The sequence below is a fragment of the Acanthisitta chloris genome, unplaced genomic scaffold, assembly GCF_000695815.1.
Source record: "Acanthisitta chloris isolate BGI_N310 unplaced genomic scaffold, ASM69581v1 scaffold3620, whole genome shotgun sequence".
Taxonomy (NCBI): domain Eukaryota; kingdom Metazoa; phylum Chordata; class Aves; order Passeriformes; family Acanthisittidae; genus Acanthisitta; species Acanthisitta chloris.
Window position 1 is genome coordinate 1 of NW_008652032.1, and position 51,025 is coordinate 51,025.

General features: G+C 38.2%; 2 protein-coding genes across 2 annotated transcripts; both read left to right on the forward strand.

Moving 5' to 3' along the window:
- Positions 1-1,182: 1,182 nt before the first annotated feature.
- Positions 1,183-5,611, forward strand: LOC103802879 (chromosome unknown open reading frame, human C6orf211; the record flags this gene model as incomplete). Its single annotated transcript, XM_009075414.1, has 4 exons — positions 1,183-1,288; positions 1,823-2,064; positions 3,555-3,720; positions 4,656-5,611. Coding segments are annotated over 4 exons (1,282 nt in total), but the record flags the coding sequence as incomplete, so codon positions are not given.
- A 15,350-nt stretch (positions 5,612-20,961) lies between these two features.
- On the forward strand, positions 20,962-48,625 carry CCDC170 (coiled-coil domain containing 170; the record flags this gene model as incomplete). The annotated part of the gene is given in 16 exon segments (XM_009075424.1): positions 20,962-21,129; positions 24,121-24,289; positions 24,292-24,372; positions 25,523-25,532; positions 28,443-28,581; positions 30,337-30,522; positions 36,871-36,968; positions 36,970-37,210; positions 41,320-41,445; positions 41,447-41,580; positions 41,582-41,663; positions 42,560-42,709; positions 42,712-42,798; positions 47,307-47,335; positions 47,337-47,473; positions 48,563-48,625. Coding segments are annotated over 16 exon segments (1,900 nt in total), but the record flags the coding sequence as incomplete, so codon positions are not given.
- Between the last annotated feature and the right edge of the window lie 2,400 nt (positions 48,626-51,025).

The window sequence follows — 51,025 nt, forward strand, 5'->3', positions numbered from 1 at the left end:
GTCAGCCACTGTCCCGTGTGCCCGGTTCGGCTCTGTGGCTCCGGCTCACTGCGTTGAACCCTTTAAAATAAAAGCAACCCTCCAAACGCGGTTTGGGCTCGCTGTAGGGCCGGTCACGGCCTCCTCCGTGTCATTCCCATACATAAACAGCGATTGGGGGAAATGTAAGTCAAGTATGTAGTGGAGAGCAAGTAGTGCGGATTTGCTTGACAAGACACATAAACTTTAAGGAGATCTCTGTGCTGCTAGTTCTGCGTTTCCCTGGCTTTGCATCTGTGCAATTACCGAACACATTTTAGCCCAGAACTAGCTTTAATTTTTGGTGGGGCCAGTAGTGTCCGTGCCCATGGCAGGAGGTTGGGAATAGATGATGTATAAAGTCCATTCCCACCCCTGAGATTCTGATTCTGCCTTGAAAAGACTGCTGCTTAGCTTTTTCCTCAGAAATAGACCTAAGGACGTGACCAATTAGAGATTCTTCTATTTCTTTTTGTAATTGCTGTCAACTGATTTAAAGGCACATAAAGCTACTTGTGAGACTCTTGTGGTTACAACGGCTGGCAGCTAAGCACCACACAGCCCTCTGCAGGGTGGGGGGAAGCGAGTTGGAAGGGTAAAAGCAAGAAAACTTGTGGGTTGAGATACGAACATTTTAATAATTGAAATAATAATAAGTAGTGATGAAAGCAAAAAGAACAAAGAGAAATAGAACCCAAGAAAAACAAGCAAAGCAAATGAAAACAGTTGGTCACCACCACCTGATTGATGCCCAGCCAGTACCCAGGCAGTGACTCCTGCAGCCAACTTTTCCTCCTAGTTCCCATTGCTGAGCATGACACCATGTGGTGTGGAATATCCCTTTGGTCAGCTGGGGTCATCTGTCCTGACAGCATTCCCTCCCAACTGCTTGTGCATCCCCAGCCTGCTCACTGGTGGTGTGGGGTGAGAGGCAGGAGAGGCCTTGGCTCTGTGTAAGCACTGCTCAGGGACAATGAAAACATCTCTGTGTTATCAACACTGTCTCCAGCACAAATCCAAACCACAGCCCCTTACCGGCTACTGTGAAGAAAACTAACACTATCCTAGCACAAAGCAGCACAAAGGCCTTGCATTTGATTTATAAAATAGAAGCTATTTCATCACTTGCTGTCAATACTAAGATCTCGATCCTCTCCCTTTTAGATCCTTTGCATATTTTACAATTAAAGACAGACTGCCCCAGATCCTCACAAGGGTTATCGACACTCTGCATCGACATAAAAATGAATTTTTTGAAGAACATGGTGAGGTAAGAGTAAGGTCTTGTCTCTTTCCTGATGTTTTTCCCCCCCTAAGCCTTGAGACCCCTTCTCTGCGTTGTTTTTTCCTGGCTTCTTACTACAGTTATTACTTGTCTGTCTCAATTTTTGTCTGTTTGGCTTGTTTTAATCTCTTTCTCATAGCTACTTTTGATTAATTTTGTAACCCACCTTTCTGCCCAACCTGTTTGTGATCTGTCACTTCTGCAAGGGCTTCACATTCTCTCGTCTTCGTGTTGATAGACTGTAACACTTTCTAAATGTGGCAGTTTCCATTCTCTCATCCCCTCTACTAAGCAAAAAGTCCAATCTAAGAAGAAGTTCCACATGCAGTTCATGTTGGGATGTTGGGTCTAAAATGGGCTTTATTCACTGAAATATGTTTTGTTGAATCGAGCTCTGATTGTCAGGAACTTGTGTTTGGCAATTAAAACTTACCATTTACATCTTTCATGCGGAGTTGATCTGTGTCTCTACAGGAATAAATGTTCAGAATAGGAACTTTTGTTCTCCGCTTATTTCAGAAGGGTGTTGAAGCAGAGAAGAGAGCTATATCTTTCCTCTCCAAACTGCGGAATGAACTGCAGACAGACAAACCAGTGACCCCTTTGGAAGATGAGCTGCCTGATGCCACACTGTGGAACCAGTACCTGGACCACCAACGAAATCTATCAAATGGAAATGGAGAACCAAGCTGGTTTCAGTCCCCTTGGTTGTATGTAGAGTGTTATATGTATCGAAGAATTCATGCAGCATTAGCACAGAAGTAAGTATTTACTAGCTTGGTATATTACTTTGCAAAACATTGCTCTTTCCCATTTTTATTCTAGGAGAAAGGAAGACAGCTGATAAGTGAGATAAAGGAAGATTTTAAGCTTTTAACTTACTCCTTTTCCCTCTTCTCACACCTCAGATTGAAAATTAATACATTTTCTTCTTGCATACAACAGAATTTGGAGCTTATTACTTTTTTTATGCTTCAGTTTTGGTGAGTTAATGTACATAAAAACTCTTAAGCCTGATTCTATAGCTTGACCTTGCAGACTAGTGTGAATTGAGATATGGAAATCATGTAGCCTTTCTAAAAGGTTTGTTAGTCTAGAATCATCTCTTAACACGTTAGCCTAAAACACAAAATGCAAAAACCATTAACCTGTTGGGCATTCCAACTTGTTTTGCTGCTCGAAACCTGAAGTTACCACTTGAGAACTGTTTCTTACAGGAGTAGCCTCAGCTGAAGCAGCCTCTGTTGTTCATTCTACACCACCTTCTTAGTTACACCAGTGCTTGCAGAACATGTGTTGCATCAAACTCTGGGAGCTGATCCTGGTTAAAAATAACAGGGCAGGAAAAACTTCTTGTGCTGGTACCGTGGAGAGGTGCCAGTACAGTGTCATGGGGTAGGAATGAACCGTTTAAGTTCTCGCTGCTGCCAAAAAAATTTGAAAGCTCCGTGAGTACAAGATTTACCCTTAGTGCTGCAGAGATGCAAACAGAGAAATGGGACTGAGTTTCTGCTGGTGTTTGTGTAATTTAAGCTCTTGTACCAAGAACTTCAAACATGAAATGGATCTCATGGATTGCACTTGGAAAGCTGAGCAGATACTTTTCATTAGTAAGCTTTCAGGTTCTTAATCTTCATTATTTAGCTGCTGTTAATCACATGCTTGGATGGAAGTTTAATGGTTTGTCAAAAGGTGTTTGGCAAATACGTCTTATAATAGATGAGCCTATATTTCTTATCTATTGCAAGAACTGAATTGTTTTGTCATCTTTTTCAGGCTAATTTTCCAAAGTCCCAGTAAAGGCTTTCATAGGAGTAACTTTCTGTCACTGTAAGAGAATTTGGTATGGGAACTACACTTCAGCACACACAAACATGATTAAAATTGGGCCAACAGTGCTCCACAGGAGTTCACTTGTATGTTACAGCTTATATCTCTGTGTCTGAAGATTGGAGTTCAAAGTGGTCACTGTATGTGCAGTCCCCAGAACTGTTGGGACTGAAGACACTTGTTTACTTTCAGAATATATTGCTAGAAATACAGACATGTCTTGTATACTGCCAGCTTGAGGGAGATGCAGTATCAGGCTGTTACTGAGATGTGTGAAAATCTTCTATGACAAATTAGAAGTGGAAATTATAACTAAGGCCCATAGTACACTCTAAAAAAGTTGAACTTCGAGCTTGCATTTTCATGTGCTGTCATGGGGAATGTGGCAAGTATGTTAATGTATCTGTTCTTCTCTTTTTAGCCCACCTATTGACAACTTCGATGTATTTAAGGAAGGAAAGGCTCAAAATTTCTTTGAATCCCAAGAGGCTGTTATTGCCTTATGCACTTACTTCCAGGAACTTCTTAAGAACATCAAGGATCTAGATGAAAAACAACTTAAGGAAGAACTTTTCAAGCTATTGCAGGTAAACTAGTAATGCCTAACATGAGAATATAAGATACGTCTTCTATGAAACAGACAAAAACTCTAGGTTATAAAGAATCTGACCTTCATATGGAAATTAAAAGATAGGTCTTTTGTTTATAAAAGTGTGATGAAATCCTGATAGCCACACTGTATTCCTGCTACTCTGGAAATATTTAAGTTTTGGTTATTTGTATTAAATGTGACATTTTCAGTAACTGCTGATCTTCATTGTGTATTTGAAACCCAGCAGTTCTCCCTGAAAAGCAGCATCTCTCAAGTCAAGTTTCAGATGACCTCTTTGTTATTTAACTATAATTTTTTAAACCAGTTCATTTTATTGACATTCTAAATGTTTCTAGATTTCTTTGGAGAAAAAATTAGAAGTCAGTCCAAGCTAGAAAAAGCTTTATAATGGTGTTATTGTTGGAATGTAGCAAAGTATCGTAGGATTACAAGTTCATTAACTGACGAAAGTTCACACCAAGTATTTGATGAATCTTTATAAAGAGCTCATTAGCAAGTACTTAAAATACAATTTATTACTTGCCTGCATTGAATTAAAAAAAAGAGCCTGCTTTTATTACTCCTTTTTCTGTGCTAACCACTGATATTTTTTGGAACTGCAATATGGAGAATATTTGTGTTCTAAGCTTTGTGATCAGTGGATTTACACTGATCTAAATCTTCCATCTTTGTCACTTCTGATGCTGCATAAATACAGGGCATTGTTTGGTTTCTTCCATGAAATCTTGTCTAGATTAAGATACCTGTACAAGAAGCTGAGTTATATTAAAGCTTGGAGAAGTATGTGGAGTTAGAGCCTTCATTACCTAAACTGAAAACAAGCAAACAAAATCTTTAATGTATGTGAAGTGTAGAATGTAACTAACAGTGAGACTTAGCAAATGTTTCTGCCTTTTTTTTTTCTTCTAGGTGTCATTGTGGGGCAATAAGTGTGACCTTTCTTTTTCAGCTGGGAAAGAGAGCTCTCAGAAATCTAGTCCCTTACAATCCCTGGAAAACATGGTACCTTACATCTTAGTGAATGATATGGAAAAACTTTGGTCAGTACTTGTAAATGCAAAAAAAAATAGAACAGAAGGAAGTAATGTTAGAGTTGATATAATCCTGGATAATGCTGGATTTGAACTTGTAAGTGATCTCGTGTTGGCTGATTTCTTGTTATCATCAAAGCTAGCTGATGAAGTCCATTTTCATGGAAAAAGTTTTCCATGGTACGTGTCAGATACCACAAAGCATGATTTTAACTGGACTGTTAAACAACTGCAGTCAGCTAATCATATGTGGATGTCCAGATGTGGGATAAACTGGGAGGGCAATTTGAAAAAGGGAGTTTGGGTTTACCATGATCACATGTTTTGGACTTTGCCACATGACTTTTCCAGTATGGGTGGAATTGCTCCTGATTTGTATGCTGACCTGCAGAAGTCAAACTTGCTTCTTTTCAAAGGTGATCTAAACTATAGAAAGTTAACAGGGGATAGAAAATGGGAATATACTGTTCCATTTCACCAAGCCTTGAACAAGTTTCATCCTGCACCTCTCTGTAGTTTGAGAACACTGAAATCTGACACTCAGGTTGGCCTAAAACCTGGACAGGGTGAACAAATTCAGGCTTCTGAACCTGAGTGGATGGTAAGTGGAAAATATGGGGTAGTTCAGTTTGATCCTGCTCTCTAATTAGATGATTCCTAATATTCTGAAAGAGAGGTTTAACCTCAGTATAACTACTTTCTTTGTTCCATGCTTAGCTTCCACAAAAATTCTTTTTTGTTTGCACTTTTTCCTCCCAAGAGATTTGTTGGTTTTGTTCCACAAAAGACTTTAATGTTGTGCAGAAATTTACAAATTGTCTTTGTATATGTAAATGAATCTGCATTTCAATATGTTTTGTTTTCCTAATGTCCAGTGTCAGCAGATCTTTAAGATTAATATTTAGTTGCCCATAATATTTTTTCTTTGTCAGCGAGTGTGAGTTCATAGCTAACAAGTGAAAAATCTGCTTCAGAAACAGTTTCCTCCGTCCCACATTAAGTGTGTATTTTCTTATTTCAGGATCATTTGTGCTTCACATGCCATGCATTGCATGAAAGTTCATATTTTAGAGAATTCAAAAATTCCAGACAGATTCTTTTGATATCTTGGGTATAGTTTGCTGTACATTAAGCAGTAAGTTATTGGGTGATAGCTTGTACACATTCATGTAGAATTGAAAACTAAATTTAAATTTCAAAGTACAAGTGAATGTTGCTAGCCAGGTTGCCTGTAGGAGGGGAGTTGTCTCATCTGGTAGGAAGATTAGTGGGAGAAAGGACAATCTCATTTTAAGAATATTGAATATATGATTTATCTAAGAACCTCTGCCAAAAAGTAGCACACAAAAAAAACCCTCCCCAAACAAACAAATAAATCGATGAACCCAAGCAATTACATTAATTGGATTTTGGATTTAATGCAGACTTGAATTACAGGTGACCTGTCAGCAGTGTATGTGGTTCAAGCACCGCTGCCTCTTTCTCTCGTGGTAATGCTCTTTGTTAAATGTAGTTGTTTGGGGGTTTTGGTTTTTTTTAAAGAAGGATGCCTTAATTTTCAGGGAAATACAACCCCAGTTGCACTGAGAAGTATAGGCCAGAGAAGCATATGTCATACAAGTTCCTCTTAATTGGAGTTGTTAGGTGCCCATTTCTTCTCCTCTACCCTGGTCTCAAAAGCTGCTGCTTATTATGTTCAGACAATAAAGATCTATACAGTGGATAAATATGCTCCAAATACTGATGACTTTGATTATTTGTGTTCTTCTTAAATACGAAAGAATATTTAAAAGTTTCAAGGTCAAGTGTTCAAAAACAACGATGCAAGGAATTTCATGAGGCAATGTCATATTGTAGGTAGGGTTCTACTTCTGAGACCTGGGTTAGTGCTCTCATCTCCTTTGTATCTCTGGCTTAGTACTCCTAAAGGGTGAATTCATGCTCATCCTTAGGCACCTGATTATACTGCAGGAATTAGAAATCCAGTCAGGAGAACTGAATGTGTGACTGGTGAAGCTTTCTTTGACTGGAGGGAGCTCAGCGGGACTCCAGCTTTGATGCTTTCATAGAATACATAAACGATATGATGAATTTGTGCACTGGAGCCTCAGAGAAAATGCTATTAACTTGTTTCGAATACACTTTGAAGCAACAACTTTGGGTCAAGAATGGAGGGATGGAAGTTGTGGAATATAGGCAATGGAAACTTCCCACCTCATTCAGAGAGATGAAATGAATAGGGGAAGAAATCTGTTGTGACTGTGGACAGATTGTAAGGTGCTGACTCAGTTTGCAGGAGAGGCTTAAAAGTGTGTCATGGACAAGAGGAGAAAGGATTGTTTCACTGTTGAGGCCACCCTTGATGAATAGATCTGCCTCTTACGCAATCCTTACACAAGCTGAGAAACTTGGTTTTGTTTTTCACTGGTTGTTAATGTGCCTCTGTGCCCATATTGCATTCAACCTGTTACTTTTGGGAACTCACAATGAAGATCAGTGAAAATTAATATTATGAAGTTATGATAAAAAGAATACTACTAAATAGGAGATGCAGCAGCATTTGCTTAGTATTACTGAATTACATCAGAGATTGTTGCGCTAATGTTTGTGAGCAAGAGTACAGTGAGACGTGTAATTCTTGGATTGGCATATGAATAGTGGTGTAAGACATGATGTCATGCTTAAAGAAAATTAAATGAGCACTTTTCATCTTTTGCCCTTCACAAAGACATAAGGTAATAAATACACAGTGTGACTACATGGCTATGTGAGGAATGCACAGCCATAACTTCCAAGTAGTTGACTTCTGTAGCTGTAACTGCCAAGTGCTATCTCTAGGCGGAACTGAATACGCAGCATACTTTTCTGTTTGTTGGTTGGCTGGATTTTTGTAAAACTTTGATTGATTCTATGGAAAAAAAAATCCCAAACATAAATAGTGCTGTAATGCCAATGTTCCATTCTCCCATGGCACAAAAATAAGGAGTGAAGACAGATACTCCGATGAGGCACTGTGCTCTGCTGTGGGTTTGGTACAGTTCAGGTGAAAATTGGAAGTGCTTTTGCAGCTACTCAATGTTAATTGCTTGTGTAATATAGCTTCATGAAATGACAGCTTGAGCCCACTGCATTTAGGAATTAACTATTAAACCAACATAAAGCATGTGTTAGAACAATAGCATGTGCTGTAATATAGCTTTTTTTCTTGAGCATTCAAGAATGTTGCTTCTATATATCTGTATTACAACTGATGGCCCAAAATGCTTGTACAGTATAACTCAGGAGCTACTGATTTGTACACCCAAATTTTTGAGATTTCCATTTCATATGCTATTTGGAGATTTATGGCAAAACCAAGGGCATTTTCAGTAATTCCAAGGACCACAGCGAACAAATGTTTTTTACTTCTATTTTTGTCTTATACTTTTTGAGCAACTGTATTTATAAGTCAGTTTTTGATGGCAGTGATTTTCCTTGGTGCAAAAGTAATGTCACAGGCATAGTGAAAGCCAGGACTCACATCTGTCTGAACACTTGGCAATTCATTCTATATGATAGCTACAATAGTTTCTTACTTATATAAGGTGTCTTGAGAGTTGATTGTGTGCCTGGAAACTTGAATGAACATTGAAAGGAATAATATAATTTTGTGCAAAAGTCAAACATTGTTATACTATTTCAGTGGCTGGGGAAGCCAACTTCAAATAATTCAGGTCTGAGTTCCTGAAGTCTTTTTTCTCTGAAACAGATTTTATACAAAAGCCTGTAAAGCATATTTGTCCAATGAGGTTTTGAAAGACTCAGATGCAAGAGATAGATATCATGAAATGTTCTTCTATATCAAGACAGAGCAATAATAGGGAATCTGCTACCTTGTTACTCCCCTAATATTTCTGTTCAAATTTCAAAACCTTAAAAATCATTGAGACTCTCTTAAAGTGTATCTAGTAATTCCTTGCTGAGGTTGGTGCAGCTGATGGTGTCGTTATCAAGATCAGTTTTGGAACTGAGAGGCGCCATGTGTTCTCAGCAAAAATGGAAATATTTTAGTGTTACACTAGCTGTAGCTAAAATATTTCCAAAACACTTTGGCACACTTTGCTGATGTCCCATAAACCCTAACTGCTGTTGTTGAAATGGTTTCTTTAAAGTTCATACTGTATTTGCATTCACTGTTGATACGACTTAACAACTTGTGCCATGTGAGGGACATTTATCTCCTGTGCTCTGTCAGACAGCATAGGAAAAATTTTCACTCTGTTGGATGAAAATTACCACATGAAATGGTTTTAATCCAAAAGAAAAACCCTAATCATGTTTAAAATAAAAATTCCAAAATGGAAATTTGTACAGAACCATTGGGTTTTTTCACTAGACAGTTTGTTTTGCTTACAATCCTTCTGTTTACCCTAAATTACAAAACAAAAGTTTGTGATTATTTTCATTTAAAGCAAAAATGTAAGTTCAAAATCACCTAACTTATCTAAGGATTTTGAAATAAAACTCTGAAAATGTGCTGGTTAAAATGGTCCTTTTCTTTCTATCCAGTATGCCAGTAGCAGAACATAGATGAGAAAAAAAAATTCCTATAGCAGAACGTATGTGAGGAAAAAAAATAATCCTGTGTCATGCACTTGTTTTTCATGTTTTCTTGTTTGGTTGTGGTTTTTTTCCTAAAAAAGGTTTTGAAAACTTCTGTGCATTTTTATTCTAGCTGATACTGATATACTTCTATTTCTAACAATAAAATAGAAATAAATGGAAATAGAAAGGCCACTTAAATACATTTTTCTATGAACTAATGATTAATTTACAGATCAGTTAATCTACATTCTGCCTCAGGTTTGCAATATTGGGAGAAGGGCTTCTATTTACAGTGCTTTTTGAGGTTTGGCTTTGTTTCCACTGGGAATGAAACATAAAGTGTCATTTTGCAATCATGTACAATGAATAAACATATTTGGTACTTGTGTGCTGCTTTTGTTGTATCACTTTTCAGTAAGCTAAACACTTGTAGTCTTTCAGACTCCCCATGAAGAAAAAATTTTATGTTTGTAGAAATTTAGCTTTGTTGGGATTCCACTTATTTCTTCCAAGTCTCTAATGAAGTAAAAGATTAAAAGCTGAGGTAAGATAAATCAAGGTAGATATTATGGGTGGTTTTTCTTTGCTTTCTTAATGTTACCTGATTGTGTAGCCTCACACTATCATGATAAGGTTGATGCTTCCTAGTGACTCTTAATGAAGGCCTGATGATATATTTAGTTGCATCTTTCAAAGTGTAGTTCACACTGAGTTTTTCCTGCCATTGTGGTATTTTGCTCAAGGATTAATTTTAAAGGAGGAGTTGATTGTTACCAAATGTAGAGACAGTGCCTGACAGCTGGGCAAATGGATGGTGGAGTAGAGGCAGAATGCAGCCAGGCCTCCTGTTCCGTGGGTAGAAACACTGTTCAGTGCAGCACTGTGTAACCTGGCACGAGGCACAGGAGCCTCTCCAGACTCACCCCTGCAGATCAGACACCTGCAGAGAGAGGATTTCTCCCCTCTTACCTGCTAACATACAGAGTACTGTGCCGGAGGTAATGACACTTTCCTTGATGGAGTTCAGCAAGGCTCACTATTTCATATGCTTGTGTTTATTAACGCAGCAGAGATGGACCTGCAAACTGGTAAATTCCTGCTTTCCCTCAGTGGTGTTGAGTATAGAAAGGCTGTTCAGAAAATTGAAACAGCTTTTAACAGCTATTTGTGGCCTGGAATAGGTTTCAGCTCTGATCCTCCACTTCCCAAGAAGATGTCTTAACTGTCATAGCCCAGGAAATGCACTGGGTTCTGGTCCTAGATGGCTTATGTACATATACAGCAAAAACCTAACAAACCAACTTCAGTACAGATTGGAACAATACACAGCAGTGTCCTGCAGGCTTTCCATACAGTTGGGGCATATCAGTGATCATTCTGTGCTATTTGCAGGAAATTAAGCATCAATCTGCCTTAACCTCTGTCAGATTTGCTTGAGATGTGTCAAGGACTTAGGGAAAAAATGGTTAAAGAAGAGGATGTCTGCATGCTCCAACACTGATTGCACTTGCTTCTTTTGAAATCGGTTTAAAAATACAATGCCAAAGATGCATATTTTTGGTAGTGATTTTGATTTTTTAATTAATGAAAATATTTAAAAGCAATTAAAATAATAAAAATATCACCCTTCACTATGACATTAATCATTCCATTCTTCAGGATGTGAGTTTTTTTCTTGAAGGAATAGTTTTTTAGGGACCTCTTTCCTAGATCAGGTCTGGCTATCACAATGTCTGTGCATCTGTAGAGATCAGTGTTCCTGCAGGCCCCAGTAAGCTGCTTTTTCCCTTTGTGTTACTCATTTCAGTTTTCTTTTCAATAAGCTCTCAGGAGTCTGCAGACTGATTTGCTAGCAAAATACAGAGATTGATACAGAAATGTCATTTTAGCATACCAAGCACTTTGAAAGGTGATCTTAGCTAATTTGTGTCACTTGCTAGGGAATCTCTGGTTCAAGTGACCAGAAATTTGGTACCATTGGAGTCCTTTGGACAATTTGTCTCCATCCATATCCCACAAGATACAAAGGATGTCTCTGATTGAGTGAGGGTCAAGCTGTCCATATCACCATGTGACCTTTAGCTTTGAAATTATTCTGAGTCATCCATTCTCATTTACATACAGAAAATTTAATTAGGAGCAAATATTTAGACATCTACAGAATCTCAACTGTTAGATTTTTGAGTGTACTGGGTACTGGAATTGGGGTTTCATATCCCAGATCAGTTTTAGCATCTTTCATCAAGCTCTTTCATTGAAGGGAAAGGTTATAGTTATTTTTTAATCATTTTTTTTCTGTTTCAAAAATAAAATTGACTTTACTAGGTACCTAAATTCAAGAGATTTTTAATCATTCTTTGCTTAGAAAGGCTGGGAACATCCTGTCCATGCATTTTTTGTAATACAACATGAAGGATTTGATTCATGAAAATGACTCCTTGAAATTATTTATAATTAAAAATCCTTAAGTAACCCTTCCTAAGTTGTTATTTCCTGTCCCTGTTAGAGGAAAAAGAAACTTTGAGTCCTTTTGAGAACTCTACTTATAAATACTAGCAAACAAGGGTAAACCATTTAAAAGTGTGAGCATTGTGTAATAAGATACTTTTTTCTTAGTCAAATGGCTTGAAGGGTGGGTATTGCACCCTCTCAATCTGCCCCAGTCTTTTTCAGAGTGTTACATGAAATTTCTACTTTTTTTCATTGTTTTATTCTTGCCTCTTCCGTTGTTACTCTTGCTACAATTCATCAGATTCAATTTTTTTTAAAAGCCAAATAACTTTATAGTTCTACAATAAGATACAGCTGTGCAAGCATTTTCTCCCCATCACCAGTGGTGTAGAAGCAGCTGAAGTATAGCTCTTGAACCAGCCGTGGCACTGCAGGACTAGCGATGGGGAAGTGTGAGCACATGCTCAGGAAAGTTAGGAGAAAGTTTCACAGTCATTTAATCCTGCATCTGCATGCTGCTCCAGTAGAAGGTCAGATTAGGCTGTAGTCAGATGCTGGACAAATCCAGGATGATAATTTTGTTCAAATTTGCAGTGGATAATAAAACTTGTGCCAGATTTATGCTGGTTTTATGTAAAATCACCAGTACAAATTTAACCTGTTTGAATTGCAGAATGAGGTTATGCTGGAGCAGCATTTTGCACCATGTGGTGGTAGCAGCTTTGTTCCTTCTCTGCACCCCCATCTGCTCTGTCAGCACTGGATAATTTTGATTCAGAAGTGCCCTACCAGGTTTCACTTCTCTGCTACAGCACCAGCATTTGCATACAGTAAGAACAGAGGGTTCTGTAATACATTCGTGTACCCTTATGCCATCCTGTGTGGCTCTTAGCTCACCCTTCATGTGTGAGAATGGACAGGAAGCATCATGGAGCTGTCACCCTCCCACTCACTGATCGTGATTGTGTCTTTGCCCGATGCTGGCTGAGCTGGAGGCTGGTGGCTCCTGTCACTGCACTGCCTGTGCTGCACAGCCTCAGCCCTGTGTGGGTCTGCATTCCCCCTGAATTGTTCCCAGCACTGCTTCCTCGCATTAACAGATTTTTCTCCTTTTCTTTATGAGTTTAGTGGAAGATTCCAGCTGAGAGATGGCACTGTCTACCTCTGTGCTTTAAGTGATGCAGCATTTCAAACTGGGTGATGTTCCACGCTGGCATCCCTCTGCTTGGGCAGGGGGCTTCTCTGTCCCTGACAGCAGCAGTGAAATGGCATCAGAGAGGACAAAAAATAGGAAAAGAGTACTATCCCTAGCTTTTCCATTTTCTTCTCTGGAAAACATGAGTAAATCAGCATTCCTGAGAAAGGTGAGCTCCTTTTTGACTTGTGAGTATAGAAATGGTGCAAAACAGCACTGTCCCCAGAGACGTGGGGCAGACGTGACTAAACAGCTCACAGGATCATCAGAGAAAATGATGTGCAGAATCAACACACCTACAGGCTTAATTTTCTTTTACTGCTGCCTTCAATTCCTCTCTTGCCACGTTTACCCACTTTATTTGGATGAGAGGTGAGGAAGAAGAGGAGCAGGTCCTCCTTCAGCTGAAGTGCTTCAGCAGCCAGCACGGGAGGCTGTTTTCCCCGGGCGGTGGAGCTGCTCGTTTTGCAGGTTCTGGCGAGAAGGAAAACCTGCCTGAGTAACAGCAGCTGCTGCCCGAGTGTCACCTGCCCTGCTCGCCCTGTGAGAAGGGGTTTGTTTCACGTTCCCGTGAGCATCACTTTGTGAAGACTGTTCACCTTCAGACCGTGAGCGCTGACCCGTTTGCCCACCGGGAGCAGGTGGGTCTCTGTCGGTGCGGGGCCCTCCCTGCACGGAGGGCACGACAGGAAGGGCACCGCGGCTTATTTGAGTTAAGATTTGTTTTGGGTTTGTTCAGTTTCCCTAATAGAGAGTAAAGCCTTGTTTTTTGAAAAATGCCCCTCCTTCCCTCCTCTGCCTCTACCAATAGCTTCTGCCCGTGTTGCTGTGGAGGCTGACTGACGCTGAGCTGGCTGTAATCTCCCTTTGCAGCTCATCTTTTCCAATTTCAATTTAGTTTTGCCTTTAAAACCCCCCAAAACAACCCCCGAAGCACTGCCCCCCGAAACACAACTTGTGCTGGTGCCGCTGAAGCTCAATGAACTTCAACTGATCATTATAGCTTATCTTTACAAATTCAAGGCCAAAAAAATTTTTCTTATTAAGTGTTGCAGAAGGGAGTAGCTCTCACAGAGAAGGAATTTGTAGTTATCTAAGAATGTCTTCTTTGTATCTCTTCTTCCTTTGAAAGGGGTTTGCTGGCTTTGATGTGAATTTAAAGGATATTGCTTAGAAGGATCAAACTCTTTTGTACTAAGATATAGTAGGAAACTTGTAACAGGTTTGTATTCCAAGGGATAAAATATTTGTGCGTGAACAGCTCAGTATCTCCTTAATAGTTGAAGATCAATTTAGTAATGAAGCTATGTTGTTTCATTACTAAAACTTAAAGAATTTTGGTAGTTTGTCATGGCCAAACTAACTGCCATTACATTAAATACAACTGTTATGGCCCAATCACGAAGTTTTTGTTAGTACTGCTTAGTGGCAGAGTTGACAGCAAGCTGCCCTGCATTCTACTAGCCTGAAGTCAAATAGTTTGCAAATGTTGCTTTTGTGACGCAGGAGCACACTTGAAGCTATTCATTTGTAAAATGTGGGTAAATCAAGCTGCAGCACTAACCAGTCTTTAATTGTGTATATACCAACACTTAAATATTCCAAAATATTTGCATTATGTTGACTGTAGTAAAGGATTGTAAGAAAATTACAAGTGTTGCCATTGCATGATGGTCTGTTTTTTAAATTTGAGTTATTCTGTTACAGAAGTTATTTAACTCTATTCAGCACTGATTAAGTAAAACCAGTAGAACAAGCTGTTTGCACAAATCCCTGCATAAGCACTTAATTTTGTCCTAGCAATTACCCTTTTTATTATTTTGAGATTAAACACAGCAGCTCCTTGTTAATAATTTTGGAAAAGCTGTTAGAGAAAGTTTCAGGGGAGTTCCAGTTTCCTTAATTTATCCCTACAGGCAAAGGATGAAGTAAAACAGAAGACGAGTTAAGTAATGTTTAGAGCAGGTCATGTGCCTCTGTAATTGCCTTGAGATGACTGCTATCTTTCATCATATAAAATGCATTTATTGTATTAAGATGCAAAGTCACCTCATCCTAACAGAGAGGAAAATGAATGAAAACACTTTAGCAGCTGCTTGTAGTAGTAGTGGGTAAGACTAAAATTTTGATTTCCATGAAAGTTTAATTTGGGCCCATTAATCAAGATTGAAATTGGCCTCTTCAGTAGACAAACACCAGAGAGTGATCTTTATCTTTCAGTAACACCTTTCAATGATTGCTGCCAAGGGAGGAGGGTAGAGCTGAGCACTGCCCTTCTGAAAGGAATTCAGAAAATCTCTTTGGTAATTTATTTGATCTGCTGGGGACACTTGACTTAGTTTTACATGTTTCTGGAACAGTACACTAATGCATAAAAACTCCACAGGCATATAACAATAACCAAAAAAAAGAACTTTTCAGAATTGCTCACGCAAACTTCAAGCAAATGAGCTGGGCCCAGTTGCAAGCAGCAGTCAGCGAGGGAAATAGGACTTTACTGAGCGGGAAGTGATCAAAAGCAATTGAGTATCTCTGGCGTTTTATAATGTGCTAGAGAAACTGACAGAACCGAAATAGTTGTGAAACAGTACTTGCAAAACAAACATTTTGAGATCCCTGATAGGTAAGTTACTGCAGTTCATTTTAGTCTGTTTTTGTATGTGTTAACAAAATCTGAGTCACTGTGTAATAGTGGTTCACCCTTCTCACGCTCATTGGTGTGTGGAGCTGTTGTGGCTTTTCTGAACTGTTGGCTTCAGTATGTTGATTGGCTGGCTGGCTGCTGCTACCATGAAACAAACACCTGCAGTAGGCAAGTGCTACCTGATGTCCCTGAATTTGACTCAAATTAATCTCTAAAAATTGTCCAGTGCCTGATTTTCATGTTACTTATTGATATAAGATTTGCTTTTTATCCTGCAGATTTTGGGAAAAGAAATATATTCTAAAACTTGTATTTAGGCTAAGATAGATTTTTGTTTTTTTCAAATAAAATAAGAACTGAATATCTGCTGCATGCTGAAGCAGAATTTGATTCTTTTTAGATCCATTTATTCAGAAAATTAAGCTAGCTGTGTTGGGAATGGTGAAAAATTTTTAATAATAGGTTTCTAGCTGTAGTTAGAATAGTTACCATCAAAACATAATATTCAAGATCCCCTTTTCTTCAGTTCAGCCCATATAAAATGAATTCATCTTGATCCCTGTTGTCCTGAAGGGCACCTTAGCCTCCTAAAAATCCGATAGCAAGTTCGGGGACTAACATTTGTTTGTGGTTGCTTATGGAGATAAATTCTGTGTGGAATTTTTTCAACTGCCCATTCTTTTCAGTCCGTCATGTTGGATGTAAATTTTTTTCTGGTTGCAGCAAATAATAATGATCAACAGAGCTGCTGCATTACATTTTCAGAAATTAAAACAGTTTTCATGCACCTATACACCATGAATATTCATCTGTCTTAGGAAGAAACATTACAGATTCCGGATATCTCATTTTGTTTGTTTTCAGACTATGAACAGGTATGGCTGGGAATTACAGAAGTTATTGAACAGCCCACTGAGTCTAACCAGTGTACTAAGTCCTGTATAAACACATAGGTAAGAAGGGCCCACAGATTGCCTTAACATATGAGAAGGAAAAAAAGATGTAGTTCAGTCAAGACAGATCATATGTTGTTGTTCAGATATCTTTTTTCTTTTAAAATATCTCAGTGTAGAAGAAATGCAGGACAAAAGGAGCCATAAAATTAAAACTTGGAGCACATGAAAAGCAGTGGCAAAGGAAGCAATCACTGCATGAAGGCTGACTGCGTAGGTGAACCAGTGCATGTAACCTAGACAAGTCAGACTGAAGGTGCCTATTTTAGTTAGATGTGTGTTTGAATGTGGAGTCAAAGCTCATAGGCTACTGGAGAAACTTTTCCATGGTGTTCTGCTTTTATGTCCAACTTTGTTGATGGTAACCTATGATGTAGTCTAGTAAAGCAGGTCTATAAAAAATTAATGTCTTGTGCCAGCACATTGCAAATACATTTGTCAACCTTTCTTCCCCCTTCCCCTCATTTGTTCTGTAGAAGCAAAGGAAGAAAGGAGTTGGCAAAGGTTTGTGACTCATCATTTTGGGAATGTCAACCCCAATGTGCTTAGGTGCTTTGGAAGCAGGAAGAAGAAATCCCTGCCCTGAGTAGTGTCCATCTGCTATGGACAAGAGGCCAGTGCATTGACAAGTCAATCAGGGTAGCACTAGGTGCTTAAATGCTTACTTGGGGCTTTCTGTTTCAATTGAGATTTTTTTAATACATGTTTTGGGAAAGGGATGTGGTGTGGGTAATGGAAGTGATAAGCAGCGTTTGCCAGGATTGAAGTAAGAAACACATCAGAATATATAAGAAAAGTTGTCAAAAGCAGAATGGGAGTGAGTGACTTGAACAATTGGCCGATTTCAAAGTACATGGTGAGGTATTGTGCTGGTTTGAAAAGCAAACCGGTGAGAGACTCTGAGTCAGAAGTACAATTTAATATGAACAACACAACAAAACAACACAAATGCAACAGTAAAAAAAAAAGTAACCTGGCAGAGTCAGAAAATAACCTGACACCCTGTCAGTCAGGGTGTAGTTGTAGTAGTAGCCCGATTAAATGGTGGCTGCAGTCCTCCTGGAGTGATGGGTTTGTTGGAGCAGTGATCCCGCAGATCCGGTTCTCTCCTGAAGGTCCAGCAGCAGCTCCTGTCCTCTGGGAATCCAGCAGGCAAAGGGCTCCCTGTGCTGGTCCAAACCCCAGCTTATATCCCTGTGAGCACGTTTGGCTCCCCACCCCTGGGGTGAGTCACCTCACAATGGGACAAGGGATAAGGATCACTGGGAGGATGTGCCATGCATGGGTCCTTGACGGCCCGTTAATCAGAGACAGCCCCTGAGGGAGCTATCAGGATTGCCCTGAGGGAGGGACAAGGTGATAACGATCACTGCCCCACCTGCTTTAACAGCTTGTGGAGATATCCCCCACACTGCAACCCAGGACAGGTATAAAACTAGTGAATGCTGTTGAAGTTTTGTTGCTTCTGAATCAGATGAAGTTTGCCAAGCAAAGCCTGGATTCCAGGGAGATGAAAGTAGTTATAGGGTAATAAAAAAAATTGAAACAAAACCTGTCAAGAATAACAATGACCATATTGTTGATCTCCTAAAGAATGCCTATTGCTGCTAAAGCTAAAGGTCCAACTAGATACTGCTCTTAAGTATTGTAAATATAGGTTTAGCTTCTGTTAAGCATTTGAAGATAAAAGTTCATTTTCTTGCAGGTAAATGGAAAGGAATCAAAAAAGTCAATAATGTGAATGGGAGAAACACTCAAACCTAGGTTATTTAGAGCTGATTCAGTGAAATATTAAGGGCTTCTCCTGTCTACTGCCTTCTAGTCTTTTAACACTTTATTAATTCTATTTTCTTAACAGTAATCACTATAGACTACATAGTACTCATGAGACATTACAAATCTGAATTTTTCCAGAGATAGAAAAGTGCTACATCTGTATTACAAATTTTACCCAATACTAGAATCATTCCAAGTTAACAGAGTTGTTATAAGTCTGATTAAAGATCAGATTTGTGACTGACTCATAGCAAAACATAGAAAACTATTTACTTAAATATTAATGCATGCACATTCCCTGCCAAAAATACGATGATAATACCAACTTCCCTAGAATGGTGTCACCATGTGTGATTAGCTTTGTGTTTACAAAGGCACTGGAGGATGCAGAGATCTGCCTCTGTAAATCTCACTAAGACTGCAGATGAATAAAATAGTAATTCCCATTGACTTTTGCACTTGACTTCATTTCAGCCTTGTTTAGATCCTCCTGGATTTGTATCTGCATCTTCAAAGTGCTCATTATTTTCACATCTAGATTTGTACAAAAAGTGTAGATTTTGGAAGCTTCAGCTGTAAAGCTGTTATATTGGTTATTGCTGCTGAATGGGGGCTTCTTTCCTCAGCTATGCTCTGAAATGTTTCAATTTCATCAGTTTTGAGATGTATTCCTTCTTTCTGTAAAGTCATAAGTGGTTGTGTCTGGTTAGAGAAGACAAAGAAATCTTACATTAATAGAGTACAGTAAATATAATAAGAGACATAAACAGCATACACAGTATTACTGTTTGTAAACTCCATCCATGGTTTTGCACCCCTGGTGTGTTGCAGAATGAATACAATGCTCTCTGCATCAAAGAATTTCATGTGAAACAAGAAAGGTGAAGCAAAAGAAAGACAAAATAACAAGGAGATGGCACTTGATGATGCCTTCCCTCACTTCCTCCGAGCAGTGATAAAGTGTTGAGAAAATTAGCAGCCCTTTTATCTCAGAAGATTGTGGTGTTGTACTTGGCTGTGAGCTTACTGCATGTATCAGTCTGGCTTGATCAGAGTGGCAAATCCTTTGTGAAAGAGCACAGCTGAGTGTCTTTGAGGGAGGTGAATGCAATTAAACTTGATGGGTCTAATCCAGTGTCTGCTAGAGCATTGAAGAAGAGATTTGGCGATGATATAGCAACTAAACCAAGGTAATTTTTCTCCTGCTACAGTCTAAACTAGTAGTTTTGCCTTATGTCCCAGGGGTTTCTCTGTGTGTTTCTTGGTAGAGGCTTATTTTACTAGATCGTCACCTATTTGGAAAGCTCTTAATTTTTGTTTTTCTATTTAGAATGGTTAGGAGCTGAACTTGTAGTTTATCTCAGCCTGGAAACTGATGCTGATATTGCAGGAAGAGAAGACATCTTGTCTTTGTCTTCATTGGAATACCTTGTTCCAACAGCAGTCATTAGTTGGGGGAGTTTTGCATTCTGTAATGCATCCCCAAATGCATGAGGATTGCTGTTTTGTTTGTCTTATGTGAGAGCTGATAGAGTAAAAATCTCATGTTTTGTCCTCTGCCATGTGTGTTCCCAGCATAACTTAATTCAGTTCTGTTCTGAAGATGCTACATTTCATCATTTGATAGTTACTTTTGATTTTAAAAAAATATTCTGTCTAATGAAACTCCTATGAAGACCTCAGGTCTGATTTTTTTTTATCTTGAATGACTCAAGTAATAAAGACCAAGAAATTCAGTGTGTTCCTGCTCCACTGTTAGAGGAGCAAAACAACACAAAAAGGAGGAAGCCTTCTATAGCATCTCACGGGCACAGCTAAGATTGTTGCACAGGTGGTGTGAAGGAGACTGTGCTTGCCATGGAAGCATGGAAAAGAATGAAAGAAAGTCAGTATAGTGATTGTTGGGGATGAGAACACATCAGTCAGAAAGCTGAAGTTGTGGCCAAGTGAAGGAGTTCAAAAGGACCTTTACCCTTGGCAGGTTAGACGTAAAAGAACAAATGGTAAAAGTGACTTGGAGGAGCAGATACAAGTGTCTAAGTAGGCATGGACTCTTCAGCCTGGTAGAGAGACTCTGGAGGTGAGATACAATAGATATCTGCAAAATCATGAGTGGTACAGAGAGGATTGATAGCCATTGCTTTTTATTAACATTTCTTCCAAAATAAAAATGAGGGGATGTGCAAGGTAACTGAAGTCTGAAAACCAAAGTGGCTCTTTGCATAAGAGGAACCCAGGGACTCCCTTTGGGTTAAAGTTTACATGGATTGAAGGAGTGGCTGGATAAGTTTGTACAAGTGGGACCTTTTAAATGTTGGTAAATACATAGAAACTGCTCGAAATAGCCAGTGCTGAAAATACTGGAAGGCCATGGGATTATTGAGGAGGAATATCTCTCACATGCCAATACACTTTAGCACTGGTGTTGGTGGCTGAACTTGTAGATGAAAGTCGTGACTGGTAGAAAAGTGACTGCTCATCCTATTTTTCCGTAAGGGTCTATTTATTCTGGGAATAACATGTTTGGAATAATGCCCTTGAGCAGCTTAATCAAACAAAAAAGCACCGAAGCAAAAATGTGATGTCTAATGGTTTTGTTTTCATGCTGTCTTCCCAGGAATCTCATGATCATGTTCTTTTGGATATTCCTGTCACTAGAGAGCAGATGAATCACTATTGAACTGCAGCTGAAATTCCTCAAAGTGAACTTGCTGCACTTCTAGTGAAGTATGTTTGTGCCCAGTCAGAGGTACATTTAAAAATACTTTCAAATCCTTCTCCAAACATGAGGATTCTTTACAGTCTCTTTATGAAGAGAATAGAAATCTTGCAGAAAGTCCAAACTTGCTTTTGACACAGAACTTTTGGGTGGTTTTAATATTCTTATTTTGAAAATTTCTGTGCAATTTTTACTTTGCTTTCTTCTGAGATCAGGAACTGACTGCGACTTTATATTTGAAAGATTTGAAGCAGTCTAGTTTTTTATCATCTTCATCATGCAATCTTTTAAAATTAAACCTGAAAGTTAATATTTCTAAATTGTGGTTGTATAAAAGTTCTGATCAATGCAATCCTGTTGTTGCTGGTGAGTTAAGATACAATTGCCCATCTTCACCCATTTCTCTCCTACATTCAAGTCATAGCTCTGCAAATTTACTTTGCTTTCATCACCAGTGAGATTGTGTTTGCAATAATAAGATTAATTGTAACTAGAGAAGCTGAAGAACACATATACATACTTTTCTGCTCTTCCTTGCTGTGTAGATGGTACTTCTCAGGAGAGGATTTATTACAGGGTAATTTTTAGAGTTTCTGTGTTTCCATGCTTTTTTTAAATTTTTTTTTAACATATGGCATTACACTGATCCAATTCAGTAATGTGGGCAGTTTTAAAGTGGAGTCAAATTTGCCTTTAGAAGACATGAAATACTTACATTTATTTACACACATATACAGTATCCAGACAGAACTACAGGGATAAGTGTGAGCTGAGCTTTAATTTGATCAGTTGATCCTGAAATTACTGCAGAGTTCCCCTACATTTTACAGTTATCCAAGATCAGTGCTTTAAATTTCAGTTTTAAAAAGCTATACAGAATCTCATGTTCTTATACAAAGAATTTATTACTGGAAGTGTTGAATGGCTTTATTGCCAGCACAACTGACTGATTTATAGATTCTTTCAAGACTGTGCTTGCAAAATGAAAAAAAATAGTCAAGAAAGCAGCTGTTCATGCTCTTGTTAATAAAGACCTTCATGACCCAGCTGAGGTCAGAGCCTTGTTCTGCTGAGTGCTCTGTAAAACTTATGATATGGGATTATCCTTGCTTTTTCTGCTATTGGAACTGACCACAAAGACAATGGACAGAGATAAAAATATCAGATGGGGAGTTGAACCACAGAGAAATTTTAAGGCTATGAATACTCCAAGATACCATAGCTCGGTCCAGCTGCCAAGCAAAGCAATCCTATTGTTCCTTCAGCTGCTCATTTCCTTCCCCACACTGCCCCACCCCTTGTGCTGGTACACATGTATGTGTAGTTTTATGGTGCACTGTTTTGTTAATGCAATTGAAAAATAATTCCTTTCCTTCTGAGCTGTTTCTGGCCAGGTCAGACTCCCAATCTTGTTTCACCTCCTAGCCATATAAGAGCTTCTGCTAACACAAAGAAGAGGGTAAATTATGAAAATGAAGCCCATGAACCTGGGAAAAGGCTGAGGTGCTTTTCCTAAAACCAATGCTGTTTTGTGCCAGTTTCGAAGTGACTGATAAACCAGTGCTTGCAGATGAAGCTTAGGCTTATGGAAGGCTATGTTGCTGCTGCAAGAATGATCCTCTTACGTGATTTCTCAGCATTAGCATTTTCTCTGTGACATGGCCAGCTCCACTTCCTCTTTCTCCTCTGTGAGGGGAAAGGTGAATCAATTTCTGTCAGCTGTTATTTGTTTGTGGAGGAGTCAGACAGTCAGCTAGTGTGAGGGAGAGGATGGGCATGGGTGGCTGGGAGCAGGAGAAGCAGGACCTTTCTTTTCCAAGGCAGTCTCTGTTCAGTTGGCTCACCAGCCTCAAACTTCTCTGAGAATCTTGGGTTTGGTCACACTTGAAGACTCTGGCAAAGTGGTGAATTTCCCATTATCCTGAATTGCAGTTTAATGTCTTAAATATTTTTGCCTTGAAATGTTTGCCACAAGTTGAATGCCCTATCATATATCATAAAGAGTAGTTAATGAGGCTTAATTATTTGCTCATTAAGTTTAAGTAGTAGGAGAGAAATGCTTTGGATTGCATCTTGCTGCTTGTAGTTGGAATTGTCAGGAAAGCTGAAACATGCCATAACACTTCTTGTGACAAAAAATATTCCACTTTAAATTACTTGTTCCTTTTAACAAAATCACACAGAAACTTTATCTGCTTGGTGTGTCTGCCTCAAGCTCAGTCTCCAAGAGAAGGTCGTAGCAGAAATAGTTCAATGGAAAATGGTATTTTTAACTAAAAGAGAAGAGAAAAACAAATGAACTCCATGGTCTGTTGTGAAGTTCTAGCATCATCTCTGGAAGTGGTCCTTGACATTTAATGGTGATGTTCCTCCTCTTACCCTTCCTTAAAACACTCTTTTGCTGTTTCTGTGTAAATGCAGCTCCATTTAATAAAATTATCAGACCAAAAATTAACTCTTTGCATAATATGAAAGGAGGTTGTCTACAGTACAATGGTCCAAAAATTTCTTTGCCTCCGAATACATGCCAAAAATCATTAAAAGGCTCCACAGTCATACAATAGGATACTTTGCTGTTACAACACCCCACAGCTATAGATTATCTGTGGAATTGTGCACCAGAATTGGAAGTGGGCAACAATGAGGAAATAGTGGTGTTAACAATGTTGCTGTAATGCAAATGTGATGTCCAAGAGACTTAAGGTTGTGCAGCAGAATTTAAGGTAAACTTTTCCTAAATTCTGAATCAGTAAATAAACTTAGTTGCCTGTAAGTTGTTACCTTGGAGAGTTGTATTGTGTTACCCAACAGTAGCTTTTGTTTTCACAGACCTCTTCTATTGCTTTTTTCTAGTTATGTGAAAGTAAAATTGTGTCCCTTCACTCAGTCTTGTAGTGATAGAAGACTGAGTCTTTTGTTCCAAAATGTGTTTCTTGTCACATTGCTAAAGTTGTAGTACAGTCACATATTTCAGCCTGGGCAAAATTATTGTTCATTAATTTTCTGCTTTTCTATGGATAGCCTCTTGAACTCAGGTCCAGAATGGTGTCTAAAGAAGCCTCTTTTCAAGAGCTGAAGGTTGAAACTGAAAGGTACAAGGAAAACAATTCTAAAGAGATGTCTCACCTCCTGTCTTTGCAAACATGAATTCAGGAGATGGAAGAAGAGCTGGGTGTGCTTGTCTCTTCTAAAACCAGGCTGAGCTGACAGCTCAGGTGGCGTTCAAGGAAAACTGGGAGCTGAAGGAGGAGCTTCAAGAGCAAAATGCCAAACGTAAGTAAGAGCCGTGAGATGAGAAACTAATTTTGATTGTGATGACAGAATGGTGCAGTTATCAACACAGAAAACTATGTTGGTGGACAGACTTTATTGCAGATGTGAATTCTGTCACAATGCCTTGCACAACTGTTGTATCTGAGTATGTGGAAGGTGTTGAAATTTGAATTTTGTTCTGAATTGTTAGCCCATAGATGGAGTTTTGAGTGTTTTGTCCTTTGAAGGTGAAACAATGATGTGTCATCTTCTTATTTACAAAAGAAGGAGCAGAGAGGGCTGTTAGTCTGACCACAGCAGAAATGGTACATATGATTTCCTCATTTTCAGGTATTTTCATGTATAGCACTGAAGCAAACTTTGAGCCTTTCATAGCATACTTGTGATGGGCAGAACCTGCAGCCACAGACCAGTGCCCCAGTCTGCCCTTATCAGACCTTTTTTGCAGACATATTCCTGTGGCCTGACATGCTGCATGGGCCGTGCAGTGGTGATAGACTGTGCTGCTGCACTGCTACAGTTTATTTTCCCCTCTTCTGTGTCACAGCTGGAACCAGAGCAAGCTCAAGCAAATTTCTTCCTTAGTGTAGAGCTGTCTGTTAGGAGAAGTGTAATAAAAGAAATATGGTATAATTCATAGTTAGTAGCATCCTGAAAGGAACATGTTAATGTTTGGTTAATGTTTGTTCAGCTTTCAGTAATGTTGGCTTTCTCTGACCTTTCTTCTGCTTTCTTTTGGATGTTGCTGTGTGGTCTCTTTTGTTTTCTTTTGCTTGCTTTTTGAATGTGCATAAGACTTAGAAGAAGAGAGAATGTCCTTTAGCTATATTGTTCTTAGCATAGTGTATCAGAGCACTGTCAGTTCTATGTAATTGCTCATATTTCAGGTCTGTGGGATGGAGACTGAGAGCAATGTTGATCACAAATAAAACTGATCGGTGTGAAAATATTCTGAACTTTAAAATTCCAAAATCACTGTCGCTCATATTAATACACACCTTATAGACTTTTATAATGGATTCCCCCCCACCCCTTACTAGGCTAATATTCATGTCTCTCTCAATACTGTCTAGTTAAGAGCAAGATGAGTGTTTACCTGTGTTTCCCATAGCTCTGCTAGAGTGAGAAGTGAATAATTGTGCCTTAGAAGTGAATAATTAAGTTGTTTTAAAATCTAGAGAAAACCATTGCAGTGCACTTCTTTGTTACCACCTGATTTGCCAAAAACCACACTTCAAGACTGCTGATGTTGATCAACAAAGATTTTAGATATGATCCCAGTATAAGTGAGGAGATAGTTAAGCAAGAAGTGAATTATGTGTCCTAGCAACATTAAATGCATCACAGTCTCTTACGTAATGGCTGTTAAGGTTCTTTAAAATGCTGTTTCTGGGGGGGTGGGGGAAGAAAAAAGGGAAGAAAAATCTCTTAGTTTGCCTAACTCAGTGGGAGAAAACTGCTGGAACACTATGTATCATACTAGCCTATCGTTACAGTGATATGAATTTCACATGGCATAAATCTATGCTGACACTCCCAGAGCAGTCCTGGCTGCTCTCTTTGGCCCATGACACTTGTGCCATCAGTTCTATTTGTGTTGCTACATGGTGATCAGGACCAGGGGACTGCTCCAAGAGAGAGGTGAACCAAATATAAAGCTTGGTTTCCAGCTCTACCAACACCAGATCTGCTTTGCTGTGCACCTGGAGTGTACCACTGGACTTCTCGCAAAAGGGAAGGGACAAAGGGAGAGTGAGTCTGCTCATTTGGAAGGAACTAACACGTTGAATTGGTCATGAATGCACAGTGTTTGCTTTCAAAGCTTTTTCTCATCCTCAGCTAACGATTACATGTGTCACTTAATACTAGCCAATGTATTGACTTAATGAGCTTCAGTTGCTTAGTCTGGCCACTTTAGTAGTACATGGCACATGACTAGTCCTAATTAGGTATTCAAGAAAGATGTTTCACAGAAAAATACTAATGAAAGGGAAGAGCAAGCCAGGAGGCATGAAATTGCATATTTACTTTCTATACCTGGGGATATAGTAAGAAGTGCTTGATGAATTATATGATTGGCTTCCAGGATGTGCACCTCTTCTATTGAAAATGGTGTTTTTCTACTCAACAGGTCTATTGCCATGGTATTTTTAGAGCATGAACTGTGAAAAGCCTATTTTTTCTTCTTTTTCCTCCCTTCTCTTTGCTCATTAGTTCTGAAGAGCTCACAAAACTGTGCAAGAGCTGTGTTCTACCTTTTTTGCAGCTGATTGCATATTTTCTAGGTGTTCACACCTTTTTGGCCCTACTGGAGGTAATTAGGGTATTTGTAGAGTTATCAAGTATGTGCTTTGTACTTCAGATTGTTTATTTTTAGAAGCAAGCATGGTTCTGTGCATCGATGCCTCAATTTTTTAGAGCCACAGAACAGTTTGCAGGATTGATGGTCAAGTTTACACAACGTTCTAACACAGACATGCAGGTATGACATGTCTGGGGCCTCCTACCTTTTCCCTTCTGATATACCCCTCATCAGCACAACAATTTAGCGACCATCTCACAGCTTATTTTTGCTGGGGCTACAGAGGAAAAGAAGGTGACTGTAGGTCAGGAAGCTGTGAGGCTCTTATTTTCTGAGGGCCAGTGGCTTCTGCAGAAGGCAGAGCTCTTTTGGTTCATGTTGTGTGCTGTGCAGTTGTACAGTTGAACTACCCTCATAATGTCCAGAGCTGTAATTCATGTTTTCCATTCCCCTCTGTTATTCTACCCTTCTCTTTCACTTGGCAGCATTGACATCAGCTGTGCTGATCTCCCTCCTAAGACTGTCTTAATTTTTTTCATGGACTATCCGTTTTGCGTACTGATTTATAACCATTTAATTGACTGTGTTTGCACTCACTGTGCATTTCTATTGGAGTCTCATGTTGCTCCTTGGTTATAGAGTATGTTCTGTTTGATTGCCAGCCCAGAGAGGAAGAAATCAGAAATGGAAAAGAGTGAGTCCAGAAATGATGCCCACTTTGAAAACCGGGAATAGTGCTATGCTCTGATAAGCAAATGAATTTCAATAAAATATTTGCTCTAGATAGCTGTTTGGTTATATCACATGTCTTGGTTTATTCTGGTGTGAAGAACTTACTTTAGAAAGTACCTTGTTTTTCAGCTGGAAGTGCAACAGTTTGTCTTGCATTCTACCACTAAGTACCTTTCTTGTGGGTGTTATCTGAGAGGTATTGGAGTTTATATTTGGATTACACTAATGGTCCTTTTTAGCTTTGTTTGGTTGAGTATCTTTGTTAATATGTTTCTTTGTAGTTTTTCATAAGTGATATGTGTTTCAGCATCGTGAGCAAGGTCAATGTTTGCTACCTGTGCAGACTGTGATGGTGCTTGTTTGCTGGACTTTGTCCCTGGCAAGGGAAGGGATGTAACCACACTTATGCCAGTGAGTTAATCTGACTGCTCAGTTATTTGGTTGGTTGTTCTTATCCAGCATTTACAAACTGATAACTGCTGTTAAGGATGATAACATGTTTCATGTGGAATATGTATCCACGTGATAGGCACCTGTCGAGAGTGATGAAATTGATGACAAAAAGCCACATTTTCTTCATACCTTTGTGGTAGTCCCTAGATACTTTCCTTTTTTAATCCATCCCTTTAATGGAATGTGAAATGCCTTTAGCATATTTTTGCTACAAGTTGATCACTCTCTTCCCCCTTACTTTTTCTAAGCTTTTGCTTGTGCTTTCCATTTATCTTGAGGGCCCTATTTATTGGCATCACCTGGGTCTTGCAGTTTTTTGAAATCTTGTGCTGAGAATGAGGTCAGGATTATAGAAGATCTTCAGAAGTGCTAATCAAAAGCAAAGATGAAGACGTGTTTACACATAAGGCAATAACAAAAAGTTGTATGTATTAAATAACAGGTATAGGGAATGGAATGTTAATTTTGAACATGTATTTGGTGGCATGCAGAAGCTAGCCATAATCTTGGCATTATGTATTTTGCCTAGAATTCATTTTCAGAGAACATTTGTTCTAATGTGTATATTCTTTTTCTGTCATTCTTTGAATGAATATGAAGGAAACATGACTCAAGCATCTAAAATCAGCAGAAAGTATGAAAAGCTCCTTATACAGTTTTCTGGATTCTTGGACACAGACATCAGAGAAAAAGACAAACCACAGGAACATATAGTGTCAAAGGTGATTATGTGTAGGCAAGGGTTTCTCTACAGCAATTTAACAGAAGAATATTTGGTTGTCACAGAAATAAAGCAAGTGATGGAGATCTCTGTGTTTGATAATGGTCTGCAGACAGTGTTATCATTTAAGAAAGGGGTTTTTTTTTTAACATTGGGCTGATTTTCAAAGGTGCTGAACACCAACAGGCCTCAGAGAACTCAGTCTGCTCTTATCTGCATAAATATTTTATCAGCCTGTAGTTCCCAAGTACAGCCCTGATTAGATAATCGGTTGAAAGCTTTCCTGGGAACATTAACACTGGGAGTCACTAGGTGATGTGTAAACTGTAGCACTAGATCTTAACACTTATCTTCAGGTGACATCCCATTAAATAGAAACACCTGAACTGGCATACCCTGAACCAATCCTAGCTGTGCTCTGTAACAAAATGCTGTAAAGAACTGTGTGGTGTTTCCCAAAACTTAATCATAAAAAGTTATTATTTCTCTTCAGCATACTTCAGAAGTTCCAAAAACTAGGCTTCCATTTAGGAAAGGAAAATTGTTCTTTTAACCTCTATCAATGCTGCTGAAAGATATTTTATTCTAGTTTTATGCATTTTACTTGTCTTCTGTCTAGTCTTTTGATGTCCCTATTTTTCTTCACTGAGGAGCACAATAAGTATTTGGGGAAATTCTGTTTCATTTATGTTCATAGTATTGTAAGAGTTCTGCCTTCATAAATTAGGATATCTACATATTTATCACCCTGATTTCTCAAAGTACTTGCCCTTATAGTATTACATAATATTGCAGGCACATTGAAATTGTAATAGATGCTTTAACAAAATTTGGCTAGTTGTCATGCCAGAGGCACTGTTGCATGCTCTATTAATTAATAAATTAATGAATAAATGGAGCTTTAAAAATATACATTGATGCCTTTTAATGATGTAGTAATAAATCTAGTTGAGAACTCTAATTTGTGCTAAAAAACTTTTCATTAGTAATCCTTAGCAACTAATTTTTCTGGGGTCATGGCATGTCTATTTAGCTTCTTTTCCATGTTACAACTTTATTTAAGACAGAAATGATCTGTCTTAGTCTCAGCAAATATCTTGCCAGTCGGAGTTGGGTATTTTTTTTACTTACTCTTTGGAGTGCCCACTTTCATCTGTAACACTTATTTGAAACAGCATGGTGCAAAAAACAGCCCTAGAATCCTCTTGGAAATCACTCCTTTTTCCAAGGTGTCAGATGCTCATAATGGCAGCACAACAGGTATTTGGCCCTGCCCTTTATGCTATGAAATAGCTGTTACTAAGTCAAATATGTCATGCCTAAGAAGTTTCAAGCATGAATTCCAGCTTTCAATTTCTTGTTCCAAATGAAAGGCACACATCTTAAAAAAGCCAGGCTGGAATGGTCTGCTTTTCACATGAAGTTAGCTACATGATCTGTTTTCTGACCTGCTTCATGTCAAGCACAGATATGTGGCAGCAGTAACTCTCCACCTGTTTAATAGATCATAAACTTTGTGTGGGAGTAAATCTGAACTAAGATGGGGGTTTATGGTTGAAATATTCTTCTATGATTTAAATTGTCTTTCTACTCTTTTTGTGAAGGAATAGTAGAGTGCAATTATAAATGTGACTTAGGGGTTACCAGAAACACCATGGATTTATTGGGATGATTAGAAGCAGGTGTACTGGGATGAATACATGTAATTGTTAAGTGTTTTTAAAAAAAGCCACTAATATTTGAATTATTTCTCAAGGTCTCTGAAATATGTACAGAAAATCTGACACTAAAAGACCAGGTTGCTGCTCTTCAAGAAGCTATGAATGTCCATGAGATGGAATGCAAAGCTAGTAGAGAAACTATCATGAGACTAGTTTCAGAAGTGACCAAGGAGCATAAAAAGGTGACAGGTTAAAGTCAAGACATGGAAAAACTTAGTAAGGTACATAATTGAATGACTTTTATGTTTGTTAATTTTCTAATGTTTTGTCAAAATTTCAAATTAATTTTCAATAGGAATTCTACGGAAAAAATGCTTCTGAAAGACTTATGTTGGTTAGAGTCTTTCCTGAAAAGAACATTTTTCTAAGGTTATTCTCAACTTTTTGGAAGTTTCAGACTATATGGAGATTAAACTATAACATTGTGTAAAATAGATCTGATGTAGATCTGATGTCTTTCAATGCTGTTTGCATATTTCTGTTTTTGCTTCCTTCACAGTGTTGTAAGCTTTGTGTTTGCACAAACATGTAATTACACTCATTAACTCTATAAACATTTGTTTATCTGAGGCACAAACATGCAACAATGAAAAAACGCTCTTTTAAGTAACATTTATGCGATTTTGCAAGTTTTCTGAGAATTCTTCTACTCAGTTTCTTCAAAAATTCTAACAAGAAATTGAGAGGAATTGATAGGGTACTTCTTTCCCTTAGGGAAGTGGAAGGTAAAGTGTCTTGTCTTCTGGACATCCTAGATTATCTTTTCACTGCATTATAAATTTGTATTTCATTACTGTTGGCTCATAACCAAAAGATTGTTGGCAGTAGGATGGCTCTTGCAGGAAAACACTGTTGTGCCATTGGGGAAATCACTACAGCAGGAAAGATGCTTAAATGAGAAATTGAAGTTAAGTTGTATGTTAGGTATTCACTAAATTCACCTTGCTATGATTTGGAGAGGAAAAGGATGTGATTTAAGGATTTAATTGTTTCAGGAAAACTCACCATGAGTTTTTGTACATTTCAAAGGATGGGTGAACAAAGTGAGCTTCTGTAGCAGTTTTCGTTATTGCTTTGTTCTTTGCATGATAACTGTGGAAAGAAAGAAGTTTAGTAAAACCATAATGAAAATTTCCCACAGGTGGAGCAGTGTGGTTAAAGCTGATGGCCAGAACTTAAGAAAAAGAAGAGAAGAAACTTCGACTGCCAAATATGAAGCTGAGTTATGTGTGATTGAGTATAGAAATCTTCAACATAAAGGCAACCTTGTGTTTTCAAAGGTAATACAGTATTTTCCCCAACCCCTGGCGTGCCTTTTTTTCCTGAACAAAAGACCTTCATGGTACACTTTAAAGGATATACTGTTCTGATTTGGCTGTAAGCAAAATACTTAGGAGATGAGATATAACTGGCAGTGTGCTCTGGAGAAGAAAGAATTTGTTGTAGGGATGATAAATGTTAAGTACCACAAGGGTCATAAATTTTACTTACTGCTGAAAATAGTTCTTACCAAGCTGTGCAAAATTTTCTAAGACTCAAATGGAATGGGGAGAGAACCTGCACCAAAAACTTAAATAGGTACTTTTTGAGAACATGTTGTTCTTATACTTCACTTCAAACACAGGTGTGTGAGGAAGAGCAGAGTGTATTTTACTCACTAAGTAAACCAGAATCAGGAGATGTTTTAAACCAGGATGAGGGCTTCATTTGTGACTTGTTTTGCAAGTTTGCTCTAACTGCCAAAGCATTTACCAAGTTCAGCTACTTTTATGGAAAATATTTTCCTATCATAATTGAGCATATGCCAAATTCATAGTTTATTTAACCAATTTTAGAAAAATGTCTTGCTAAATTATTAGCATTGCTTTTCAAATGAAGTATATGCCATCAGGGATTATTGAGGAGCTGCTAATTCCTTCAGTGCTGTATCAGTTTAGCTACATAGATTTGCAGACACTGAGTACATCTATTCAGAATGTTTTGTATTCACAAAAGCATATTAAGAAATTCAGTATTGAAAAAAATAAAATTGCTTTAAGTCCTCATATGTAAAGTGTGATGTATGGGATGCCTGTTCCCCTGACAGGTGTCTTACTAGGTTACAGGAAGGGCACCAGAGGTATAAAGTTGGTTTGACTTTGTCATGTCCTTTGCAGCACAGTTTAAGCACATGAACAGAGCTGCACATGTTGTAACATGTTGCCCTGTGAGGGTGAAAAGCAGAAATCCATACTGCTCCTGGCCCAGAAGACTCATACTTGGCTGTGTGGTTTTGGGCTGTTTTCTGAACTAAATTAATGGATTTGCCTGGAGCTGAGTTTCCCCAGCAGAGACTGAGTACAACTGACTCTTGCCTGCATCTGCCTGAAGGTCTTGGGGCCAAACATTTTGGCCATCTTCATTATTGCAGATTGAGATGGCAGCCCATTTCCCCCAGTTTTCTCTTAAAATTCTTCCTAAGTCTGCAGAGACCACCACACTGTTCTGTCAGTCATCTCTAGCAAGCCTCAGCCACAGCACTGTTCCCTGCCACCTCTGAATAATTGCCAGTTTTAATTGCCAGGTAGTTCTCCACTCCACACCCTTGGGGTTTCTATGAACTCCCTCCTTGAACAGGTGCTTCACTGTATGTCCCAGAAGGAGGTAGCTGTATATATTCCAAAATTCTTGCTGAAGAAAATGAAAGCTGGTTGGTTATGTCTTAAGGTTAATAGATTCAAAATGTTGTTTAACATGTTTGATACTTGAGTATTGGTTGCAGTTAGCTGGTTTTCATTTGAGGAGCATTAGCAAGCAGACAATAATTTTATCTGTTCCTTTCTCAGTCTCACTGTATCACAATAGCAAATAGCAAAGAATAAAATCCCACACACTCTTGAAAGTAATATAAGTAAAACCAGCAAGTCACCACGCTGGTTTTGTTGTAATGTATTACTTTACTTTTCGAATTCTGCACGTCTCACATTTCTGACAGAATCCTGCAGATCTGGAGATCTGCAAATATTGTACATGCCTTTATTCTGGCAGTGCTGGATATCAAATTTGCATTTGATGAAAAATAACTTTTAAATGCTGCCCAGATTTCTAGACTGAGAATGAGAATAACTGTTCTTTCTTTATGTATGTCTAGACAGTGATTATTGACTATGATAATCAAAATTACAGAATCATAAGATTCTGAGAGTGTCTGTAGGTCCTTTAAAATGTCTTATTTGCTCTAATCAATTTTCTTTCTAGTATTTAATAAATTCCCCTACAGTATTTATCTAAGCTGTAGAAGAAGATACATATATTCTTCTTCCAGTTTAATATGTCCTTCACACAGCATTGCTGTGGGTGAACCACTAGAACTAGTGAACTGTCTTGTTCTGTTTCACTTCTTTGCTGATGATTCAACCTGGAAATATTTGTGATTTCCCTCTGAAGTGTTATTTTAAACATCTGTTTTCCAAAGTTGTGCACCACCCGAAGTTTTTAAAGAACATATTTGAAATATAATCAAGCAATTTTAATTAATACAAATATATCTGCATGTACTATTGATGCAAAATAAGGCAAGAAAATACTCTTCAGTATTCAATATTGACTTGTATTGTCATGTTAATGAATAAAATTTATCTAAGTAGTATCTAGTCAATATAAATGTATTAAAATAAATTGAGTATATGAAAACAATTAAAATCTAAAAATATTATTTAAGGAAATTGACTAAACTTAATATCCATGGCTACATTTTATATATACCCAAATACTTTGATTGTAGGAGAGACAACTAAATGATTTTGTTTTTCTTTTTCCAACAGATAAATAAAGGAATGAGTTCCTCAGAACCTGGTTTGGCTTTATTTTGTTTTGCGTTGTTTGTAAGATGTCATTAAGCAAATACATATTACAGACAGGTTTCAACAGGCATCACAGATATTTTCAGGCTGAATCATCAGAGAAGAGAGGAGATAAGAGCAAGCTAGTTTATAGTCCTTGTGGTATAACAATAGTGACTTGGTGCAGTGCTATAAGAATTCATCTGGAAGATACCTGCATTCTCTTTTATACATTCTTATTATTGTTAATGTAATATGGGTTCTTTTTTCTATATGTGTGTGTAGTTGACTTAGTGTATGGAGACTCTGATGCTGATTGAGATGTTGGTATTAATAGAATCATAGAATCTTTTAGGTTGGAAAAGACCTTTAAGATCATCGAGTCCAACTGTTAACCTGTACTGTCAAGTCTGCCACTAAATCATATTCCTAAGTGCCATATTTACAAGTCTTTCAAATACATCCAGGGATGGTGACTCCACCTCTTCCCTGGGCAACCTAATCCAATGCCTGAAAACCCTTTTGATGAAGAATGTTTTCCTAATATCCAAGCTGAATCTCCTTTGGTGTAACTTGACATTTCCTTTTGTCCTATTGCTTCTTAGCTGGGAGAAGAGACAAACCCCCATCTGGCTAAAAGCTCTTTTCAGTCAGATGTAGAGAATGATAAAGTCTTTCCTGAGCCTCCCTTTCTCCAGGCTAAACATCTCCAGCTCCCTCAGCTGCTCCTCAGAAGACTTGTGCTCCAGATCCTTCTCCAGTTCCATTGCCCTTTTCTGGACACGCTTTACCCCCTCAAGGTCTTTCTTCTAGTGAGGGGCCCAAAACTGAACACAGTACTTGATGTGTGACCTCACCAGCACCGAGTACAGAGGGACAATCACTTCCCTAGTTCTGCTGGCCACACTGTTGCTGATCCAGGCCAGGATGCCATTGGTCTTCTTGGCCACCTGGTCACACTGCTGGCTCATGTTCAGCTGCTGTTGACTAGCACCTCCAGGTCCTTTTCTGCCAGCCAACTTTCCAGCCACTATTTGGTGGCTTGCACTTCCTTATTTTGTATCTTAATATTTTGTTTCAGCTGTGTTTGTTTGCAGGTGTTCACAATTTGAAACAGGATTGCAATTAGGTGAGCTCTCATGTACTGGCAAAATACTTCAGCACTGCCTTTCTGAAGGGAAAAATACACACTGCTGAAAACTGTAATTGAAACAAACTATTTTTTGCTGTAATTACTATAATATAATTCTGAGCACAGGTGGAGATTTTCTATTAATAAGCTTTGTTTAGAATAAAGTGAAAATGGCAAGGAATCATGCCAACATTTGTTTTTAAATCAGTTCTAGAATTACTTTAAAAAGGTGTAGTAACAAATAATTTCCCAAATGACAGGGTTTGTTTCCATTGATGTTGCCTTTTTGAAGCTTTTAAAAATGTTAGCATTCTTGTATGTTACTATTTTGTTTTCTAAGGGTGCCCTGCAAACTCCTTTTTCTTGTCCATCCTCCTCTCTCATCTACATAAATACTCCCAGATTTACTACTTGATTGGCAGGTATTCCATTAACACTAATGGCATACTGTGCTACACAGCAAGCACAGATGGACCCTGAGAGACCCTTGAGTGATCACCACAATCACAACTGCTCCAGGAACAATTCTTTAACTCTAGTGTAACTAATCTTAACTCATATTAGTCCACTTGTTGAGACTCTACTAACAACTGAGTCTTCCAGAGAAATTCAATCACTCTCTGTAAAGATGCTATCCCCTGTCATAATTTTGTGTCTTGAGTGAAGTCATATTCTTCCCTTTTGTGTCATGTGTGAAGTGATATTTCCTATTTGTTCTTATCAATCGGATAATGCCTTGAGAAATGAAGACTTAGTCTTTGCTATGGTTACCCTGCAAATATTTTTCTTGTATACAAATGTGTAAGCACTCTTAATATTGGTATTGTGGGGAAAGGAAAGAGGTTCACAAGCTGAATGAGAGAGATTTATTTTTCTTTATGTTTTAATGGTTATTTTTCTTTGATTTTTCTCTCATCATTTGCTTTGGTACCGTGGGTCAGGATACAGGATTCTGTCTGCCTGCTCTGCCCTATTAGGTCAATTTTATATACAACTGATATAGATTTGTATGTATTTGCTATATGCTATTCCTTCCCAACCTTGATTTTGCTTGGTGCCTCACTTGTCATTTCTGTGTTTAAATAATCTCAGGAATTTTTGTCACATTCAGGTTAGCTGATCTCAGAGATCTTCTCTTAACACTATACTCAAAGAGACTGGGTGTAGTGGTCAGCTCTGAGTTGGTCAGGCATTTGGTTTTGACTATCACTGCAGGTCCCTTCCAACTTAAATGTTCTGTTCTGTTCAGTTCTATGCTTTCTGCTCTGAGTTGTAGTACTTTGGCTTTATTTGTGTTACATCGTGTTCACTGTTTATTTTTCAGGTCATATTATCTGAATGAAAAAATAAGATATCAATAGTTTTACAATACAAAATTGGGTTTTGTTCATCTGCAAATTTTATTCACATATTCCTTTTTGCAGGCCACTGCAAGAGGCTAGTCTATAGTGTGACTACAGCAGAGTTTGGGTTTACATCAGTTTTGGTGTCAGTTCTCCTAAGAAACTCTGATGCTGAGCCCATAGGAGCAATATGGGTTTCTGTCTGCAGTACCTGCTCCTGAGTTATTCCCTGCTTTGTGTGTGGTGCTGAGGGGTTATAACTGATTTACAAAGTCTGGTTTAATCTTTCATGCATTTTTGGATCTTGACAGCACTATAATAAAAAGACAGAGTTTAGAGATGGAGATCAGAAACCTCCAAGATAAACTGACTTAACCAGAAATCTTTGGACACAAAGCAGGAACTGTACAATCTGAAGAAATCTTCCAGTGAGTTAGATGGAAGCTTGAAGAGCAGCAGAGAAGAGGCCTGGACTGCTCAGGACTCTTTAGAGGCTTTTAATGAACAAATTGCTACCCTGCTCAGCTGTGGATCTGCAGTAGTTAAACCTTTTGAGAAGGCCATTTTGGAGAGGATCCAAGAAATATATGGCAAAGAGGTGAGTAAAGAAATAGTAAGTCAGCAGCTACTGCACTTTGCCCGATGTGTGTATTTATTCTCTTTGAATCCTGTTTGATTTTGTTTATCTGGTTTAGGTTTGAAATTACAGAAACATTTAATTTTGTTGTCTACTGATTGGAGGTAATAGGTGAAAGGCATCTACGTTTTATTAAGTAGGAAGGTGTCAGAAGTTAAATTAATAACAGATGCTGTTAAGAGGAAAAGACTTGGAACTGTCTTTCAGTTGCAACACTGATACTTGGTTTTGGTGCCAGCACACATCAAAAGTGGCTGTGTGGTTACTATGATTGAGTGAAACACAAACAAGCAGGGATTTGATGATACAACAGTGACTTCAAGGACTAAATTCTTTCTCAAAGCAGAAATAATTGATGAGTTGCCCCAGGTAACTTCTTTCCCTCTAATCCTCAAACCTCACACCTAAAAACAAAGTTCCAAGTATTTTTGCACTTGCAGTTAAACATTGTCGACACCATACCTGCTCACCATCCAGGAGAAAGGCAATAGGAAGGCAGCTGGCTCTGGCTTGAGGCATTTTGGCTGGTAATGTTTGCAAAGGTGTTTGAATGTACAGGTACAGAAGGGACAACTCAGGAGGAAGCTGAGTCAGAATGCAATTTGACCAATGTCAGTATCCTGACACTGCACTGAAGTTTCTCATTTGCTTACACATGGGCATGTATTAATTTTGTTAGTGAGGACTATTATATAATTAAAAGTCACACACTAAATCAAAAAGCTGTTTTCACTGAGCCACTAGAAAACAACTTCTGTGTCCTTGCCAGATTTTAAGATTCTAGCATCTCCTGCTGATAGTTTTATGTTATCAAATGTTTTTGTATTCTGTCCAAGACTGGAAATAACTCTTGAAAATATCCTGGTGCATTTTGACTAAGTATTTTAAAAAAACCCCAGCAAAAGAAAACAGCTCCCTTATACCTTGGTTTGAGAGTCAGCATGCTAAACTTCAATGAAATTAAGTATTGTGGAGGTTGTTAACATTTGAAAGTGATCCACTGGAGTGGAGGTGTGACAGCAACTTTTCAACATAGAACTTCTTTACAGTTTTGCTCTATGTTGTGGAGTGTTGTTTTCATAAGCAAAATGCTTTGAAATTGAAATCTAATGAGAGGTTCATGTGCATGTATGTTTGCACTATTTGGTGTTTTGGTATACAAAATACTGCTAAATAATAATATAATATAATTTGTAATAATGTTGCCTTTCAATTGAATATTGCTGGGTGAATTTGGTTATTGTAGGTGAATAATGAAGTTCTGTGGATCACTGTATTTGCTAAGTATGTGAAGTGATAAAGCTGTAATGTTTCACTACTATGACTCATTTGGAAATTTGTTTTGCATAGCCCCAAAGGGAACTATGTTACTAAAGCAGTGCTGGAAACTACTCTCAGAAGAGTTTCTGCACTGGAGGGATTCATGGACATCTGGAGTACAAGCCAAGCAAATGTGCTCAGTTCATACAGAGCTCAGCCCTGGTTATAAGGTCTCTGGGTCTAGGTCCTCTCCATTTGACAAGTTTTGTTGTAGATCTGTTGCAGCAAATTAAATTTGTATATCCAAAATTGTGTCTCTTGACTACCTATGGCTGATCTTATTGTAGATCATCTTAATTCTATTAGCTTTTGGCATTGCATATTGATACACAGAGTCTTAAACGCCAAAATTGATTAGACTGTACTACTGCTCCCATTAAAATCTCCTGTTCTCATTTCATAATGATGTTTATGGCAATGTCATAAATGCATTTTTAATTTTAGGGATTTATTTTCTTTGTCTTTCCAAACAAAAGAATTGAGCATAAAATAATTCGAGAAATTAAATTAAGAGTGATAAAAATTTTTTAATACATGCACTGATTGAGGGCTGACCAAGAATATTCCAACCAACTAGAATGTGAGACAGAATAATTTAAGTTGGAAAAGACCTCCAAGATCATCAAGTCCAACCTTTGACTGGTCACCATCTTGTCAACTAGACCATGCAGAAAGTGCCATGTCCAGTTGTTTCATGAAGACCTCCAGGGATGGTGACTTCACCACCACCCTGGGCAGCCTAATCCAATGCCTGACAGTCCTTTCAGTGAAGAAATTTCTCCTGATGTCTAACCTCGAACCTCCCTTGGCACAGCTTGAGGCCATGTCCTCTTGTTCTGTCACCAGTTGCCTGGGTGAAGAGACAAAGCCCCCACCTTGCTACAGCCTCCTTTCAGGTAGTTGTAGAGAACAATAAAGTCCCCCCTGAACCTTCTTTTCTCCAGGCTAAACACCCCCAGCTCCCCCAGCCACTCTTCATATGTCTTACCCTCTAGACCCTTCACCAGCTCTGATGCCCTTCTCTGTACATGCTCCAACACCTCAATGTCTTTCTTGAAGTGAGGGGCCTGGCATTGGGCACAGTACTTGAGGTGTGACACATCTAGTACAGAGGGACAATCAATTCCCTGGTCCTTCTAGTCACATTATTGCTGATGCAGGCCAGGATGCCATTGGCCTTCTTGGCCACCTGAGCACACTGCTGGCTTATGTTCAGCTGCTTTCAACCAAACAGATTTTCTAAAAAGCAGGGAGTGTTTTTTTCAGGCTGGCTGATTCTGCTGCACAAGTCATAGGCACAGGAAACTGTGGTCAGAACTGCAGGACGAAATATGCAGCCTTAGTAAGACACTGGATCCAGGCATGGGTGCATAACAAGGGTGCAACCCTGTTTTAGGAAATATCTAATTTGTGAGTTGTCCCTAAGCTAAGGATAAAAGTTAACACCAGGATGTTCTGGATGATAAACTGACATCTTGGTGGTTTTGTGCTCTCAGCTTCCGTGGTACAGACCCTTACTGTCCCATGTTTATGGACCTTTGAAGCCTCTAAAACCTCCTTTCAGCTGGGCTCTGCCCAGGGCCACTGTGCAGTCTGATAAAGGGGATCTGGGTTCTCTGGCAGCTCTATGTCTCTGGGAGAACAAGTTACTGAAACTGCTTTTTTTCCCTGCTCAGTGATGTGTGATGCAGAAAAGCATAAAATGTGTGCGTGGGTTCTTGAAGTTTTATTATTGTTTAGTGTTTTCTACTGTTGTATGAGAAGCAGTAATTTATCAGTGTTTTTTAGGTGTGTTGGGTCCAAACTGTTGTTTGTATTTAATTGCAGTTTGAGTTGGAAACCTTTCAGTGCCATTAAAATTAATGGGACCTCTGTGTGCTTATTGTTCATTTTATTAACAGGAAGCAAACAGATGCTTAAAATGAAGAGGCTGCTTGGAGACAAGTGTCTGAACACTGTGTTACAAATGCAATATAATAATTATATAACCAGATAATTATATGACAGTAAGAAGAAGAAACAGGGAAGCAAGCAACTCTTTGGATAGGACTGCCTTTCAGCATTTGGCAGTAGTATAACCAGATACTTTCAAACATTTAATTTATAAGTAGTTCACAACTTAAAATCCATTACATTATATGTAGGCATTGTAAAGTTAACAGTGTAGAGCTAGAAATGTGTTCAGAATTATTAGTCCAGTTACTTGTTATGAAATTTTATTCTTTTATCCTTGGGCTCTGACTAGTTTGCAGAAATTGCAACTAATTTTTTTTTTTTAGCAAGATCTTTTAGCTAAACACCCTTTAACAGTATAACAACTGGGAAACACTCCTCTGAGACTTAGTTATCCATATCTATATTCTCCCTGACATGCTTCATGTATTTTCTAGATCACTTATCTGCCTTTTCTACTCAGCTCCTTCGATAGAAGGATGCTGTCAGGTATTGCTGCTGTTCTCTCATCTTTGAAATTTTGTCTCTAAATTAGTTTGTATTGATTTTTTAATAGATAGCAGTCCCTTTTAGTGGTTTGACTGATCTTATATATGGTTTCCGCTGTTCACTTTTGGATATCTCATGTCACCACTTCTGCCATTTTCTCCTGGTGGTTACAGCAGATTTTTCTCCTTTTGTCTTTTTAAATGCATGAATTTTAAGGATAGCTATTTTACCCTATTTTTAATAATTTGATGATGCAATTTTCATATCTTTCTAACAGTTCCACACCTAATCCCATATGCTTTGTTAGTTTGCTTGCTCCCTAGATGGTATCTCAGCTTGAAACCCAAATAGTTAAAATGACTGAAGCTTTGGAAAGTCAGACCAGATTGTACCTTTTTTTTCAAATATCCTTGTGTTTGGAAAACAAGATGAAGACTCAGTCAGAAAAACCTGAAAGCAAAAGAGCTGCACATGAACTTTCTGCGGCAGAAAATAACTAATCTGGAAGAAAAGAAGCAAGTAAGGACTGTCTTAGCTGTGGAAAGGGCTGAGGCCAATCTTGCTGTCAGAAAGTTACAGAAGATGAGAGAGGTTACAGAAGAAGCTTGATCTGGCGAAGGAAACAAATGATCTCAAAGCCAAGCTGTCTGAAACCAATGAACCTAAGGTGAGTTAAAAGGTTACATTTGTGCTTCTTTCTGTTCTTTTATTCCAGTAAGATACAGCTGGAGTTCATTTGCAATAAATGTGTTAATGGAGAACTGCTCATATCCATCTAGGTGGCGAAAGCAATTATAATACTACAATGTGGTGGGCATTTTGCTATATGACTTGATATGCTAAGTACTGTCTGTAAAGCACAATGTAAATGTTCAGGCTAGTGTAAGAAAAATATATGCATCCCTTTCTTTCCTTTTGATATGGCTGGAATCGTGTGTTTTCTTATATGTTGCTCACAGTAGATCTCTTCTGATAGGATTGGAGGGGGATTTTTTCTTGCATATAACAGGCAAGATGCTAAATTTTAATTGTTCCTGTGTTTAATTACATTGCAGCAGTAATACATTACCTGCTTTAATTCAGGTGAATACAACTAGTTTGCAGTAATTGATAACATTCAACACTAGAAGAAAGGAAGATTGATTTTAGGAGAGTTTCTGTCTGGTGACTGATGGAGAGAAATAGATAACTAGGTGCATGTAATAACTGAAACATTTTTACCAGCAAAACATTTGGCCACTCTTTTTGATACTATTTTTCCAGGGGTTGGCATAGAATGAACCCTCACTCCGGGTTTTTGTCTGTCCAGTTACCTCTTTTCACAAAACCTGTAGAGAATTGCCTGTCTTTGAAAGAAGAATCTTTTTGTTAGTTGTGTTGAAATAGGGCCTTTATATAGTCTCCTTTAATAATTTGTCAGGCCAGATGTAGCTGTGATTTCATCAAGAACTCACAAGAAACCACATTAAAGTGCTTACTCATGATCACTCCTAATATTTTTATTATTTGTTCACATTAGATAAAAAAGTACAATGAATTTAACACTTTTTTATCTTATTGCAGATCAAAACTTTGGAGCAGAACAGAACAATAGTAGAACTCCATAAGTCTCAAGGCAAATTGAAAAGAATGAAAGAAAAAGCTGAAAAACAACTTAGCTCTGTCAAATCAGAACTTCTTTTGAAGGAGCATAAAGCTACAGAAGATAAAGAATAAAAACCAAAAATATGTTAGAAGCAGTTACCAGTGAGATGAAGGTGCTTAAAACAACCCTTGCAGAACTAGCAAAAAGACAGAGACAGGTACATGTATAGGTATTTGACAAGTGCTAGCTGTAGGTGGAGCAGCTAGCCAGGTGTGCTTAAAACCATTGGGAACATTATTAAACAAGAAAATTTTAGCTCACACTTGTGATCCAGAGTGCCAGTTGTGATTCTGAGAGGCAAAGTTATTCTGCAAGTCAAAGTCTGCCAGAGAATTAGTATTAAAACCAGACATTGTGTAATTTATTCATCACAAAATATTTTATCACCTTTTAGAGAACTATTAAAATGCTTCAAAGTCCTAGTGTCTCTTTAAAATCTAGTATCCTAGTGTGTCTTTTTCCATATGTCTTAGGTAAAAACATTATCAATTTCTTATCCATTTCCTTTTGTTTCTTCCTAATGTCTCTTGCAGTTTCTCCTTGCAAATTATATGAGATTCAACAAGTCTAAGTGATAGGATTAGAGGAAGCAGCCTCAAGTTGTGCCAGGGAGGTTTAGATTGGATATTAGGAAAAATTTATTCACTGAAAGGGTAGTCAGGCATTGGAACAAGTTGCCCAGGGAGGTGCTTGAGTTACCAACCCTGAAGGTATTTAAAAGACATGTAGACATGGTTTAGTGGTGGACTTGGAAATGTAGGTTAACAGTTGGACTTAATGACCTTAAAGGTCTTTTCCAACCTGATCCTGTGATTCTATGTTACTGTGTACAGGCCATAAATTCAAAGAATGTTGGAAAATATAAGAAAAAAACCAACCCCCCAAAAACCCAAACCCTAGACTTAATATTGAATATAACTATTTTAGATCAATTTATGACATATAACTTTGTTAAAGTTAAGGCAGAAAATGTTTTGTGGTAACTCATCTTGGGGAGGGTGTAAGGAGTTTGTGAGATCATATTAGTAAGCGTGTTCCATTGTAATTTCAAAAAATTGTGGAATATGTATGTTATTTCCCTGCACATTGTGTTTTGTAGAAACTTTATAGGTGGCATAATTGTTGAAAGCCAATGGGATGTCACTTTAAAGTAAAAAAGTTGTAATTTAAAATTTCTTATTACAATTGCTTAGAACATCGTTAGGTTTTCCAGCTAAAATTTATGCCATATATTGGACATAGGAATGACTCTGGATGAAATTGAAGAATGCTATTTCAAAAAATTAGTTGGAAAAGAATTTTGTTACTTATATGGAGAAAAGACCAACAATCTAGGGATCTCTTTTGCTGGAAATCTTTAGCACTCTTTCATTTTATAATGAAGGTTAGAAATTTGGCAGGAAAATTTAATTTCTTCATATACCTCATGAGGAAAGAAAGCATCCAGCATGCAGAAGAAGATATGAATTATATTCAGGTAATTATTCCACAGGGTCATACACTGACTACTTGCTGAAAGCTCACAAATGCTGAATTTTTTCTGTCTGAACCCATGGCATTACAAGCCACTTGAATACAGTTGCAGTGTTCTTTGGACAATTTCCTCCCCTTTTCTTTCTAGTGCAACAGGACCTTTTCTGCTTTCCCATAGTTATTGTGTGAAAACAAAATACAGTGTATGCTTTTTTCTTCTGCTCTGCCCCCACCCCTGCCCCCTGATAGCTTGGGTTAGTGCACTGCATTGCATTCATTTAATCTCTTTTACTTCAGATAATATTACTCACTGAATGGAAGGTGCAAAGAGAATTTAGCAGTAGTGCTCACTGCTGTAGCACACCTTTGGTTTTGTGTCTTTAGTGATGTGTGTCTTTTATTAGTTCTCTCCTTTTCTTCATACTGTGACTATTTTAGCAGTATCAACTGCTATTGAACAAAGCCGTAAATAGAGAGGTAGGTGGTTCTTCTGTCAGATTCTAGTATTCAGCAGAACTGTTGTGTTCCTAATACCTTTGTTGCATCCGAGAGCAATGCTTCTCTTTGCCAGTTTATGTGGAGAATTTCTTTGTCATCGACCCTTTTCCTGCATTTTCAAAGAACTACAACTTTGCCTGCACTGTACTGACACAATATATTGGAAAAGTCTTTCTGTCTAAGTGTTATTCCATTAAATTGGAAAAATATCCTCAATTTAAAACTCACATAAACGAATGGCTTAAAGGATTTCTTTAAGGGCTCTCTGTGCTTTCCACTTTAGGTTATTTGCTGATGAAAGTTATTGAATTCTTGATGTATTTATTGTCCATTCAGTATAGGTATCACCAGCTTTTCTCATCAAAAATAAAGGATGAGATGATTGTGTACACGTTTTAATTTATATCTATTTGCTCTGGCAAAGTCCTGTAGGATCAATAATCTGTGTCAGTGAACCAAGTGTAATTTGATTGCATTTGTTACATAGTTGTAGTGCAATTTGGTTTACTCACAGTTGCTGTAGTTAAGTTGAACATCTTGCAATACCAAAGATAGGAGGGCAAGAACTTTGGTGCAAAGTGCAGCCCCTAATGTACTCCCAGGGGATCAGTTGGGTTTGCTGTGTAGGTGCCTTCTGGGGGTTTAATTCAATCAAAGGCTACATCTTTGCAGGGAGCTGCCTTGATCTTTTAATTTAAAGTCTGTATGGAAACAAATTCCAGCTTTGCTGTCTGCTCATCCTGTGATCCAGATGTTTTAAAAAAATAAATCTTTACCTTCTGCTAAATGGTACTTGTCTAACACACTGCCAGAGCACTGCATCGGTGACCTCCTGGATTAGTATAGAAGAGAATATATAGGAACTTGAGAGTTTTTGATGTAACATTGCTACAATGTTTCATCCAAGATGTTGCACTTCCTTGGCAAGATGGATAGCTGGGACTGAATTCTCAAATCATAGCATCATAGAATGGTTTGGGGTGGAAGGGACCTTAAAGATCATCTAGTTCCAGCCCCCTCACCATAGGCAGGCATACCTTCCATGAGACCAGGTTGCTCAAAACCTCATTCAACCTGGCCTGGAATATTCCTAGGGATGGGGCATCCAGAACTTCCCTGGGCAATCTGTTCCAGTGCCTTACCACCCTCTGAGTAAAAGGTTTTTTCTAACATCTAATCTAAATCTCTCCTCTTTTCAATTAAAAGCATTACCCCTTGTCCTATCACTGTATGCATGTGTAAAAAGTTTCTCTCTTTTTTTAAAAGGGCTGCAATGAAGTCTCCCTGGAACCTTCTCCCAGCTAACCAACCCCAACACTCTCAGCCTGTCTTCATAGGAGAGGGGCTCCAGCCCTCTGATCATCTCTGTGGCCTTCATCTGGACCTGTTCTAACAGGTCTGTGCCTCCCTTATGCTGAGGAGTCCAGACCTCAGCCGTATACTGTCTTGGTTTCTGTGTTTGTTTTTCTGAACTGATGGCAGCTCCTCAGGGTTTGTACTGGGATGAAACAAACTGTCTTTGGCAAAGTCTTGGAACTTGTTTTCAGGAAAGCTTCAAAAACCTTTGCTCACAGGGACTATAACTGCTTTAGCGTTCTGCACCATGTCCTTGCCATCAGACACATAAATCAGGAGTGCATCTATCTCCTTACTGCTAGCCCTTGGCATGATTGGTGGAGTGGGGATGCTGCCACACCAGAGCACGAGTCCAGCTTCTTGATGGTTTTGATGATTCTGTGACATTTAGAGATTTTTTCATGCTTAGGAATGGAGACCTTGACAGTCAAATAGAGCACAAAACAAGCATGTTTCCTCAAATAGGAACATTTTCCTCTTTTGTGTGCTGATGATAAGGAGTATTAAGGCATTTGTCATTTTGGCTGTATAATGCATTGTCGACTGAAGAGGCATTGAAATTTGACTTATAAAAATCCATATTGTGCGTTGAGAAGAGTAAATCAGCATTCATGTTCAACTGACCTAAGGTTTTAATCTAGCAACTGGTGGAGTCACTAGTGATGACAGTTACTTGTGGATGTCTGTCCATCTGGAACTGTGGAGAGAAAGCTGTGTCTTTAATTACTTTACCAAATACCATTCCTATGATATATTTTCAGAAAAACAAGTATTTCCCAAGCTGCATCTTAAATTTGGGCTGCAGCCTGATTCAAGTCAAAGTCAGGCTGAAGGATGTGTCAAACTTCCACCTTTCTTCTAACTTCTGTGGTTCTTCTAACTTTCTGCTGTGGTTTCCACAAGAAAGTGCAGGGTGGAGGGGAGCAGTGGCAGACAGTGGTCAAGGAACAGCACCTTAGCCTGCGCTCTGTGATGTGCTTACCAGAGTTTCCAGTTGTCTGTATAATTTGTTGTCACCTGGGTGAAATGCAGCTCCTCTGCCTGTGTTTTCCTCAGTTTCTGCAGTTGAGTCAGCAGAGAAGATGTGCCTGTGAAAGATACTAAAGAACACTTGAAACTGTGTTTTGTGTTTGAGACCATTAACATCCTGGCTGTTCAAGTGTTTTTTATTTGATGTATGCCTCAAGGGGTTCCTTCCATCCTCTTCTGCTTTCTGTACAGAGCAACAGCAGTTGTACTGATAACACAAATGCTTGTGTTTGTACGTATGCATATATGTTTTTCCAGGCATCACCTTTGCTCACTAGTTAATAAATTCCTTTCTGTTTTCCCTTGCAGCTGTCAGATTTCTGAGAGGTGTATTGCAGATCTGGGCCTCAACATTGCCAGCCTGGTGCTTCCAGACTATGAAATCATTGCACATCTTGATGGGTTGATTCACTCTCATCAGCATCACTGCTTCCCCTGTGTCTGCCTCAAAGATGTGGCACAGGCACCAGAGAAGCCCATGCAAAGAAACATACAGTTTCTTCACTGAAAGGAGACACAACAAAGTAAAATTTTCTTTTTCCTTCCTTATTTCTTCTGTCTACATCACAGACATCAACTTGAACTGTTTTTTAGTGTTTCAATAGGGAGACTGAGCCAAATAGATAGAGAAAAGCCAGCAGTATAGAGATGACCAACAGAAAATCCCTGCACAGCATAATAGTTCAGTTATGAAAATGATAGACAATACATGAAAAACACCCTTCAGTTCCACTGCAGAGGTATTGAAGGCATGGGCCACCTGAGGTCAGTTCACAGTTTTGGAACATACTTGGGAAGTGAATGAATGTCTGCTTCAGTGACATTCCTTGTGCTTTAGCTCTGGGTGACAGGGATGAAATAAAGTAGGGGTTGCCCTGCTGCTGTTCCTCTTGCCAAATGGGATGTCTTGCTGCATTTTTACACATAAGGACTTTAGCTTCAAGCCAGTTATCTGGAAGTTAGAGGATTATCTCAATTTTGGAACAAGAGATTACTTTTCTTCTGTTGTTTTCCTTTGCTCTTGTGGCAAACCAAAAAGTTTTGCTTCTGTGGCAAAGGCTCTCATAGGGTCCTGTCATGTGCCTGATGTGTATATTTTTAGTAAAATTGAACGTTGACCTTGGTCATGATGCCTTGAAAACTTTTCTTGTAGCTCCTATTCCTTGGTCAATTAATCCACAGGCCAGATAAGTGACAGTTCTTCTGAGTTAATGGAAAGTTATTTTAAAATGCTTGTCCACTACAGAAAATAGTCTTTACAAGTCATTATTTTCACAGAAGAGATGATGTGGTGTGATCGTAGATAGAGAGATGATTCTGTAGAATTACCTCTTAATCATAAAAACTGCTTGTCTATCACACTTTCTGAGTGTTGTTAAACTTAATGATTTTTAAAAGAAATATGAACAATAAATTTGTTTTAATAGCATACTCAGACTTGATGCTGTGCTTTTAGTTTTCTCTTCCCATTATGTATTTTGTATGGATGTGTAGAAGAGTAAAGAAAACTTACCTATTTATGTCTGACCATTTGTGAACTTTCTACAGTAGCTCAGCACATGATAACTCACTCACTAACACTAAACACTCTATTTTAAGAAAAATTACACTTTTTTCAAGTAAGACTGGTAATTTTGGTGTCTGGCTAGGGATTCAGAGCACAATAGCTTTTATTGCACTTGCTTCTGAAGAATCATTTCTCAATGACTTGTTACTGAAATAAAAAAACAAACACCCAAGCTTTTGCAAAATCAGTCATTTGAGGAGACAGGTTAAATCATATGTTCTTATGCTCCTGTGGCTACTTGGATTAAAACCAATTTCATTTCTTGTTTTATAATGTAACATTGTTTAGGAGGTAAGGACTTCAAACTGAAAGATAGCAGGTTTAGTTTAGACATTAGGAAGGAATTGTTTACTCTGAGGGTGGTGAGGCACTGGAACAAGATTGCCCAGAGAAGTTGTTTATGATCCATCCTTGGCAGTGTTCAAGGCCAGGTTTGATGGGGTTTGAGCAACCTGGTGTAGGGGAAGGTGTCCCTGCCCATGGCAGGGGGGCTGGAATTAAGTGGTCTGTAAGGTCTCTCCCAACATCAACTGTTCTATGATTGTATGATTGGTTTTTGCATGAAGTTTAATAAATGGAATGAAGAAAAAGCTAATACTAAATTATATAGACTTAAACTTAGGACAGCAACACCATTTTCAATGAAAGTAAAAGTTTGAAATGTAAATATTTTTAGACATTGTATTTTGGTTGGGAATTTAGAGGGTGGGAAAGGATGCAATAATTTTCTAATTCTTTGTGAGATAATACAGGTAGTTTCAGTTTGTGCTTACTGGCTCTATAGGAACTTCTGCTTGAGTTATTGCTGAGCAGCAAACCCCATTTTCTTCATGCGCATTAATAAATGTCATACAAAGTATGATTTACCATACTTTGCAAGTTAAGTAAATTGCATTACAAATTTAGGTCTATTCAGCCCAGATAATACATTCATAACTTTAATAAATAGTCACTGAGAGTGCCAATCATGAAGTAAGTTTGCATATTTGGCCAAATTTCATGGTTGTGAAATGATTTCCCAATGTCTGCCAGGAGACTTGAAATCTCCTGTCATGCTCATCAGCCATGTATCTTGCCACCCTGTGACCAGCCCTGGCACCAGCAGTGAAGTTCCAGCCCCACAGAATCCACCACCAAAGTTCTCCAAATTACTTCAGAGGAGGCAGATTTTCACAATAACAATCCTTGATTACTTTGAATGAAACGTGCTTGCATGGTAAGCCAACAGAAAGTATAATAAGGGTTTTCTAATGACTTTTTAGAAATTATTTACTCAGTAGATCTGTAATTTCTGAAATATTAATGCTCATCATGTTCATAAAGGAATATGCTCTCTTATCTGACTATTAGTAGTCCCAGTATTTGCTTTATTTTTGAAAGAGTACTGACATCTTTCTTCATTTAGCCAAAGTAAATAAATAAATAAAAAAAGTAAAGAAGTAATTTGACATGAACAAAGTTCAGGTGATTTGTGACCCGTGTAATTTAATTAACCCCTGAACAAAGTTTAAACTGACTTGCAATCTTTTTTTAAGATTTGTTTCATGCAGCATTGAAGTTAGTCTTTTTTTTCTGGAAAAAAAGACCAACAAAACAAAACCAGGTTTATGAATGTTTTCAACCTCTGTTTCAAATGTTTTCTTCTTGTTTTAAACCAAGATGCATTCAACACAAGACAGGTATGATAGAAACCTGGAAATGTGTAATACTTGTCTCAGCAGACACTGCTCTTGCAATAGATTATTTTTACTGGGTTTGTGCTTATTAATAAAAGGTGTGGGATTAAGAATTTGCTATCTGTTCATAATTACTCTTTTATTGTAGTAAAGGATTCTTGATTTATCAACAGAATGCATATTGAAATAGAAGGAATATGAGTTAGATCGCAGAGCAGTACAGTTATAGAGCTACTTTTTTTCCCCCAAACAACAGCTGAACCAACTCCAATGAAGGCAACTTCACTACGAAGCCTTAAGGCAAAACTCAACAAATTAAAATGTTGCAATTGTAGATATGGAAATGAAATAATTTAGATGCCATTATCATTGTAATAATAAAATCACAAAGAAAATAGACAAATGAGTGTGATAATGTTATGAGTGTACTAAAATACATACAACTGTATGGAAAAGAATGGAAAGAATATTCAAAGATAATCATTTTGAAATGAAAGATTTCAGATTCTTTTATTTTGTCAAAACAAGTAAGAATCTCCTACAGCAATGCTTATTTTTTTTTCTCCCAGAAAAGGAGGATGAGTTTATTAGATTGCATTCATAATCACTGAGGAATAATTGAGTCAGAAATGAAAAAATCTACAAGGAACGACAACTTGTTTGAACAAAATAGAGGACTTTTCTGACAGTTTTAAAGTCAGCTAATGAGCCTTGAGACAAAGAACAACACTGATTTTCAGAAGGGAATAAATAAAACAGTTGAGCTATGGTTTTTTCATCCCCCC